The following is a 72089-nucleotide window of genomic DNA, read 5'->3' on the forward strand; positions in this document are numbered from 1 at the left end:
GATCGCAATTCTAATTTTTTTGTTTGCTGTTCATTGTTCCAGGTGTTGTGTTGCCAGATGCACAGTACCACTGATTGTTGCTGCTTTTAGTGCCCCCCCCCCCCCCCCCAAAAAAAATAAAGTTTGATATGATGGGATGGCAGGAGTTGCATTTTTTAATCACGTGTATACGATAATGCTCAATAATATCAATGTATAATGATGCCTTTAACTCACACTGTCTTTGCCTATACCCAGCAAACCAGACAAAACTCACAAGAAATAAATAATAATAAAAAGAAAGAAAGAAAATATCTTAATTTTTAAAAGCAACATATTTTATTTTAAACAACACAATTGCCTGATATTCTGAGTAATTGTGGGGGGATTATGATGGTGTGTGTGGGGGGTTAAAATTATGTTTTATAAAAAAAAATTATGTTTCGCTCCTCATTACTTGAAATATTTTTTTTTACTAAGCTTTGTGTCTTCTGTATACAGAGTTTTCCCTTCCCGCTGGCATTTACTGTTTGTTGCTTGGCAACCAAAAGTCACTGTACGTGCAGCCGTGACTTAACAACAGACCGCCCACTGACTTTCCCCTGCCGCTCCCCTGCCACTTTCGGTATGAACAGTGGTCTGCGGCGACTGCAGAGCAACACACAAGGAGGCGGCATGGGCGCTGCGTCCAGTGTGAACTCCTCTTTACACAAACTGTAAAAGTCAGAAGATGTAATATGAACAAAAGGAAGTACGTAATTTAATAACATTCATTTAGATAATGCATTTACAAAACAAATCATTTTGTGAAAGTAATGAATGCTTGCCTGTCTCAGGTAACACAAAATGTTTTAAATCCTTTGCAAATTCCAATACCTGTGTCTGCCTTTCAGGTACGTGTTGATTAATTTCATCCTGAAACCAACGCCAGCATAAGCATAAGACCTTTTTTCGATTACCACACACATTGTTTTCATACTCTTATAAGTATGGCTTGAATTGTTCAGTGTTTATTTTCCTTTTAACGGATTGCCTTTAAGTCTTAATCAGCTAAATCCTAATTATGAAAACATTCTTTTAAAATTAGCAAGAAAGAACAACACAACACGATACGGACACATTGGAAGCTACCTAGTTCCCAGGCAAGTGCGAGAACGAAATGCAAGTTAAAGTGGCATCTGGGGGGAAGTGATTAATGTCATTGCTTGCTCTTGTGTTCAAATAATTAAAAAGTTGAAACAAAATCAGAAAGTCAATCAGGATATCAAGGTAAAAAGAAGTGACTTTGTTTAGTAATTAACAGTTTAAGATATTGAATCGGCTCAAAACACGGTGACGTGAACAAAAATAAAAACCTAAAACTTCAAGCCCAAGTTCTTTCCGTTTCAAAATGCTGTACCTGCATCTTTCTAGTGTCAAATTTTCAGCAGTTTTTTCTGGCATTTTAATAAGTTTAATAACTTTAATTCTGTCATCTAGGGAGGACCTTTTATTTCTTTTATTTCTTTTACAAGAGAGTGCTGTTGTTTTATTGATTACGGATAAAAGACCGCTAAAATGGTTACCGTATTCCTTTGAATTTAGGACATACCACTTCAAAACCATATTTTTATTATAACAATAGCCCTGTGTAAGGGTACTTTAATACAGGTTTGAGTCCGTTGCTGGGTAAGAGAATTGTGGTCGCATTAGACAGGTGGTTGCTTAATACAGTTAAATAAAAGCACAAATATAATTGGGAGGAATTTAGACCAGGTGGTCGCTAAATAAAGGTGGTCGTATGAGCAGGTTTGACTGTGTATATATATATATATATATATATATATATATATATATATATATATATATATATATATATATATATATATATATATATATACATACCGGGCATGAAGTTAAGGTCATGGAGGGCAAGGCAATATTGCCTTCGCTGGACGTGAAAATTCAGGGGCTAGGATGAGAAAGGGGGGCAAAAATATAAATCCAACCCAAGGACACCAAGGCGATTTCATACTCCTTCATAAAACACCAACAAATTAATACAGAGAGCCTATTATGTTGATAAAATGTTAATTCAAACAAACACACAATGTTTTCTGAGTGATTCACACACTATTGTTACAAAAATAAAAAATATAGGTCAATTTTCCATTGTAAAAATAAAATTTTCTAAACAATATCCAATTTAAAAACAACAAACTTTCATAACGAAAAAATACAATTTGGCAAAAAATAAATGTTCGGTATTTTTTTTACTAAATTCGGTCAGCTTGTTAACAAGAGCTAACTATAGTGCTTGTCTGTGTCCAGGGCCGGATTAACGCATAGGCAAACTAGGCATGTGCCAAGGGCCCGAACTCAAGGGGGGGGGGGGCAAAACGGTTGTATATTTTTTTACATATACAGATTTGCGCCTAACTGAAAAACACTCACTGACATTCGAAACGAGGCATGTATCTCAAAATCAAATTGTTCTGACAGGTGTTACGCAGATTTCTGCACTCCATAGAATTCTGCATGCCCACATGATTCCCTGCCTTTGCAGATACAGTTTTTCAAAGGTCGCTGGACGCGCGATATTTCTGAGCCTCGCTGTGTTCTCAAATATTGTAAACAGACAAAACTAATTCTGTGGCAAAATAAAACAGCACCTAACACCACTGATTGTCTAGATACCCTTGATTAAAGTAACCTTATAAAACATAATTATTCATTTCTTTTTTTACATGTAAATACTGTTCAGAAACATCAAGCGTTCACGTCCAGCGATCTTTGACAAAAATGCAGCTGTGTCGGCATGGAATCAAGGCCAAAACATTGGCGATTTCTCTGCTCTTCGGGAGAAAAGAGCATTTTATCTATTGAAGCGAGTCAAACCCACCGGATCAAAATAAATAAATAAATAAAATAACCAAGGAAACATTATTGACGATTTTGCATGCAGTAAACTATAACGTATTTCTCTACACAACAATGTACAGGTATGTTTGTTTTTTACTATTTATTTTCGTGGACTTATGGAGCTACCATTAGTGAACTAAAGTTAGTGAACTAAAGTTTGAGTACCCTATATATTACCTTTTTCAACTTCATATGGTGTTCCTTGTTTGTTTGAACGTTTAACATCTTTCGTTCTGTAGACTCACAAAGCAATGTAGGCATATATGCCTTTATTTGATATAGAAGCATATCAGCTTTGTACAGGGATAAGAAAAAAATAAATTAAAAAAATTGTTCTACTAAGCGTCAGTAACTGGAATCTATAGATGTCCTGTAAAATTAGCTTCAGCGAGTGACAGCTAAACGGTTAACCTAAGATACTATACTAAGAAGAACTATGCTGTGTAAAAAGGAGCACAGCATTAACAATATGTAAGGTATGTGCATAACAATTTCTGTTCAGTTTTCAAGTGTCCTAAAATTACAGATAGATTAATACAGTTTGCAATTATTGTGCATTTAAATATGTTATAAATTAACGTAATTTCATATTGAAGTTCAGTAAAATAATGAATGTAGCATAATGCATTCTGTTAACAGTAAATGCATATTTTATGTAAGGACTGGGAATCACCAACCCACTTAATTGTGTTAAACTGTATTACAGTATACTGCAGTTTTGATAAGAAGGCTGGCTGAGAAATATGTCCGGGTTTGATCAGTGGAAACGTGGCAACCCTAGGTGGAGTGCTAGTTATAAAGGCTATAGTGTATAGAGGTGTGTGTATGTGTATATATATATATGTTTGTGTTTGTATGTAAATGTGTGTGTGGATTTTTGTTCAGGGGTAGAGGGCCCGCAAATGTAATGCTTGCCTAGGGCCCAGTGATGGGTTAATCCGGCCCTGTCTGTGTCCTGTAATTAAAGTTTTTTTAAACCCTCTATGCCATGTACTTCATAATTTAGGGTAAGCAAATTCAACTGGATTTCATATAACATGTCGTCTGTGGTGAAGCAAACGTTTAGTCAATGCATTTTTAAATGCTAAAAATAGTAGTAAAAAATAGGTTTTTTGATATTTTTTTGTGAAATACCTAAATGATCCAGTGGAATGCAAACTGTGCAAGTGGCTCTGTGGCAGGGCAGGGCCCTGCCTGTAAAGAATAATATTGTGTGGTGATTTGGTGGTGGTTGGCAGGGATGGGGTTAATTTCCTATCCCTGCCAAAATACATGTGAGAATGTGGCTGGAGCTAATTGAGTAATTGATAATTAGGCTCCAGCCACATGCTATAAAAAGAGAAAATCCGTTGTTTGGTGGTGGCAGTTGGTGAGTGAACAATTTGGTGGTGTGGTGCTGTATTTTTGTTAAAAGTTCGCGGTCGAGGTCGAAGTCGAGGTCGAGGTCGAGGTCGAGGTCGAGGTCAGTGAAGGCTCTGCCCAGCCAGAACAATTTTGTTTTTGTTTAAACTTTTGTTTTGGCCCTTGCGCCGGTTATTTTGTAAGTGTTTATTGTGTGTGAGATTTGTTTTTGTTTGACCTTTTATTTTTGCTTGGTGAGCAGTGTTTTGTCATGGATTTTTATTTTCTGTTTATTGATTAAACCGCGCAGCAGCGCTTTAACTGCAGTTTCCTTGCCTCTGAGTCTCTTTGCCTGCCGAATAACATGGGCCCGCAACACTACCCTGTCACAGGCTCTTAACATATGAAGGCACAACCAGTTTCTGCAGTACTTGATGTAAGTTCACGTTAATAGTAGTAGTATTATTATTGTTGGGGATGAATTGTTGTGTACCCATTTCATAACTGAACATTAGGTAAATCATAGAACACTTTGCTGCCTCTTTAGACAGCTCTTCTTCCTTCTTTCTTTTGAAATGTTTTTGAGTTAGCATGGTGCTCACAGATGGAAGAATCACAGTGACACTGCCAGTGAGGTGTGGTCATACTGAGCTCAGTCTAACAGTGTCTCTCCCTCTGTTTGCACTTCATTAACCAATGATTCAATATGTCTGTCTCATGACTTTGTGCTTGGAACAGTAAAACGAATGGCAACAATAATATATTATGATAATGAGTCCTTTTCTTGCAGAATGAGATTAGACAAAAATCAGTTGAATTGTGACAGAATGGGCCAGGTGATGCTGAGCGAGTTTGTGAATGGGTTGTAGGTCAGATGTGGTGTTGCTGACGGACACTGGTGGCAACGACGGGCGGGCATACAGGCAACTTTTGCTGTCAGTTTTTTTTTTTTTTTTTTTTTTTTTTTTTGAGAGGCATTGCGGGAAGTGGCTTGGGCAATGAGGCGATTTTCACATACAATATTCCAGCTATGAATCTGGTCCAGTATAGAATTATTTCTACTTATACTTATTAGATCTACCATTTAATTAATTTTGAAATACAATTAAATACTTCAGGATAAATCGGAGTTGCCAGAAGCAGTTCATAATGCTGAAAAAGTACTGAAAGTTATTTCAAGTGATCTGGGAAGATGGGAAACAGATCGGAGAGAGTAGGACCTCCATCCTTTCAGAGTTTACGCTGTCTCATCTTACTGTTGGCAGATGACAGGCCTATGTGGGAGATGAGTCAAGAGCAGGCCTTAATCCTATCTAATTCCAACAAATCTAGGCTAACCAGAACACAGGTGTATTCTGTGGTCACTGAGGCATGACTTCCATGAGTAAGAAAAGGGGGAGCCACAAAGCCAGCTTTAATGAAGCTAATGGCAAGTCATTTCGGCCTCCGTTTTTGCCACTTAAGTGTGAGGTCTCTTCCTGTATCACCTGCAGCAATTTGTATCTAAAATAAACAAGGCGTCTACTCGGCTGGCTAAAAACATTCATAATACAAGTGAAGGGAAATGTGTGCTATGTTTAATTTCCCTTAATGGTCCCAACTGTGTAAGACCCATTAAACAAAAAGGATTAGGTGCCAAATACAGCAAGTTTTGTTTTCCGTTTTTGGTTTCATCATAATAATGGAAAAAAAAAACTAAATGTAGGTCATATTTTCAGTAGATCTCTAACTAATATGAAACTAATAGTGCTATTAATGATTATTCTTTCTCTGTGTTTCCACAAATCGATAATTTTGCACAGATAGTTATCTTTTTATCCTTTAATGTTTCTATAAAGGTTAAAAAAGGACCACACTTACCAAGGTTTTAAAGGCAACGGAAAAATAAAACCATCAATGTAACAATCCATTAACAACTTAAAATGAACTGCAGGTTATTTCTTTTTTGATGTGTTTGACATATTTTCACAAAAATGGTCCAGATTCTCAAATATAGTGATTCTCTTCAGTTAATTCATGGTTGGTCCATGTTGACTATAAATTCTATATCAAGAGGAACTGGAGGGATTTTCAAAAACCAGTGTTATTGTATCGCAATACCTATGTTGTGTTTAATTTGCGAACTTCATTTAAAATTGTGCATTTTGTCATCCAGAATGTACATTTATTTAGAACACTTCACATATAAAATGCTGATTTAAGATTATCTGGCGTGCGGGTAAAAATCGGACGGCACGGATTCAAAAATAAATAAATAAATAAATAAATAAAACTTAAACCCAACTAGTTATTTACCCTCATTTGGCGGGATATTTTGACACAGCTTACTATATACAACTCTTTTAATGTTCATTTTGCAATCTTTTTTTTGGTTAAAAATAAGTTTTTTGGGGTTTTTTTTGGATGGAGTGGGGGGTAAGCTATCTATGTACGCTTGGTTGGAATTTATTTTCTTATGTTGACGCCTACTTTTATATGTATTTTAGTATGTATGATTGTAGGCTATAAATAAATAAGTTTGAAGTGCCATTTGTGTTTGTAGTTGTTAGCTTTATTATACATGGATGTAACACTTCATTATATAAGCTTTGAAAATTATGATGGAACTCCCCAACCCAATACACAATTTGTTTGTAATTGTTCGGTGAATTCCTCTAATCATGTTGAATGCATTTTCTCTAGTAGGCTACTCTTTGCTCGCCTCCACTATAAATAAACTCAACATGGTTAGATGTAGCCACTGAACACTAACATTTTATATGCATACAGATGTGTGAAGGTGAAAGTATACACTGTACATAGTGTGGTGGGAGTCTGACAACATTACAAATACATTTAGGCATAATTAAGGCTGTGATTTTTAGTACAATTCACATGCCAATTGCGGGGAAAAACAAGAAAAAACAAAACAGGAATTCACAATAAGGTCACCAAATAATGTAGCTTTAGCTACATCAACATACACAACAGCTTTTAAGTAGTACACCAAAATCAATACTATAAAGACTATTGCTTTTGACTGCTGACAAGTTTAAATGTTACTTTAGAGTACAAAACTTAGTTAAAGGTCCTTTCACACCAACATACCCTTTTTTTTCTTTTTTTTTTTTAATACTGTACGATGCAGGCTTTCGCACCAGTCGAAATAAACTGTGTTCCTATTTCTCTGTGCACACCCGGTGTAAATGTAATATATATATATATACACAAAATCAGCATGTCAAAATTGTTTTTATTACTGTGTTCAAAATGAAACGGTATATATTTTTTCTTCAATAATAAGAGTGAGACGTTTAATTTGATTGTTTCTGAGTAGCCTACAGAGCACTGCCCCTTTAAAAAAATAGTCAAATCACATAGGCAGGCACCGTGTCCAAGAAATGGACATCACAAAGATCAGAAAAAAAAAACTACAAAACAGATAAACCTCTCGTTTTATCAACAGTTTGCAGGAAATAAAAAAAAAAAGATGTTCAACGGCAATCTGAAATATTTTGTTTATCAAGGTTTAGTTTTAGAGAAAGTGAGTTTTATTTTCAACAGACTACTTGGGTACACTACATTGTATGAAAAGGTTTCAAGAAATAAAATGTAAGTATTAATATTTTTTGAAGATGCAAGCCCACTTTTGTTTAAAAAAATATATTAACAAGCGCTGTATGTGTGAAGATCACAGCTGAGAGTTTACAATAACATACGATCTGTGTTCATTTACATGCTCGCACAACTACAAAATACAAATCTCATTCACTGATCTACAAAGCTACATGTAAATGCTGTGCGCATACACAACCAAACATGTGTATTTTCAGTGCATGACATACTGCATTTTTAAAGGACATAAAGGCAGTGCCTAACCAAATGTGTTTTTACATCCATTTCCAAGATTTCACAGTCTTGTTTAAATTCACGATGTTCACGATTTCCATGACCACCATGACAAAATCGTAGCCTTAGGCTTAATCCACATCAATGATTTGTTGCCTGTAAGGAAACTTTATTGTAATATCTAGTATTGACGTTTTCTATACCAAGATTTTAATATTTACTATTAGGTTTTTTTTGTATAATTCAAATAAAATCTACAGTACAGGTAGTTGTCATATAATGTACGTATCCAGAGTTCAGATAGGCTACAGTTGCATTGATCATTTCTGTAACAATACACTAGACGCAAATAATGATATATAATTTTAGCAATACAACACTCGTTCCGTAAGGTTACAAATTATTAAAACAAGTGAATAAAGCTCATTAATAACCACAAGAATAGAAAAGGCTTAAATAATTTCATAACTACAAATTCTGAATTATCTAGGTAGTCTGTAAGAAATTAACCATGGTCCTGTACACTCTCTCTGTATCGTCGGCATCTGTTTCATGGTGAGTTATATACTCTTTTGTTAATTAAAACCCTCCTTTTCCAAGTGCAAATTAACTCCTGATGACTATCATGGATTTACGTTGGATTTAAATTCCAACGCAAACAAAAGAAAGTCGCAAGAAGCATAGCTCGTTAAGATATTAACAATATTTCGTAAATCAACATAATTTCGGTTATCACATTACACGATAATTTAATAACAATAGGCATTTTCCAAAATTATTGCTATATACCAATTTGTTTATTAACACTGGAATTATCATTTATGACCTTTTAAAAGTCCTGCCCAGTCTTTTTCTGTATAATTCACTTTTTTCAATACTTTAAGTTGTTTTTTTAGGTCTAGACAGCAAAATAAAGAGGCAGCACTGTACAACCTTAATTATATGCCTGAGAAGTTTTCTGATTTGGTAACCTGGGTTGATTTTCCTTTTTGAAAAATTGTGCTGATGAGGATTTAGAGGAAAAACTTTGAGAATCTATCCAGATATCTTACTAGATGCTGACTGGTATCAGATGCTGTTTTGTCAAAACAATAATGTTGATAGAATTAATCAACAAATGAATAACTGTTTCTAATCATTTAGCTTAATGTTAATGCACTTGTTAGTTTCTGGTGCCATGTAAATTCATCAGTTTGTGACACAAGTCAGCAGTGGAATTTGCAAGTGGAATAATATTTTTCTGTTTTTCAAACCTTAGCTCAGCATCTGCTTCAAATGAATTAAGGGTAGAACATTGTAAAAAAAAAAAAAAAAAAAAAAAAAAAAAAAAAAAAAAATTCAGACATTTTTAAACCACAACAAAATTGCATTTTAATAGCATATGTTACGATGATGTGAGCTAAAGCTGATGTGAGCTAAAGCTGATGTTAATTAAGCAATGATTTCCCCCTTCACAGTTTACACAGAACCTGGACAGCCCAAGGTAGCTAGCCTACTAGTTTATTGGTTTGCCAGATATTGTCATTATTTTAAAAACTTTACATTAAACATTCCTCCTCTAATTGGATCCATGTGTAGATATTTGGACGCTCTCCATTTCTTAACGCATATAAAAATGGCACATTGTTAAGTGACTATTTTACTGTTAAATTATATTTTTCTAGCAATTATAATTGAATATGAAGTTCACACTTAATAGTAAACCTCACAATCATTAGGGGAGTTCTTTAAATTCGTGTTAAACTCGGTGGAAAAATACTGCTTAATTGTAATAAAATAAACATTGCAATTTGTGAGAAATTCCAATTTTGTTTTTAATTGGAGTTGTGATTGCAGCAGGTGGACGATTATTTAAACATAAAGGCTTACTTGACTTATTGATATACCAGTCCACGCGCCAAGGGATCTGCACACCCAAATACAGATGTTTTTTTGCTGGATTCACACCACTGTTAACTGTGGTCATTTAGCCTTTACACTATCCCTGTCAGTCGTACTCCACTTTGGAGCTGGGCTTGATGCATCTTAGCTTTTAAAACGATTAAAATACACATTTTGTGTAATCCCTATTAAGAAATGCACTTACTTCCAATATTTCAGTGATAGACAAAATATATTGACAGACTAGTTTTTCTATACTGTACCTCCAACATCATTTACCTTGAAGGCCCGTTCAGTAACTTCTTCCAACAAATCCAAACAGAAAGACTTATGCAAGCCCACAATTCTAACTAAAATGAAGATAACAAGGCACAGAGGGGCACATTCAAAACACTTGTAATTGTCATAGCAACGATAACAACCAGTGTTGCTATGCTGATTAATCTACTCAATATTTAACAAACTTGACCCCAGCGATAGATTTTAAAAAAAGGTATTAGCCTACAAAGGCCTGGTTTTGTTGCCAACGTTTTGAACATGTAACTATAGTGTTAACTACGGAATCCTGTTTTCATAAATACATATCACAGTAATGTATAAAATGTATCTAGGTGTGAAACCTGTACTGGGACTTACATGTGTCCACTCCTAATAAACAAGCATGTTTAATCTCAAAAAAATGCTCAAATAAATAAAAACATACAAGTATTTATAATTTGAGGGTCTTGCTAATGCACAAATTCTGCATATTTGTTGGAAAGAAATGTATAAATAAATTAGAAATCCTTAGGAGAATTAAAGATATTTTTAGATATCAAAATAGGACCTTAATGTAAGCTGAAACTAAAACTAAAACCCCTGGTCACTAAAATGTAATGTAAACAATACTGACTTATAGGAATCAATTCTAATTTATACCTTCCTAATGAAAACAAACTGGATTCTGTCTTTGGTTAGATTTCTGAGAACACTTCACAAACCTGTGGCAATCCCCACAGGTAATGACACCCACCTGAATAAACATAACCCTCTTGATTTTTCTGTTAATATTTTGTTTCTGGGTGAGTTCAGTTTTGCATCGCTGTTTTTGAGTGTGCAAGAAAACCTGTTTTAATTTCTCCTGCTTCATAGAAATATATTCTACCACATAATAACCTATAGCATTTTACACAAATTAAGTAAAACTCCTGTGAAATTGAGTATTAAACAAAAAAATTACTATGTCATGTCTGTTAATGTTTAAAGATATTAGAATGCAGACATGTGGTGCAATTGTATTGTAAAGTATAGCAAACAGGCCAAGTGTAAAACAGCCATGTCTAGGTGGACCGCAAAGTAATATATATTTTGTTGATTATTGTGTAACTTTTACTGTAGAAGTATTAAGCTGTTTATTCCTGTCATTAAACTTTAAATAAATGAATTCATTGAAATAATATCCATTGTGTAATGTACTGGAATTAATAATGTATGTATTACTAAATTATGTCAAGGCTTAATTAAAAGTACAGTGAAGTACAAGACAAATAAGCCTTTGTAGCTAACTAAACTCTTTAAATGGCATCGATAGACCCAACAACCCGCTTTTGTTTTCAGTAACGTATCCTCAAAGAAACTGTTTTGAGTATTTTAAAGATCAGTGATTGAAGGCAGTCATACAGTCTCAGTCTGCTCTGGTCAGACTTTTTATCCAGGCTATTGAACTGGAATGATCTAACTTACATTGATTTAGCTCTTGTCAAGAAGCTTCCTTTTATATTATTTGTATGTAATATAATCTGGTTTTCTTGCACACTTCACGGTTCTTAATTTAAAGATTAAAATTATGAAAGCGTACTGGTGGGCCCCTTTGTTCTGGCATACAACTAGATTGCAAAAACATATTCGATGGGGGGGTAAACCGTGTTTTGTTTTTAGTCAAACAGCAAACCGCAGTCCAATACAATGCGGTTGTTACTCATGCTAGCAGAATGTCATTCTATTTTGTATATTTATTTTCCTCTTACATGCCTAACTGATTGATTTGATTGCACTTCAGGCCTGAGTACTCCTTAGATGTATGTTTACTTAACGTTCCCCATGGAACAAGCTGTACTATGCATGGTTTAGTTCTATTTCAAAACTACGTATATGGTACTCTTTTGGGTCCCTTATTCTTCTGGAATCTTTACATCCCTTTTTGTCACTTGCTTTTTGTAATCTACCATTGTGATTTTTGTTATTATATTAACATCATTAATAAAATCCATTGAATCAATAGAGGATTGGAGAAGAAGTGATGGTCTGTCTCAGCCTTGATGTAGTTCATAATCTTGTTACTATGGATACAGTAACTAACATTTGCTATTGTGTTTAGCAGGCCCCAAGTGGATAAATAAAAGTTGTTTCCTTTAGTTTAAGGAACCATTAAGTATAGTAATAGTGTTTATAACATATCTAGAAATGTAGGATACTAATTACTGGCTATTTCAATGCAGCTTTATAAATCTGTAACTAGGTCATAATTAAGTTTTAATTACCCATCATGAAGCATTTCAGAAGTATTTTCTAATATAACAAGTGTAATCTCTCTCCCATTCATTTTCATAGGAATTCTAAATCATGTTATTCAGGAGCTAAATTATGAATATAGTAAACGACACAGAGGTATAATATGTAAAATTGAACAAGATTGTAGGAAACAATAACTTCAATAACAGAATCATCAATTTCAAAATCAAAACACAACATTTTTTTATTATTAAATCATTCAACCCAAGTTAAACCTATAGTTTAAAAAAATAATCAGAAATAAAAGTTGAAGGTGTCAACACAACAAAATCAAAAAGCTGAATCTTTTTCAGTGATTATTCAGTTTGTTGTAGAATTCAATGGACCAAACTTTATTTAAATAAGTATTCAAACATAATCTTGAAAGCAGGATTGTTTGGCTCATACTGTTATTCCAATATATTGGATCCCTAATGCACTATAAACACTAGCTCCTTAAATATTATCAAAACTGGGTATACACTGGCTTTTTTACATTGAGCTGCACATGAAAGTTTGTTGTTTCCAATGTACTTAATTTTACAGACCCATAAAATAAAAACAAGAAACATTTGACCTGCTAAAATGTTACAAGAAAGACAGTAATAGTATAAATATACAGACATGCCAACAAAAATGTAAGCTATTTGTCAGTTGCATATGAATACCACAAAACATTCGAAAGAAAACCAAAGGACCACAGCACCTGTTTCTGCACATCTTAGAAAAACTATGAGAATGATACACAGAATGTAATTTACAAGACAGATGCAGGTCTCTAGGGTTAGACTGACACCTGCTGGTCAGGGATATTATAGTATTATAGTCATATTAACAGTTACCAATGGATATCCCATTAGTGTAGAGTTAATTAGCAAAGGTATTGTTCCAATAATGTTTCGCAAACATTACTGTAAACAAACTATAAACAACAACTACAAGCCAAACTGTAAGCAAAACTATACAAAAATAAACAACAACATGATAATTGTAGGTTCCTGGTTGTTCAATAGGGCCACCGGCAGATTTGATTTAAGAAATATGTTTTATTGCTCTTTTTTTTTTTTTTTTTTTTTTTTCTTCACTGGGCTCAGATTAGGTATATTTTAGAATAAAGTTACTCTGAACATTTGGCAATGGACTGTGTAAATTAAAACCCAAGCATGATTCTGGGGCTCATGTTTGTAAAACCACCATTTAAATACATTATATAAACAGTCTGACTTAAATTCTGTAAATTGCTTTTTTCTTTTTAAAATAATAACATTAACAGTTACCGAGATAATGTTTTACAGTAGGTTGCTAAGCTACTTTAGACCACTGATAGTGGAATAATTCAAAAGGACATGTTAAAATGATGTTTGATATAATTCTGGCCTGTCACAAAAGGTTTTAAAGAGTAAGTAGCGGGATTCTGAAAAATAGTTACACGTCCCCACGTGTTGCTACAACTATTTAAATAACATACCTGTAACCAATTGTTCACATCCTGACAACTTTTTACACTTTAACTTTAATGTTGTTTCAAAGCTCTTTTCAAAATGGCCGCTCTACCGCACTGATTGTGTTAGGATTATTGACCACATTGTCAAACAGGTAACACGACAATAACGATCCATGATGTGGTACGGAACAGAAAAGCCAGAGCACTTGTTGTTATGTTTCTTTTTTACTAGCGGCCATTTTGGAAAGAGCTTAAGTTATGTGTAAAAAGTTGTCAGGATGTTAACAAAGAAATGAAAAATTACAGGTACGTTATTTAAACAGCTGTAGCAACACATGTGGACGTATGACGCTATATTTTTCAGAACCCTGCTGCTTACTCTTTTAACTCCAATGTAATTAATACCAATGAGTCTGACTTGACCTTTCTCATAGTTTTACTATCCACACCATAAACATTTAACTGATAGAAAATTGAGAATAATTTAGTGTGAAAATCTTTTGCAAAAAATTGCTAGGCAGCTGTTATACCCATCTTTTTTATTTATTTTCTTTTACAATGAAGTTGTCTTCAGTACTTGACTATCTAAAAGGCATCTTCGTGAATGTGCTATATTAATATACAATGACAAACCCTGCATGTTCATTATAGCTAGTGACTACGCAATTCACTATTGTGACCTTTTCAAGAACCTTTTCTTGGCTTTCTCTGTGTAACATATTAATATCATTGGTCAACTACACTTGAGTACCCGGGAGGTCCCCGTGCAACTTAAAATCACCCTTTGAAAAGAATACATCTAAATATAATCCAAGGTCTTGTAATCATAAAGTCCTGCCAGTGCCCCTATTGAACAAACTGGCAAGACTGCTATTGTTCAATACAGACACCTGTGCTATGCGGTCCACTTATTTACAGAAAATCCTCAATTAGCCTTTTCAGGTTTGAGAGTTTTTACCCCATTTACATTTTAGAATGGCTCTAAACCAATTAAGGCAGTATAATTTCTGAGCCGATTTAAGGTTGGCCTACCCTGGGAGAGAGCTCAGAGGTGGTTATATTATATAATACTAGTATATAAGCTGCCCTTTGTGCAGCATGTGGGAGTATGAAATATAACCCTACTGTATGAGAATCCATTGCCTTGGACTTTCTTCCAGAACACTCTTGAGGCGGCTGAATGCTTTTTTGCTATCAATCTGTATTTTACTCATGAAATCATATGTATGCTGGAGAACCAAGTATTTATTCAGCTCTATTGTATTGTACTGAATTATAATTTAGTCAGATAAGGTTAAACCCTCTCCATGATATTATATTTGTTCTGTATGTTGTTTGAGAACTGCACAGGAGTCGTGTAAGCTGTGTTTGTTTTGGTTTGAATTTAATGTAATCAATTATGTGCTTAAAAGGGTATGGACTGACCGCACTGGAGCCCAAAGCCCTCTCTTTATCCACCTAGCAGGTGCAGCATAGGCAGCTGTAGTGCGAGCTTCCCTATAAACTGCCTTGCCAGTATGCCTCGGCCCTGCCCAAAAGGGACCACCATCTAAGGGGGTGAGGAGGTAAATCAGCCATTGTAATCTTTGGCATCTCTGTGAGACTGCTGACAACAGTCCTCAGTGATGCCAACTGCAATGAGACACCCGTCTTCCTGGAGCTTACTGGGACCACTGCAGAACCTATTTTACTGAGGCCCCTAGACAGATATCATGTGAAAATGCTTGGTGGTTTAAGAACTGCAAAGCCAGGCTCTATTTTAATCCCAATAATGCTGGCACAAGCCCATTATATCCAGTGGATATGTACTGTAATTAATACGCACATTGAAACAGAGACCATTATGTAATATAGGTAGTAATTATGACGTAGCTTGCAGGCTAAATCCTAGAATAATGTTCTCTCATTGTTTTTTTTGTTTTTTTAATATAAATCTTTTGACCTGGTTTAGAAATGATAACAAAGTTTGTTTCTTTACATTATGAATAGACAGTTATTAAAGTTATACAAAAATGTGTTTCTGGAAATGTGGAATTCCAGGAAGTACAGAATTGGCTTCATGCAGCACATCCTTAGTATCTTCTACACAAGGAATGTGATGTACAGTAAATGCCACCCCAGACCAATATAAAATTTAAGAATAATCTTTTTTATTATATGAATGAGGCAATGAGAATAATATTAAATCATTTTTTATTGAATTGTGGTTTGTCACACTTGAGAATTATTGTATTTCTTGTTCTTATTGTATGACTTATATTGTAACACTTGAATGTATTTGTATTTGCTTGCGATTGTAAGTCGCCCTGGATAAGGGCGTCTGCTAAGAAATAAATAATAATAATAATAATAATAATAATATTCAGAAATTGAAATTGGTTGCAACAATGTCACATAACATTATATGATTTCCAAAAGGCCGAGAGAGACACATTCATTCCCTATATAAATATTAGGATGGATTTCAAAGTATTGCCAATATTATTTTGTTTGTTTTTGGTATAAACTAGGATTCGAAATTAATTATTAATGTTAGTTTTAATAACAAAAAAAAATCTGATTTAGGAATATCTATATAGTAAGGTTAAAGACCCACATTTAAAAAAAAATAAAAAATATCCATGTTAAATGGCACAAACTATAAAGTTTTTTTTTTGTGATTTTTGTACTGTATGAAAACAATATTGTAATTATTCAAAGTGACATTATCCAAATACATGGTTGCATGATCCAGATAATCTGTAAAAAGATACATGTTTTTTTTTCCATGCTCCTAATGAGGGTTTGACTGTGGTTCCAGACCCTGCTTTCACTTCAATAAAATGTACCTGATTTATGGAAATTGTAACTTCAGTGATCTCCCAAAAAGTAAAATATCCTTCACTCAAAAAAATGAAAATTGAGTCAAGTAAATGCTACTCCTATAATATTCTGACAGATCTGCATAACTTGATATATTTGTTAAAACAAAATAAAAATACTAAGTACAATTAATAGATAACTGAGTACTTACTAATTAATTTATTTTAGTGTTTCCAACACAATTTATGTTAATTGAGCAATGCACATGCGCATTGCTGACTTGATACACAGAATCCAATTCGTTTTTAGTGTTCAGTAAACACAATTTACTAGAAGAACTCAAGCTGTAAATATGTATACAATGGTCCAACTTCAAGCAGCAGCAAGGAGCTCCTATAGTGCTTTAACCACGGTAATCCATTTGTTCTTTTACCCGTAGGCCTAGTGCTAAAGTTTCCAAAAATGGACGACAAGATGAAGGTTAAAACAGTCACGGAAGAACCTTTTTACACTCGGATGTAAAATAACATTTGGTGCAGAGAAGTGACGTGCCCTTTTTCTCATAAAAGTATTGTCAACATATTGTCAATATTGATAGTTAATCTTTTTAATGACACAGTTAAGTAATTCAAATAGTTTATTAAAAATTGTCTCTTGGGCAGGAGTATTGTCAACAACTACTAAAAGATACGCCTCGGCAGGCAAGAAATCATTAGGTTACGGATGTAATCCTGGTTCCCTGAAAGAGAAGACAACCAACAACCATACTTTTGAGATATGCCTGCCACAGGTCAGGTATTCACTGAGCATTTTATATCAAAGCTGCCAATAGGCCCCTCTGTGGAGTGACTTCCTCAGTCCCGCCTCACCGAGGTAATAAATAGTCACTGCACGGAGATCTCCCCCTCTTTTGCATTGAACCCGCGAATGAGAGTGATGCGACCTCGCAAGGTTTGTTGGTTGTCTTCTCTTTCAGGGAACCGGGGTAACATCCATAACATAACGTTCCCTTTCAATTTGAAGATGACCAACAACCATACTTTTGGGAAAGTATATCAAATCCGTTGCGAGGGAGTATGAGCGGACAGCATATGAGGGACGCCTCACTACCGCGATCTAATGTTGGTGGTGTGAGCGTGCAACCTCAAGGACCCTAATGAAGGCATAGAAGGATCTACCACATTAAGTTGGTAGAACCTGGTTAATGTATGCAGAGTAGCCCAGCTAGCCGCAGTACAAATATCAGTCAATGAAGCACCTCTAAAGAGAGCACATGACGTAGCCACATCTCTGGTAGAGTGCACAGCCACCCTCCCAGGTGGGGGTAGGCCTGCATTAGTATACGCATTCGAGACTGTGTCCACAATCTAATGGGACAGCCACTGCTTAGAGAATGCTTGGCCTCGGGTCCTTTCACCATGACAGACGAAGAGCTGGTCAGACTGGCGCAGCGCTCTCATTCTATCCACATAACCTCTCAATGCCCGAACAGGGCAGGGGGAATTCAATCTCCTATCCATCTCCTCCGCAAAGGGAGGGGGATGGAAAGCCTCTAGTTATACTGACTGATTCAGGTGAAAAGCTGGAATCACCTTAGGGAGGAAAGTAGGGTTCATGTGCAACGATACCCTGTTTCCGTTGTCCCAAATACGCATACAGGAACTGTGCACTGACGCTTTCAACGTAGAGGGAGGTTTACCCGCCTCTAACAGATCTTGCAGAAACTTTAAAATAATTCCTATAGAGCAATAGATGGGATCATGACCTCTGGTCATGCACCAATTAGATGGTCCCGTTCAGGGGCCAGACCCACAGTTGGAGTCTGCCCGGCTCTGGGTACCAGAGGGTGCCTTTTTGCCCAACTAAGGAGATCTATGCGTAGCAGGATCTCCCAGGGCTGGCTCTGCAGCAGCTGGCAGAGGCTCGACAACCAGATTCTCCTGGGCCATCTGGGGGCCACCAGGAGAACTGTCGCCTTGTCTCTCCTGACCTCGAGGAAGGCAGGGAGCAGCGGTACCGGTGGGAAAGCATACAAAAGCACCTTGGGCCACGTAGGCTAGGGCATCGACGCCTAGTGTTCCTCCGCAGCCACGGAGGGAGAACCACAGGAGGCAATGGGTCGTCTCTGCCGTGGCAAAGAGATTGACTTGGGCTTCCACAAAGCATTCCCAAATGTACTGCACCACCTGAGGGTGCAGTTGCCATTCTGATGGGTGAGGACCCTCCCTTGAGAGGAGGTCCACTGCCCAGTTCACCACTCCCAGGAGATGAACAGCCCAGAGGGATAGGAAGTGCCTCTGTGCCCAGATTAACAGCCGAAAGGCTATGCGGCGTAACCCCGGGGACCGAAGCCTTCCGTGGTGGTTCACGTACGCAACTACTGACATGTTGTCCGTGTGGACAAAGACATGTCTGTCCTGGAGCACAGGGAGGAAATTTTGAAGCGCTAGGTGGACTGCTCTCAGCTGTAGCACATTTATGTGCAGGGATACCCAGGGGCCGCCCAGGGTCCACAGACTCCACTGCCTGCCCATACCACCCCCCAACCAGAGTTGGATACATCTGTCGTCAGCACTTGACGATAGTGTATCACTCCCATTCTTACGCCTTCACTCAGGTGAGAGGGTTTCCTCCACCAGTGTAGTGCTTCCCAGCATAGGAGAGACACGGTCAGCCGATGGTGTCTGTCGCACTTGGGTTGTAACCGAAAGGCACTGAGCCACGCTTGGAGCGGGCGCATGTGGAGTAACCCCAGTTGGATGGCTGCTGAAGCCGAGGCCATCTGACCCAGTCATTTTTGTCACAACACCAAACAGTTGCGAATGGCAGCAACTCTGTCGTCCGACAAGTAGGCTTGCATCATAAGGGAATCCAGCTGGAGACCGTACTTTGCACCAGTATTAATTGGCTCTTTGCATCGTTGAGGGTGAGACCCAGCCTCGGCTGATGCTGTGTCACAATCGCTGTGTGGGCCACTGCTCCTTCCTCGGACTGGGAACAAATCAGCCAGTCATCCAGGTAATTCATCACCCTGATTCCTTGCAGCCACAAGGGAGCTAGGATGACATCCATGCACTTTGAAAATGTGCGGGGGGGGGCTGAGGAGAGGCCGAATGGCAGCACGGAAAACTCAAAGACGCTCCTCTGAAGGCGAAGCAGAGATATTTCCTTTGCGCTGGACACATAGGAACGTGAAAATATGCTTCCTTCAGGTCCACTTTTGGAAACCAGTCACCCAGCCAGACAGACTGGAGGATATGGCAATGTGTGACCATCTGGAATCTCCTCTCCCTCAAGAACCCGTTGAGGTGCCATCCTTTTTTGGCAGAAAGAAGTATCTTGAGTAGAACCCCTCTCTTTGAGAGGTGTGTTCTACGAGACAGATGGCTTTCTATTTCTTGTCTGAGAGCCAAGACCTGGATAGGGTCGTTCACAGATGTGATGTGATCCCTTGAAAGGGAGGAGGTCCCACGTATAACCGGTGTGTACGGTGGCGAGCACCCAGGCGTTTGAGGTGCAATTTGCCCCAGTGTTGCAGCTGGTGTTGTGCAAACGGGTGGGTCTGAGGCTACAAGCCTTCAGGGCCCCTGCTGAGGTTGCTGAGGTTGGGGCATAGACTGTCTTGGAGGTTGTCTGGGGTGGTTCCATTGGAACTGTCTCCCTGATCGCTGGTGTGCTGGGGCTCCACGGCCGGCATTTCCCTCCTTGCTGACGGCCCCATGTATTAGCTGCCACGGAGGTTTGGAGGCGGTGCCTCAGATCGCCATGTGGTGCCGTGGGGATTGGAACAATTTTAGTTACCGTAGTAACTGCCGGATACCATCGCTTCCCCCTTGCTCGTGCCGGGGCATGGGGGGGGGGGGGAGCATTGCAGCCACCTGCCTCTCGCTCTCTGTTGGAGCATTGCTGTATCTCCTCTACCGCTGGTCCAAAAGTATGGCATGGGGAGATAGGCGCATCCAATAAAACGGACTTATCCGCATCCGGGACCCTCGTCTGAGACAGCCATAGCTGTTTGTACCCGAGACCAAGCATAGCTCTGAAGCTAGCAGTTCGGGTAGCTCAACAGACTGCAGCATGCCACTCAAGTAAGCTGTCAAAAGAACTCCTGTATTAGCCTCGGCTGCATAAGCCTTCTTGAGGTGGACCTCTGTGATCCTGCATTGAACATTAGGGCATACAGGGTCCTTGGATAGGCCGCCCACTGGGGGGCTCGCACCAGAGCTGCTATGGTGGAATCTACTGGCGGGAAATGCTTCAGTCCCAGTGCTCCTGCACCCTGCAAGGAGGCCAGGGGAGCTGTGCTCTTGGAAAGGCTTGGTGCCGAGGCTGGTCTCTGCCAAGAGGACTTGACCTCCTCCAGAAAATCTGAGACAGTTCATCTGAACTGACCGTTTCGGTCGCGCCAGTGAACTGCGCTATCCTTCTGTACAGGGTTTTATCCCTAGACTTTGTGCAGATTGGGCAGAACGCCCTGTCTTCCAGCGCAGATGCTTCGTGCTGCCTACCCAAGCACCGTACACACAGCAAGTGTTTGTCCTGTGGGGGAAGGTTCACCCTGCAGGATGTGCAAGGGTGAAAGCCCGACATTGTGCAAGGTCTTTTGGCTGAGGGCTCTAAGGCACTAAAGCACCTAATGCACAAAGGCATTGATGCGGTAAGCACTGGGGCACTGATCTTATCAAAGCGCCAAAGCACAGGGGCAGTGTACCAAGGGGCCTGAGGCTGCCTATGCACCAATGGCGCTGAAAGCACCAGGGCACTTAAGGCTGGACACTGGAGCACAAAGTCACCTATGCAGGGGAGCGTTAGATCTCCGAGGCGTCGAGGCTCTAGTATACAGAGGTGCCGAAGCACCAATGTACCGAGGCTCTGAGGTACCGGGGACCCGAGAGTACCAAGGGCGTCGAGGCCGAGACACTGCACAGCCGGTGCAGTGCATAGCTTACAGCAGAGTGGAGCACTGTATAATACCATCTGGGTAGAGTGCAGGCATAGCCGTTGCAGCACGTAGCTTGCAGCGGGGTGGCACAGTCAAACGTGGAAAAAAGAAAACAGAGAGAGAAAGAAACAACTGCTTTTTTTTATATACCTACGCACTGCTTTTATGGGTGAGTGGTTCGAATGTGCGTGGGGTCTATTCAACAGTAGGACCAGGTAATATCAGGCCTAATGGAGGAAGCACACTTTTTTTTTTTTTTTTTTAACTGAAATGCAGTAACAGACACTCAACAGGAAGCTGTAGTGTAAGGGTTTTTTTTTTTTTTTTTTTGGAAAGCAGTATTTCAATAGCCCAGAGTCCTCGACTCCACAGCGCGTGCAGCAGAGCTGGGTCTCACTGGAGAATCTCTCTCTTATTCTATTTTTTTTTTTCAAAAGCTGCTCGAGGCAGAGAAAGAAAAAACAGGCAGCGAGATGCAAGGTTAGTGAAAGCAGACTACAATCGGTAGGCATTGTGTGTGTGTGTATATATACAGTATATATATATAATATTGTGAGCTTGGAGCTCTGTTTTGGGGTGGTAACCTGATGAGAGACCAGACAGGAGGCAGGAATGAAGTCTAAGTGAGGGTTTATTTACAGTGAAATAACACCTTTCAAGTGGGTTGCCAGAAAATAAAAACCTAGCCCACTCACTGGGCCCTAGTCTTAACTTCTTCAGTTCCCTAGTCTTAATAGTTGGGCAGGGCTAGCCCCCCACCCAACTCAAACACAAAACACCACCCCACACTCTCGGGTGTGTTAGGAGTTCAATCGCTTGTAGGCCTCCTGGCCTGCAATTCCACCACTCGCCACCAGGAGGACTCCCAGGTAAGTTATCCTTCCTAGTCCCTGCAATTGTATTATCCTTGCTCAGGGTTTTGCACAAACTTTATTTCTGTTTCCAGGTTCCACCGATGAATAAGGGTGCCCCCTACAGGTAAGTCCCGGGCAAAGAGGATGAAGTAATCCCAGCGTTTACATAGTAAAAATGAAGAAAAGAACAAGGCTCGTTTTCCCAACGGAGCCAACTCAAAATACCACGTACTTGTTCCAGACAACAACTAAAAATATAAGTCTTGAAATTAAATGTGTTGACTTTCTATCAGAACAGTCCATTATTCGTGGTTCCAACACACAGTTTCCTGCTGCAGGGATTTCTCATCACTGCGTGTCCTGGTGATCCTTTTAAATGGTACACAGTCCTTAATACAAGCACAGTGTAAGCAAAGTGCTATTTGTTACAAAATGATAGTCTCCGGTGCGTTATTTTAAAAGCGGTTTATCTCCTCAACCATGCACTCCAAGTTCAGTTAACACGCTTTTTAAAAAAAATCTCAACACACTCCACGCTCGTGTTACAGCAGGAATAAAAACAGTCTTTGGCTGCTGCCTTCACTCGCAGCTCCCAGCGTAAAAACAAACAGTAAAGGTATCCTTCTAAAATCCCAACACACCCCCGTTTAGATTATTAGAAGTTTATTTCAACTACCTTACTGCACCGCAGTTGTCCTCCTGTGTCCGTAGTTTGTTTCGCTGGTTTCCTCCAAAGTATTCAGTTTGTTCCTGAACTGGGCTTTATTGCAAACGAACCCACGCTCATGGTCACGTTGCTTACTTTTAAACACTCGTTTCTACACAATGCATAATAACGCTCTCTCCTGCACTGCTGCCCTGCTGCTTTTTGGTCACGTATACCGCCATCCCTAGCCCCTTGATTCACCACCTTAAATAACGCTCCCCTCCCCCCTTCCAGCTGCTGTTAATAAACCCCTTTGGCCATCCCGGAAAGTGGAGCACTATGGCAGTTACTCTGTGGGGTATTTAAAGACGTATCACACAATTTCCTCAATGATAAATTGCCCTGTAGTAATGGAACTAGAGAACCTCACCTTTCTATGTTGCATTATTACTTACTCTTGCATATTTATCACTATATACTGTGTGTAATATATATATATATATATATATATATATATATATATATATAAATATATATATATATATATATATATAATCAAAAGTCAAAATGTAACCTTTCGTGCACAACAATGCTTCAATATACAAAGGTGCCGACCACAGTAAGGTAAAAGTCTATGGTACAAATAATTGTCTCTTGACTTAAGCCAATAAGTAGGGGATAATCCTTCAAACTTCAGTTTCCCATGGCTCAGGATGATCGAGACGGCTAAGGTTGTACATGCCGTAATGTTCCTTAATGATACACACTAACGCAAGTATTAAAAATTATTTTCATTTTATTTAGACAAACAGGAGATTTAAAAGTACACGTCCACGACACGTTTCGATTCAAACAAGTCTTCGTCAGTTGGGATATATACTGTATATATTTTTATATTTGTAAAATGGAGCGCCTTTGCGCAGCGTTAGCTCAGGCTTCAGCTGTCGAGTCCTGATTCCGGGGAAGTGGCAAGCCGACTTCCAGCAATAATTTGCCAGGCAACTACAAAAAACTCGAAGAGCTCTTTTTAAAAAGAGTCGATCACACAACTGGAAGAGGTTAGTTATACCTACATTACTTACCTGGTTGTGAGAAGCAAAAGAGGGTGAGATCTCCGTGCAGTGATTATTTATTACCTTGACTATTTATTACCTCGGTGAGGCGGGACCTTGGACGGCACTCCACGGAGGGGCCTATCGGCAGCTTTGATGTAAAATGCTGTGAATACCTGACCTATGGCAGGCATATCCCAAGTATGGTTGTTGGTCGTCTTTTAATTGAAAGGGAACTACAAATTACCGATTGCACTATTTTTAGTTTGGATTTCAGGCAAACAGGCAGCAGCGGGAGGTGTTTGTAGTTGAGGTGTGAACAGTGTAGGAGTGAAAGGTAAGAGACAATTCTCAGTTTCACAAATGTAATTTTTAATTTTTTCTACCATTCCCCAAACGTTATTATTTTTTTTTGCTCTTGGTTAATGTGTTGTCTTAAAATATTCTATCCTCTTAATATATATAACTTTGTTATATAACAAAATTGACACCATCTATTCTAAGCTTTCCTGCCACACCCAGTATAGTACTCGACCACCTTGACTCCCCTCCGTTTGCCCCTCCTGCTCTCTCCTCCTTCTCTCCTCTCTCCATTACTGATATCTCCAGCATACTGCTGAAATTACTACTGCCACGTGCCCCTTGGACCCCTGGCCAACAAATCATGTCCGTCTCTGTGCCTCTGATCTTGCCCCAACCATTATGCACACTCTCAACCTGGCCCTGGACAGGCTTAATTCCTGCTGCCCTCAAGATTGCCCGAGTAACGCCAGTGCTCAAAAAACCCTCCCTTGACCGGGCTGTCCTATCTAATTTTCCTATATCCTATATCCTATATCCAATCCTCCTTTTCTCTCCAAAACTCTTGAAAGGGCTGTAGCCAGACAGCTGACAAAACATCTTGCAGATAACAATCTGCTTGAATCTCTGCAGTCTGGCTTCTGGCAGCATCACAGTTCTGAAACTGCTCTGCTCCGGATTGTAAAAGATCTCCTGCTTAATGCTGATGCTGTTGCTCTCTCTGTCCTTGTCCTCCTGGACCTAACTGTTGCTTTTGACACCATAGATCATAACATTCTTGACTGCCTTCAGAAGTATGCTGGGATCTCTGGAACCTGTCTCTCCTGGCTGTCCTCTTACCTATCTGGATGCATGCAGTCTGTTTTCTATGATGGAAACAGTGCTGACGCAATCCCGGTCACTTGTGGTGTCCCTCAAGGGTCTGTTCTTGGGCTTCTTCTCTTCAACATCTACATGCTTCCCTTGGGTCACCTCGTCCGCCAACATAGCCTCATGTTTCATTCCTATGCAGATGACACCCAGATCTTCCTAAAACTAGACCCTGGATGTCCCTCTGCTATGGTCCGGCTCTCAGCTTGCATCCAAGACATTGAGGCCTGGATGTCTGCCAATTTTCTTCAGCTCAACACTAACAAATCTGAACTACTTCTAGTAGGTTCAAAAACTCAACTCAAGAATCTCAATGTTGCTGCCTTGAACCTCGGCAACTGTCTGCTGCTACCTTCCCCTACTGTACGAAGCCTTGGTGTACTTCTGGATAGTAACCTTTGATGCCCACATCTCCTCTGTAGTCAAATCCTCCTTCTACCACCTCCGAAACATCTCAAAGGTCTGTCCCTACCTTTCCCTCCTGATGCAGCGATACTCTGTCATGCATTCATCTCCTCTCGACTCGACTACTGCAACTCTCTCTGGTGGTCTTCTGTCACGCACCATAAACCAATTTGCAGCTGGTTCAAAATGCCGCTGTTAGGATCCTTACCAGATGTAAAAATCATTATCACATTACCCCCTGCCTTGCCCAGCTGCACTGGCTACTTGTAAAGTTCAGGATTACTTTCAAATTTCTCCTGCTTGCCTACAAGGCCCTTCATCACACAGGTCCAGAGTGTCTCTCCAACCTGCTGACCCACTATGTCCCTTCACACAAGCTGAGGTCCTCTGACTCTGGCTTGCTTGTCATACCCAAGCAAAAGTGCACCACACTCGGGGAGCGCTCTTTTAGCTTCATGTACTTAAGTACTTTATTTTTGGGATACTTGTACTTTTACTCAAGTACGTTTGTTTAGAAAATATTGTATTTTTTACTCCACTACATTAACCAGAAGCATCTCGTTACTCGTTCTTTCAGCACACTGACTCTTGCGCTGGCCAGGATTCTGATTGGGTAAAGCAGAGCTGCATGCACAGTGTCTGCTTACTTTGATGATGACATAGTATGTTGATGCCCAACCAGAGACTGTTTTGATTTTTAAAATAACCAATCAACAAACACAACATTTATCTACAGAGGATGCATTAGTAATTTACAAGAGTAACAGGAATCTACAAGCAGTTTCAAAACAGGATTTCACATTTTTAAACATTTGATCCTAGGATTGTTTCATGAATTGTGTTTTATTTATGGATAAAGGTTGTGACTAAAATTTAAATTCCTGATTTGAAATTTAAATTAAGCATTTGAGCCAGAAGGAGCGGGCTTAATCGTGTGGTAATGCCCGCTTCGTGCAGTTACATGCCCGCGCCGAAGGCGAAAAGGCTCCTGAGGGCTCAAATTCTATTAGAATATAGATATGTTAAACAAAATTAAAAAATTAAGTTTTTCTAATCGTTTTATCCTGATTTTATGAAGAACTAGTTTTTGTTGCTCAGTTTACCTCAGTATTCCATGAGTAATGCGGTTTTCTCAAAAAACATCTGTGGTCTGTTCAGGCTCTTTGGTTTAATCCAAGCGGTGGACCCTGTAGGATACTTCCAGTTGCGGTGTAAATAACAATTTGATACAGTACGGTATTTAATTAAAATATTCTACACACATGCAGCTGTTCGTACCCTGTTTTGTGAAGTTATCGATAACTTTTTTTTAAAAAATAGGACTTGAGTGCATGTTTATACAGCCAGCTAAATTTCAGTATGTTAGGCTACTTTTTTAATGTGTTATTGGTAATCATGCTGTTGTGTTCATAAAGTTTATTCAAAGTGCTGTCAGAGAATAGGTACCTTGTCTGTGTTGCTGTGTTGGTGTTTCTATTGAAATAAAATTATTGAATGTCAGTCTGCATCCATTTGTTGTACGACTTGTGAATGAAACCATAAAGTAGTTGCTATAGCCGCTGATTAACACTAATTTCGACTGAGTTAAAAAAAACAAAAAAAAAAACTTGATTTGCTATTTTAAATTAATAGATACAGTAAGGAAGCAGACACTGAGTGTGTGTACAATAAGAACGGAGATTTCTTCCATCAAGCAGGAAAAGGTCAATAATATCAGAAGCACATACATACTGGAGGTATGCAGGACGGGGTTTTTTTTCAGGCGGATTTCCATGGGTAGAATATAAGGGCGGCTACTTCTTTCACTTATTATTGTTATTATTATTATTATTATTAATAATAATAATAATAATAATATTTCCAGTAATAAGCCAGCAAATGTTTAAAATAAAACAACTAATTTAAGTCCTTATTGGGGTGTTCGCTGTCGTGTGATATCCACGTCTTTTAAAAAATCAATACGAGGGTTCAGTTTGTTACAATACTTACGTATATGACTAATCAACAGAGCATAACAACACTTCAGTAGTTCGGGACAAACACCAATCACAAAATGTTTTAGTACAAATATTTATTGTAGAGAATGCGGAGTATGCGATTTAACAGAAGTATGCTGTATATACACATTCATTTGGCATCAAACCTAACTTGGTTTGAGGGTTCGCTGCCTGGCCAACTGGACGAGGCTGAGACCCCCATTTGATAAAACATAAAAACTGTTATTAAGAAAGGTGGAGATGGGGAGGTGGTGGGTTACGATGAAATCAAAACGCAACAGAGATAAGTGAAGAGGGTATTTATAGTGCTAACAATTTAAATTAGCTAATGTGTAAATTCAATTTGGTGATGCGGAGATTGGTGTCTGACCCTCCTCCCGAACTTTAATTATAAATTTCATTTTACACGCACATAAACCAAGATAGAATAGGGCCCTAAAACAGGTAAAATATAGTTCAAATATATAGAGGAATCATAAAATTAACAGTGATTTTTGCACATGATTATTTGTTATCCACAGTCAGATGTAGATACATAATACTAAAAAAAAAAAGCAATAATTGAGCGTATCCAATCATTTTATTGTTAGTATTATTTTTTTTCAGCGATTTGGATGTGCATTTGGCAGTGTAAACACTGATGTTTGCGTATCTGGAAGGTCAAATCTACTTAAACACTACAAGTTCCAGCATGAACATTATGGGCGCAGTCACCCTTACCTGTTTGTATCAGAATTGCCCTTGTACTTTCAAAATGTGGATTGCCCTTCGGTCACAGGTATCTAGATATCATGCAATACAAAGATCTTTAAAGCCAGAAGAACTTGTTACTTTCAAATGCCACGTATGTGAATACAATGAACTTGCCACAGAGGAGGAGTATTTTGGTCATATATGTCGACATCTAAAGAATCATGAAACTGTTGTGTTTCTGTTTGAAGGTTGTGCTTACAAGACAAACATTTATGATACATTTAAGTCTCACAAGAGCAGAAAGCACAATCCACATACATTGCAGTACTTCAAAGATGAAGTAGTTAGAAGAACACATTGTTCCATTGGTTCAGCAGAAAATGATACACAAGAAAACTCTTATTCTAGAGATGGACATGATTTTCAATCTGGCAGCAATTCTGATGCTGACACATATACTGAAGACTTGGAGGATTTGCCAAAAGCAATTGAGCACAAAATCTCCTCTCTTACTTAAATTGGAAAATCTGTTTCATGTGCTTGAGGAGCTGCAATACATAATATGTTCTGTTTCTGTGCCCGTCATACAAAACATTATGGATCAAATTTTCAAGAAGCATAACTGTCATGTTGACCAAGCAATCATCAAAGAAGTAGCCAATGCTGTCTGTAAATCCAACCCCATCAGCATAGTAATTGGAAAGGATGGTCCCCTGGCTAAAGCCTATAAACAAAGAGAATATTTCAAGAAGAACTTTCACGTTGTGGTGCCTATTGAGTACTTGATGCAAGGGAAAAAAGAACCTTTCAGTATGTTCTTATCACATGACACAGTAATCACCAAAGTTACAACTCGGCAGCAGTGCGGAGTAGTGGTTAGGGCTCTGGACTCTTGACCGGTGAGGCAGTTTATATATGTAACAAGACAATGTAACCTTTAATGTAACCTTTAAGACATAGTGGGAGATATTGACCTACCTGGTTTGATGTATAATCTAAAATATTGTCTTAAGTTGAATTCTCAAAGTTTCATTGATTACAGGCACTGCCTTTTGATGCTGGTCACTTTGTATGTTCCCTCAATTGTGAGCAAAAATTATTTCCTTTCAGATTAATGCAGAGTTTTTGAGCATCACAACTGTCCCACTACAAACGAAGTTCATGGCACAACTAGATAAACATGCACCATGGCTGATAACTTTGTTTAAGATTAAAGGAGGAGCTGCAGGGAGAAAAATAAACAATATATTGAAAGTTTTGGAGCAAGTATTTATTATTATTATTATTATTATTATTATTATTATTATTATTATGCATTTATATAAATGTGGAAAACGTGTTATTTTAAATGGCAAAATTAAAAAAAATGGTGTTTAGTGATATTGTGTATGACCCTATAGAAATTCCTTGAAATTGACTTGATTGATTCATAAACCATAATTGAGTTTTCTGTTTTTTTTCTAACAGAGCGACAACATTGACACTAGGAGAGAAGTAGTCATCAACACATTGTGTGAATACCTGCCTGAAGACAGTGATAGCCTGATTAAAGAATACTTGGTTGGTACATATGTGTTATCTTTTGTGAGGCTTTTTCTTTGTTGTTGTTTCGTGAGTGCATAGTCTTTCTAACAATGGGAAGAGATTTTCTTGCCTTTTTTGTATTCCTATTATCTGTTTGTATTTCACGTGTAAAATCATTGGAACGCCAGACAACATGCTCTTGAATCTGCCCAAGGACCATTCAGGCAATCATTATGAATGATCAAATGCTGCTAAACTGCAAGTTTAAAGTATGTCTTGTTTTTATTTTTTTTCCAGGATATACAGGGAGATAACATAATGAAACACCTTGAGCAAACTGTCATGGGAATATTTGTGATCAGGAAGGAAGGTACGGCAGCATATGAACCCCCTGAAGATGTCGACATTGTAATCAAGTGTGTGAAAGTGATACATGATCTGAGAAGTGTGGCCAATGCTTGTGCCTTGCTAATGGGTTTGATATGTGCACTCAATTTAACCAAAGGAACTCAAATACACCTTTGAAGTAATCCAAACGGTGTTTATGGAGTTAGACATAAATTGTATTCAAAAGTGCAAGGACTAAAGAACAAAATAAGTTGATCCAGGAGCTGTCGCTTAAGGCCAGCACAAACCTGGACAACTCTGCACCTTTGTTCACGAATAAATTGTATTTCATCACTTGCACTTAAAGAACTCACTTTGGACTTGTGACTGTGTTGTGTTTCATGTGTGTTTATATTGTGTATATTATTTCAGGACTGAACCCCTGGGTTATACAGAGTAGTACACATCATTGTGTACTACCGTTCATTATTATTTACAGTTGTCAAGTGACTGGATTAAAAATAAACAACCTTTGCACATGGATTATCGTTGTCTGTCTGTTATTGGTCACCGCTTCACTCCTGCACCTGCACACTGCAAACCACCTTGTCACACATCTGCATAGGAGTGAAACATGAGGTTATGTTGGCGGATGAAGTGACCCAAGGGAAGCATGTAGATGTTGAAGACAAGAGGCCCAAGAACAGACCCTTGAGGGACACCACAAGTGACTGGGTTTGCAACACCACTGCATCCAACAAAGAAAACACTGCATGGAAAACACTGCACTGGGTTTGTGGCAGGAGAGCATAGAATAAATGGTGTTTGTTTTTTTCCGAAAGAAAGAGGAGAAATCATGGCAGGTAAGAGAGGAGGATGAATGGGAGATGGATGGATTTATCGATGGCTGGATGAGGGTTTTAATCAATGGTTTTGAATAGAATATTTGGTATACCGTGTCCCATAGGTATGATTTCAGAGAAGTACTTCACTGGCAGCAGCGAGCGCACGCCTGTAGCTACTGAGGTGATTGGTCCAAATCTCTCTGTGAACTGTTAGTCCAGACAACCTCCATTTACACTCAGACTTGTGGCAGGCAGACTTAAGCAGTCGAAGTTCGAAGGTATACCATGGACAGTTGCAATGTTTTTTCACTGTTCTGGTTGTAAGCGGGGCAACTGCAAGTGAGGGTGGCATTGTAGAGGGACACGGCATCATCGACCGAAGACGGAAGAGTATCAGTCATGCGCACCTCCCCCCTTAAAGATGCCTCTGCCTCTGGAGGTGGAGGCAGAGGCAGCTCCTGCACTATAGAACGCATCAACTGGGCGCTTAAGAGACGATTTGCTTGTCTGAATTACCTGTGTATGAGACCGCTACGAGCATGCAACACAATTCTAGCCTGCATTGTTTTGCACAATATCGCTATCAATCGCAGTGTACCAGCCATTGAAGGTGAGGATTTGACGTTTCACATTAATGCAGTTGTACCCACATTTTTATTTCTACACAGCACACACACGTTTAAAAAAAAAAAAAAAAAAAAAAAAAGTGTTGGACATCATGTAAATAAATGGAAAACAAAGCTTTTATCCTTCATATAAGCAATACCACTAAATGTGTTTTTTCTTTACTCAGACACACGGTGTTAATTTACAAAACTTAAATAAATATGTGAAACGTGTATTATAATACTCTGTTTGAACATAAAGTGTGTGTGTTTTCTATCAATATTCGAACAAATACTATGTTCTATGGTTATTTAAAAGGGAAATCCAACTTCGCAATAGGATCAAAATGATCCTGATATTTTGGATAACAGTAATCCTGATCTCTTTAAATTTGAAAAACCCATTTACAACATTTAATCATGATTAAAAGTGCGATCGCATTACCAAAGCGAAATCCGGATCACAGAAATCCCAATTGCATGTTGACGTTTTGAAAAACCCAATTTCTCAATATAGTCCAGATCAAATGTGGAAATCCGATTACCAACGTTTTGAAAAACAGGCCCCAGGTTGAGAATCACGTTCAAACGTCTGCCAATCGTATTGTTGCGGTCTGCTTCACGCATTCCTGTTGCTCTGCTTTAAAGGTTCGCCCTTTCTGTGAAACACCCAAGAAATGCAGACGACACATAACTTGTTGCATTTCAACATCTTCAGCTTCTTTATTCGTAATAATCGTATACAACACCGGCTTTTAGACATCCCTCTGTACATTTCTGCACTTGCATTACTTTTTTGCACTTTTTATTACATTCATAGGTTTTAACTAATATATATATATATATATATATATATATATATATATATATATATATATATATATATATATATATATATATATATAATAGTGTAATGAGTGTCTTAATAAAGATTTTTAACTGCTTGTTTTGATTACTGTACTGGTGATTGGGGGACATTTTGAATGTCAGGTTACTGTGTGGGAGTTTATACCATACATCGTCAAAGCGCACATTCAAAGCCTTGGCAACTGTACCTAAAATGAAAAAGACCAGGTTTAACAATCAGTCACCAAGATGGTTAAACAGATCATTAAAAAAAGGTTAGAAAACAGAAGGTTGTACAGTATATGAATTACAGAAAAGAAGAAAGAGCAAAGAATTGGGAAGAATATCAGAGTATAGGAGCCTAAACAGGATGGCCAAAAGATAACCAGAAAGAAAAAACGCTATGGATGCAAAACAAAATCCTAAAAAATTCTTCCAATATTATAAAAGCAAAGGAACTGTGAAGGAGGATGTTAGGCATTAATGGGTGAAATAATGAGGTTCAAAATATTTCTTTAATGTTTTCACCAGAGAGGATACAAACAATATGCCACTAGTGGCATCGGTTTGTGTGCACACACTGACACACAGTTCTTTAAAAATGTCAGCATTAGTGAAGTAGAAATATTAAATAAGCTACAGGAGCTAAACAAAACACCTGGCAACATGAGAGTCATCCAAGGGTGCTTAAGGAAACACAGGCTACTATCATGAATAGTTCTATAGAAACAGGTGAGGTTCCTGAAGACCGGATGTTTGCAAATGATGAGATTGGGTTTTTTAGACCTTTACAATTTATTTCAAGATAAAGAATATTGCTGTATATTATTTTGAATTACATGTGTATTTCCTCTTCAGGCCCTGTCACTAATAAACTTTAACTCACATGTTAAAAATCATGACGGAAGAGGTTGTAAGCATGCATTGTATGATGTAATACATTTTAGGATATTATTATCTTATTACTATTATAATTTTATTTCTTAGCAGACGCCCTTATCCATGGCGACTTACAATTGTTACAAGATGTCATATTATTTTTTACATACAATTACCCATTTATACAGTTGGGTTTTTACTGGAGCAATCTAGGTAAAGTACCTTGCTCAAGGGTACATCAGCAATGTCCCCCACCTGGGATTGCATATAAAATCTTACCATGGCCGATTTTCACAGTCATTTTGCCATGATTTTCCATTGCTAGTACTATGCATTTACCATGCTTTACCATGGTTGAAAGTAAACGTTTATGAAGTTATTGATTTTAAACGGTTTAAGCTAAAAAACAGTCAATAAAACCAATATATAAAACAAAATTATGACATTCATGTTTAAGTAAGCAAGTTCCTAATTGTGGGTATGAAAAGAAAGATGATGCTTGGATAAAGTTTCTATCAAAATTAAACTACATTCTGCTTGATGGCTCAAAAGGTTTCAAAAGCTGTTGCATCACCGATCCACTGAAGAGCACAGTGGACAGTCAGTAGATAAGGCTGAGGTGTAATGACACAATACATTGAAAATCTACTCAGAATATAGAAAAAAATGTATACCGTTTGATCACAGCGGTTAACATTTAGATATAAAATAAAAACTAGGATGTATACAGCTTTAAAAAAACTGCATGTTAAAGATTGAAACTTGAGACTGCAAACCAACACAAGTAAAAATAGACTGCAAAACAATCAAATCAGTAGTCCTGTTTATGATTCGTCCATGTGTTATACTGATGCTACAGTAGCTAGGAGTCTGTACCTTGCAGGGGAAAAGTGTAACAGAAGCTTACAGTACAACAGCTCCATCTAGTGAATACAAACTGGGAGGCTCTTTCAGTCTTCCTTTGCCATTTTTAGCTCTGGGAATTTGCCTAGAGATACTTTGTGAAAACTGAAGATTCACTATTTCTAACTGGCGTTCATGGGACTCTGCAGGCTGATCTGATTGTGGTTTCATTAAAGTAGCTTGACAAAGACAAAACCTGAGTCCCTCTAATAAGTAAGTTGTCATACAATCTGTTCATCACACCTAGGCATCCTAGTTTATAAAGACAATGAAAGATAAGATACTTCCAATCAGTTACAAACATCAAGATATCGCTAAATCCAACAAAAACTTGCGGTCTCTGTGACTTATTTGAAATAGTTTGACAGGGAGTGCCTCCAGTGTCTCACCTAGTAAAAGCACTATAAATGTAGTACAGCATAAGCCACACGAGCATGGTTCTAAACCGGTCATACTGTGTTACCCATTTACCTTTTGGCTGTTACTCTCCTGTGGGTGAGGGAAGAAAATCACCTGAGAATAGTTCATCTCATTGCAAGTGTAGCACCCCTTCATGACCAGGCAAAGATTATCTAGATTGGACCTTGGTTCCAGGGTTCAGTAGCTTGAAAAATGTGTTGCTGAGGATCGTAAGGTAAAAGACGAGAGGTTGCCTGTTGATCTTCAGTACTCCTGATCTGTAAATGGGCTGAAGCGGTGAGGGGAACTGGGCATTGAAAAAGGTGCTACAGAAATTCACCCCTAAAAGCACGAACTCAAGGGTCAATCTTTGTAATTACTTTACCCTCTTAAGTGATGCAGGCAATAATGTTGTTTTTTGCAATGGCTTTTAAAAGTTTCTTAATAAAGAAGGAGGAAGGATTTGTCTGGATGGAAATGTGCTAATTGTGCAAAATAAAGTTTGCAAAGTGCAGGGAATTATTGAACCCTGACAACAATCTCCTAATTAAAAACAATCCTGTATACAGCAATTGCAGAGTGGGGTTCCAAAGGCAGAATATTACTGTACGAAATTCATTGTTAACAGTGATGTTTGAACTATGAACCGGTTTTCTGTGGGATGGTGTGCTTGTGAAGGAGTGGAAGTTATTTGATTTAATAAAGGGTGTAAAGCAATTCACAAATGAAAATGGGTTGTGTAACTTTTGTTGTGGGAGTCTAAAGGAAGAAAGAGTATTGTGAAACACAGGACAATATACCAGTCTTATTTTGGCAATTAGATGTTTATAATAGAGGCTTTGAGATGTTTAAAATAGAGGCTTTGAGAATTATTGGTGATGTGATTTTTGCTCAAAGTATGCTAGAACATATCTGAAATGTATTATTATTTGTAATCATACATGTATTTGTTGTACCTGATGAGATTGGTTGATATTGCAATGGACCGTGCGTGTAGCACCATACCAGGTCATGAATTTTCATTGTAATTTTAACGAGCCTGCATTCAGTGAATGCACTTGTGGCAAATGTCATCAGCCATGTAACTGCATCAGTGGGATACAAGTACTCTGAAGTTTCCGTTTATTTAAGCTTGCATGCAACAACCACAAGTTGTGTAAAATAAGTTATTTGACTGAAAACAAACTTGTTACAGTTTATCAAACCCCAAAACATATAATCATGGCAGTATTGTATTATAAACCAGAGTTTGCATAGAGACAACATTAACTTTTTAAATCTACTATAAACACTGCAAATCAAACAGTTTGTCAGCAATAGTAGTATAAGCTCTCCCTGCAGATTGTAGGTAGCTGTAGAGATGTTAAGATGTTCAAGAGCTGCTCATCTGTTCTATTTGCCTTCCATCGATATATACTGTATACCCCTAACCCCTCAATATAGTGTTATATTATCTTTAGAAAGTGTGTGGACAACATTTTACCAAAAGGAATATATTACAAAAAAAGAGCAAAAGCTTTTTAACTGTGATCTGTAGTTAAGAGTTATAACTCTGATTTATCACTCCTATTTGTTATCTCTACTTTCCCTTTGATGAGCACTTAAGATATATAGGCAAGCAGAAACTTCCACTCTAGTGTAAATCTGTATAGTCCCTGCATGAAACACTTATTCTACATCATGTTAATAACACTTCATCTGTTAAATGCCTAACATACAAAGTGACCTGAAATGCTACACTTAAGTGTTTCCATGCACAGTGATATGGAAATGTTCTGGCTGAACTAAGGGTCTGCAGTCATTTGGGCAGTCATCCAGCTGAACAATTAACCATGTCTTCAGTCCATGGGAAGTTTTGCGTTCTATCTCATTAATGGCCATCCACTACAGCACAACATTTTGCAGACCCCAAGCAACCACACAGCTGTCCCTCGATGAAGCATCCAAGTTTATTTTCTCACTGGTGGTCTGGCCAGGATGATGTAGCTGCTTGCCACATATCAGGGTGATGTATAGTGTGTGGATCTTGCAACAGGAAGTTCTAGGGTTGAATGTATCTTACTTTACAGTTCTTAACTGCTTGAATGCTGTACATTTGGCTCATTCCACCAGGTTTCCACAACATGGAAAGTTCAAAGTTCTAAAAACTTACATATACTGTAAATTGCCATTTCCCTGGATTAAAAATGATAAGGAAGAATTGTAAAACTCAGAGTTGATTTATAAACTATGATAATTGCTAAGATTATGATTATACATTCACTTTCCAAGTGTTCAAGATAACCTTTGTTAAAGGTGACCAACGTCATTTTGCACAGTATTTATTCTGCTTATACCATGTATTTTCCAAGCTTTACTATGGTTTTTACAATGCATCTCTCACCTCTGATTTCACTTATAGTAGCTATTTTGCAGTAAACCTTTATAATGTAATATCGGAATTAAAAAAATAAATAAATAATACCATCTTCAGTGCCTTAAAAATTGCATACCTGTTTAAATCCAGGGGGGGGAAATAACTCCAAGAGAATCTCGTGATGCATTTAAAAGCGTTCACAACTCTATGATTTTGTTTAATCACGGTTATCTATCATTTTCTGTGTGTTGTGTATGGTTCTCTATTGTGGTGTCTGCTTAGTTCGTTATTTGCCAGGTTTTTACTAGTCCTTTTTCAACAATGGAAGCTCCTTCTAAAAACACTGCTTCTGTAGACTATGCCAAGCATTTTAACATTTTATCCTCAGTTTCTGATTTCAGAAAAGCTATTACTGATATCAGTCATGTTTTCTTGATATCATTAATAAAAATTTGAATATCAACAACTCTCAATGTTATTTTTGTATATCAAAAATTGAAATTGAATTATTGATATCAAAATAGATACTTTCAATGTCCCAAATGTATACTACTTAGATGACAATATATGGTCTGCATTTCTTCACTTGTATTTGCTTCATTGTGAGTAATCTGAAAGCTCTAAGCAGACCTTTAGTACATCAGGACTTCTGGCTGATAGAGGTACATCCTGACAGCGTCTGGGGTATTAAAGCACTTTTTTCCTATATAGAAATGCCCATAACAGAAATGTCTAACAACAATGAAGCTTCAGAATTACTGTCATCAACATAGACATATTATTTTCAATTCTTATTAAATTTAAAACAGCTTTTCCAGTTGTCCTGTTGTTTTCAAAAATGTGAAAAAAATGTTATATCAGAAATGGATGATTAAATGTTAAAATGGCTTGCCACAATAAAAGCTGCATTTCTTAAGTGAGGTGGTTTAGAAATGACCACTAAGGTGTGCAAATATAGTTTATGGGGGCACAATGATCAAGAACTTTCCTGCAGGAAAGTTTGTTTTTAGGGGAGATGCACTTTACTTTCCTCAGACTTCCCCCTAACTGAACTTCCCTTCATGTCTCCAAGAACATCATGCCCAAATTCCAGCCAATATGCATATTTTGTACTGCGCTGAACTTCCCTGGAAGTTAGTACTGGGAAGTGTGATGGAAGTGAAGAGCAGGAAGTTTCAGTACTACCCTGCAGAGACATTAGTTTATTAGACTTGCCCCCCATATCCCCAGCGAATTGTGTGCGTTCTCCATCCTTCAATGTTGTGCTTTCTGCTTATATTATGTTTTATGGAAAGAGAAATTATATAAGGTGTTGTGGCAGCAGTGTGGAGTAGTGGTTAGGGCTCTGGACTCTTGACCACAGGGTCGTGGGTTCAATCCCAGGTGGGGGACACTGCTGCTGTACCCTTGAGCAAGGTACTTTACCTAGATTGCTCCAGTAAAAACCCAACTGTATAAATGGGTAATTGTATGTAAAAATAATGTAATTGTATGTAAAAATAATGTAATTGTATGTAAAAATAATGTGATATCTTGTAACAATTGTAAGTCACCCTGGATAAGGCTAATATAATCATTTGCTATGATCCACAAATATTCAAAGGTGATTTTGATGCAGCGAGTTGGTGACTGTCACATTTTTCAATTTTTTTAATGCAATGACAGAAAAAACTGACAGAAAGGCTTGGTGGTGCCATTCCCAGACCAGGAGGTTGACAGAGACACATAGACAGGTACTGCAAGTTTGTAGCGCTGGTGCACATATTTAATTCTAAATAAACAAACAAAACACTTTCACAAAAACAGCTCACCAAGCAAAATAAAGGTTTAAACAAACACAACTTACAAACACAAAAACACTGACACCAAAACAAGTATCGTGCTGGTCCTTCCAGCACGAGTAGCAATTGCTTTCTTTTTAGTTTCTGTTTCGTTCTCTTGCCTCTCTCTCGTTCTCCACACCTATCTCTTGAACACCTATCCCGAACACAGAAAAACACACTGTGAACAGGATGGCAGACGCTGAATAATCACCACAAAGGTTGAACAAAGTAATACGTGTTTATTTACACAAAACAGGGTTCCCACTGGTCTGTGAGAGGTTCAGCACAAAAGTTCAGGTAATGACACAGTCCATGTCACAAATACAAACAATCCAAAAGAATGTAAATGGAAGAAATAATAAGGACACAAAGGGGAAAACTTTGTAGAACAGGCAGTCCAGGCACACAAATCCCAAAGGGCATGGCAGGTGCAGCTGTTCTTCAGCTCTGTGTTGTTGTCGTCTATCAGTCCAATCTGGCAAACAAGTCCCATCCGTTCAGAAATACGTTATGAATGCTGCCATAATGCTCTTTCTTATCAGCTGCTTTCTGACTTTTTGTATGTGCACCAATAAGACCAATTTGAAATCTGATTTATTTGTGGACCCTATTAGGACCGTACCGGCTGTTCTGACGTTTCATAAATGTCATTTTAATATCACAGACTTCATTTACAAATGAGCCCCGCCTAAAATTTTCCCATGCATTGAATTAAGTCTTGATACGCCTTAAAATACATGGCGAATGAGCATCGGAGCACATTTCATGCTGGAGTGCATTTTGGAGGTGCTAATGCGGCCTTAACTTTCCAAAAGTGTTCTGATACATACGGGGCAATTTTAAGACCGGCATGAACTCTGCGCTATGGCATTAATGCCGTCGCAAACGCTTGATACATGACCCCCTATATTATTTACAATGTTTTAAAACCATAGTCAGTATTAACAGGTGTGCTAGATGTGTTAGGGTGGTATGAACTCTGGACTGGTACAATAAGTGAAACATTGTTGCTATTGTGGGTCAAGGACGTGGTAAAGGTTGAAGGCTATTTGTACCTGAGGGATAATCATTTTCCAGTATGGTAAAACTACAAGAAAGTGAAGTAGACATTTTTTGACAAATGCCTTTATCAGTTTTTCACAAAAGGAAACTCCCCAGAAATCTACCGTATGAAACGTTAGGTTACTTACTGTAACCCTGGGTCCCTGGAAGAGAAGATGACCACCAACAACATTACGTATGGGATATGCCTATGGTATAGGGATATAACAGGCAGCTATAACAGCTTGTTGATACATTGGCATTGGGGTATGCTAGAAAGTCTTTTAATCAAATGTTGTTGGAATTGAAAGTCAAGTTAATTTCATCATTCCAACACATACCTTTAACTTGTGACAATACAGAATAGTCAGTATTTAATTGTGTTCATGTTTGTTTGTTTTTTTAATATATCTACATTTGTGTATCTTGCTACAAAAATATTCAATTATGATGCTTAGAACAACCCTTCTATACCAAGGAAATGGAAAAAGACTTCTTGTTTGGTATTGAAAAGAGTATTTTAGTGTTTCTAAAACTAGAAATATAGTGTAGGGCATATTTAATTCACAGCGAATGCATAGTAAATAATGTTAGAAATAATTGTAAAGTGTGGCAAATGCATAGTATAAGCATGCTAAAGTGCAAAATATCCATTCATAAGGGTAAGAATTTGTGTCACTTGACTTCCTTGCGTCGAAGTAGGGGCAGTTTAGTGTGAAAAGTGAAAACGTAGGGACTTTTGAAAACTGGAGGAATTCTTAACAGGGTTATGCACCTAAAGAGACCCCCCTTGCACCAGTGGTTGCAGGGTTAGGGGTCAAATAAGAGCCCACCCCAACTCCCATGCATGTCTATGGCAAAAAAAAAAAAGATTAAAGTTGAAAATTCCACAATTTTAAGCATAACTCTGTAACTGTGGCACATAAACACTCAATTTAAAGAGCGTTGGCATCACAGGAACAGCACTAGTATATCACTGTATCTTTGTAGCAATCCTCCAAAAAAAAGTATATTTCTGTGTGTTTCACTTTAAATGAACATGCCTATGCAGTCTCTACTCATGAAACGTGGCGGCCATGCTATAGCTGAAGACAAAAAGGGGATATTTTAAAAAGTACAATAGCTAGAAGGTTCATTTTTTCACCAGCTTGTTCTGTACACCTTCACGAATGTGCCATCTTGTTTTTGAAATAATTGGATTAAAATAAAGCAACGCAATTAAAAAAAACTGTCTAAATATAAAATAAAATTTTATAAACTCAGTATCTTTGCGTAACACACCTGGTGGAAACTTAATAACATAACAAAAAAAAAAAGAAAATATGAACATTTTATTTGTAATGCATGTATCAGTGTTTTGGCACCAATAACATTTGGGGAAGGTGAAGGCCTTGGACCAAGTTTCGAATTTTGTACCTTTGACGGCCTTTTGTAACTTTGTCGTCAAAGTTACAAAAGGCTGTTGCACTTTTCAGAGGCCATCAAAAAAAAACTTAAAAACTTAAAAACTTAGCGCAATTTTTTTATTTTTTTTTTTTTTGGTAAAAGCGACTCGATCCGTCAAAGTTACAAAAGGCCGTCAAAGTTACAACGGCCGGGAGGTCTGATCCTAATTATAGATATATGTGCTATGATCTTCTAAGAATGTGAACGTGAACCATTGGCTAAATTGGTCAGATTCTGCACAGAATCTGCGAACGATCAAGTCCCAGTAAGAAAGCCTGTTGGTGATAGAGTTCTGTTGTTATCAGATGTATTATTTTTGCGGAGATACGGCCAGCAGTTGTCAGTGTGTAACCTACTGGAATAAAAAACCGAGTATTCGGAAATTGCATACTAGGCCTCCGCTTACATCTTTTCCTGAGTTCGCTACAATGTTGGTACAATCCAGCTAGGTTCTGACGTGCGACTGAGTCGACTGTGTCAGGATTGACTGCCTGGATGAAATACAAATACACTGCATTTAATAAAGCGCTTAGTTTACTAAAAGCTGGTATGGTTATAAATATGCATTAATATATGAAAAATGTCATTCGAAACTAACCTTTCGTCCACACCCAAGGCCGTTTTGGCTAGTTTTTAGTAATGTTGCAGGAACGTTATAATAACTTTTTTTTCAAGATCATGTTAGGTCGGTCAACTCTTTAATTCATTGCAAATAAACATTATAATGACAGTGAAACACATTTTGTTGGCAACATGAATATGCTAATAATGTACGCCAAACATTAGCAGAACGTTCTGTAATAACCTAAACAACATAACCTACAGATAACGTTCCGGTTAAGTTACCTGTTTGCTGGGAAGTTTTGAAGATTACACTATGTAACACAATTTTTGTTCCTGGGTAGTAAATGTTATTTCCTAATTGCTTATGCCTCAAAAGTATAGAAAATGGCTATTATTCCCCACAAACTTTGCTTTTGTGACCAGGACAGTGATATTTTGAAATTTACCTATTTCCAATGAGAAAATGGGCGAATTTGTGTCTTTTCGTTCACATAAAGTCAGAAAAAAACAACATATGAATCCAAATTAACATGTATTTATACTAAAGTAATACAAAAATGACTGCACAAGATTTAGAAGCAAGTAGTTTTTCGAGATTTACGATTATACTGTAAATCACTTTCACGAATCAGCCCCCAAATGTAGTCTCCCATCATGTTCTCGTTATACTGTCCTTGGTAGCGGCGTTCAAAGTCCAGTATATCCTGGTGGAAGCGCTCGCCTTGCTCCTCCGAGTACGCTCCCATGTTCTCCTTGAATTTATCAAGATGAGCATCAAGGATATGGACTTTGAGGGACATCCTACAGCCCATTGTGCCGTAGTTCTTCACCAGAGTCTCAACCAGCTCCACATAGTTTTCGGCCTTGTGATTGCCCAGGAAGCCCCGAACCACTGCGACAAAGCTGTTCCAAGCCGCTTTCTCCTTACTAGTGAGCTTCTTGGGGAATTCATTGCACTCCAGGATCTTCTTTATCTGTGGTCCGACGAAGACACCGGCTTTGACCTTTGCCTCAGACAGCTTAGGGAAGAAGTCTTGAAGGTACTTGAAGGCTGCCGACTCCTTATCTAGAGCTCTGACAAATTGTTTCATAAGGCCCAATTTGATGTGCAGTGGTGGCATCAGCACCTTCCGGGGGTCCACCAGTGGCTCCCACTTGACGTTGTTCCTCCCCACAGAGAACTCGGTCCGCTGTGGCCAGTCCCGCCTGTGGTAGTGCGCCTTGGTGTCCCTGCTGTCCCAAAGGCAAAGATAGCAGGGAAACTTGGTAAAACCGCCTTGGAGACCCATCAGGAATGCCACCATTTTGAAGTCTCCTATGACCTTGATGCCATCTCAGAAAAATGCAGATCTGTATCCACTTAGGCAGCTGGAACTAAACTGAACTGGTGGTCTTAAGGCCCCTTTATTTATACTACTATTTATATTACTGGAAAGTTCTAGAAGTTACTCCAAGTTTACTCAGCACTGAATCTATCTGGAATGTCCTGGAAAATAGGTACATTTCAAAATATCACTGTCCTGGTCACAAAAGCAAAGTTTGTGGGGAATAATAGCCATTTTCTATACTTTTGAGGCATAAGCAATTAGGAAATAACACTTACTACCCAGGAACCAAAGAAAAAAAAAAATTGTTACATGGTGTTATGAGCCATATCTATTCACCGGACTGTTTTAAAAGGAAACACTACATAAAAGCCTTGCGTCTTGCCATGGCACACGACCTTTTGTACAATTATTCATAAATAAATTAAGTCAGAGACGCCGCAAACACTCACCCATGATCTGATGCGTCACAGTCTTCAATAGCGTTTACGATAAATTAGAAAAATAGATTTGCAGGACAGCATCGCTACTAATACAAGGTAAGTGGTGACTTGCGCATAATAATAATAATAATAATAATAATAATAATAATAATAATAATAATAATAATAATAATAATAATAATAATAAAGTTACACTTTAAAATACTTAAAGAAGTTAATATAAAGGATTGCTGTAAGTTGTGTGTGTGTGTGTGTGTGTGTGTATATATATATATATATATATATATATATATATATATATATATATATATATATATAAATGTATAACAATAAAATAATTTTGTTGAAAATATCAGTTCAACTATACTACTATTGTCCAGCTGTCTGCTGACAGCTGCAGATGTACCGTGCTTCAAATCAGACTACTTCTACTACTGCTGCCACGAAGATATAATAATAATAATATTACGAGAACAACTGTACAATTACTACTAATATATGCTAACAAGAAAACTGTTGCATATATAGGGATGTTCAATAACTCTGATCTATAGATTGTACAAGGATGGTAACAAAACAAGCCCTGTTTTGTAATGGGACAGCCCATCCCTAGTATGTCCAATAGGAATGCATGGGCGGGGTCATGTGTTTATTTCCAGTCTTTTGGATCGTTTCCATTGTCGCGTCTGGTGTGGATTGACATTCGGCGACTTCGCTTGCTCGCATCGCTTACATCGCTCGTGTCCAGTGTGGATGCTGCTTAACGCTCAAAAACGGGCTGATGACTGCAACATGTTTTGGAGTTTTGGGCCCTACTTGTTCGTGTTTTTCCAATTATCTTTATTATGTTATAAAGTCTATATACAGCGGTGCTCATAACAATTGGTGGGACCCTCCTATCATAACGAAACACATTTTTGGCTTAATTAACTTTTTTTACTCTGTAGCACCACAAATAGTAAAAACACACCAATATTTGACCTTCATGCCCTTGAATAACCCTATTTAAGAATTATTTATCACTGATTACTTTTCTTCAGAAATCCAAGGGTGCAAACCGACTCCAGATGTTTGTGTTTCTTTCCTAAACCAATAACAAAAGATACAGGTCTACATTTACTTAGTGGTTAAGCTAATTAAAATAGCAAACATACAGGTATCATTACCTCTGGTCAGTAGTCTTTTTTGGGATTCGTATTTTGTTTGGGTTCTTTACTTCACACTGCTTTTATTCCTTTCAACTAAGCATTGCAGTATTACACACATTATTTTATAATAAAATAACACAAACAAATTAGTCCATTTTTTCTTTACAAAGAAATGTTTATTTACAAGAATTATATATAAACTTGTTTGGAGAAAATATATTTTATATGTATGAATTTGTACAACCAATGACTGTCAACGTCATCAATAATAGCATGTAACAACATAACAAACCCACACTTTATAAAGCATTTAACACAATATAAACTATACATTTAACAGCACTTGAACCAGCAAGGCCTACACAATAACAATCCTGTGCAGTTTAAATAATGTGTAGTTGTTGGGTGAATTTGATTGAAGGTATGGTCCCCCTGTGAGTCTGAGCTTGTTTCTCTTTTGATTAAAGTGTTCCTGATATTAAAGAAGCTCTCCTTTTCGTGGGTTCATCTTTCTCAGGACGCCGTAGTTCCACATAACCGAGTTGTATTCATTACTTCTTTCAGCTCATTCTCTGGCTTTCCAGCAACCATAAAAGGCCATGTCTAAAAAGAAAAGACAAACATTAGTCATTAGTTTCCCCTTTTTTGTTGTAAATTAATAAGTGGTAGTTTAAGAAAAAAATATATCCCAATGACGACACTTCATAGCTAAAAACTGCTTAAAATGAAGGACTACCTAAATGTTCAGCGTTTCTCCAATAAATGTCATAAATACTTTTTAAAGCAGTTTAATGCAATTCTACAGCAAATGCCTATGGAATATAAGAGTTTTATGCATCGAAAGGGGGAAAGGGAGATTACAAATTAATACAATAAAATAAAATGATAGGAAATGATAGTACTGTGCTTAATAGAAATATAGACCATTCTACACAAAATAATGGACTAAGCATTTTAAAACAATATGGAAATATGAAATATGAGTACAGAATGTTACATTTATATCAATCAACTGTGAAGCATCCCATAATAAATAAGTAAATGTCCTCAGTCTTGTATAGGAATGCATTAAACTGAAGTTTGTTGTTTATCACTGCAGACAGTATTATTATTGCGGGTTCCTCAAGACAGATGATGTATGCTGCATTTGTTTGTGTGTTTGTTTATAAACAATAGTGAATAAAATGATCGCTACTTAGGAGTCTATTGACCTACACCAGAATTCTTTCTATTCCAATAATGTTTTCTTAGTACAGGTAAGAGCAACATTTGTGATTCATGCGGAGAAAATGCTTTGAACTTAAGTGATTGGTAAAAACATATAACATATAACTGTACTTTTCCCAATAAGTTGACCTGAAATTACATTTGACTCTAAATAAAATGAAAACTTTAAAAAACGAAAATGTTTAGTGTACAATATTATATTAAGCATATAAGACATCTTGGTAACAATTTCTAAAAAATATTACATAAACTATCAAATAATTAGGTAAAATCGTATATAGTTAACATGAATATACAGGCCCATTCTGCATGAATAAGCATTTTCTTTAAAAATGTGAAATGGTGAGTTTTAATGTATTCAGTAGAAAAAAAAAAAAAAAAAAAAAAAAAAAAAGGAAACGTTTCTTACCAGGTTGACAGGATGAATGTAGCCATTTTCGTACTTGTCGTTGGCCAGGACCTGTCTCAAATGGGCAATATAGCTGGATGCCAGTCTCAGGGTGTCCAGTTTTGAGAGTTTGGTATCCGCTGGTACCCAGGGCAAAGTTGTCTTCAGCCTGGAAAACGCTTTACTCAAAACTCGCATCCTAGATCTCTCCCTGGCATTGGCAGCATTCCTTTGGAGTTGCTTTCCTTCGTGTGACACTCCGTTCAAACTGGTCTTCCTGATGCTAGTTTTTCGCTTCTTTCCCGAAACCCCTTTGACTTTAAGCGAGCCGCTGTCACAATTGGAGCTCTCCTCTGTGCTTTCGTTTGAGGTCCCAGAGTCCTTACCAGATCCTATTTTCAGGTCGCAATCCAGGAGCTCTGCCTCATTTAGATCATCAACATCACTTATGGATCCAGTAGACATGTTTACCTCAATATACTGTTCTCACAATAACGGTCAGTTATTTAGTGTGAGTCGAGAGGAAACTCAGGAACGCAGCGATCTGCAGTCTGAGAGAATTAATGTCCCGTATATTTCATTCAGTGTTCTGAAACCTGCTTTGGATACTGGCCATTTATCTCGGTTATGCAGGGGCGTGACCGCCATGGAGGGGTGTCTCCCATAGCATTTGACACTTTGTTGGACACCACAGGCTGGTGAATATTACAGTTAAAATCTTCCTGTCAATTATGTATAAGAAAGAAAAAAAAGACGAAATACAGTCCTACTTAATGTGACATTTTCGTCAAATGACGCGTTGTCTGAAAAGAAAGTGATGCTAGAAAGAAATCCTAGAGAAAAAACAAAACAAAAACTCCTACACATTTGACAAAAATCTATACAGTGGGTTATAAACAGATTACATTCCTGAAGGGTATGCTTGTTAATTTAAGACAAATAAACAGGCTTTCCGTTTATTACATTATTTCAAACATATCCACACGTTGTATTATTTTATGTAGCCACCAGACAATATTTAACAGTTTTAATTGGACCCAGAAAAAAATACCTATCCATCTGACGACTCGGGACGATAAAGAGCCTCCCTATTTGTATGGCATGTGGTTCGGTTACAGTTTGTTACAGTAATGGCTAGGACTGGTCTGTTGTTTGGAATATTCAGAAAATAAAACCCTACACAGCTATAAGGACATATGTCTATTCTATATTTTAAATAATGTCGACAAGAATCAAGACGATTTATTTACATAACTGAATTAACCAAAATATCTCATATTGCTCTGCGGGGAATTTGGTAAACAAGCACTCTGGTGTTATTTCAGGAATGCTGTGTGTTTGTGCTCACTCTGCACGATAAAGGAAACACACTATCAACATGCCCTCCCTTTTTAAATTAACATTTCAAATATTATCCATAAAAAAATGGTTTACACTGGTTGTGCAGATGCATTGGCAGTGCTGAATTTTCAGTGTTTGGTGTTGTTTGTGCAGGTGGATGTTTAAAATGATGACCGCCACGTCAAAGATTTATGTTGAAACTGATTGATTCTGTAAACCGAGAACGCTTTTCCCCCTCCATGTTCAGGATCAATTAAAAGAGCATTGTGTTAAAGCATAAACTTGTATATAATTAGACATATTCAATTTCATTAACACCACACAGTTAACACACGTTTACAACAGCATCCAACGAAACATTATGTATATTATGTATTAGCTATAGGCCTCCTTGTACCTAAACAACAACAGTAAGCTACTATGCCATTTTTATTTTTGTCAAAGACATAACACATTTTAACAAAAACGAATACATCATACAGTACATCACCTCCCAGCTTTTAAATATGCTTGTTTTCGTTTGTGTAATTTAATATTGCGTTTTGTTATATATATATATATATATATATATATATATATATATATATATATATATATATATATATATATATATATATATATATAATACACACACACACACACACACACACACACACATACATTTTAATTTATCTTTTAGGCAAAACTTTATAGTAGCTATTTATAATCCCTATTGGCCCAGTAGGCCTATTGTTTTCCATTGCAGGATCGGAAAAATACTTGTTTTCTAGTGTTTCCTGAGATATAAACTCCCATTCCTCGTTTGAATGTTTTTTTTTTTTTTTTGTGTGTGTGTTCGTGTTTTCTCTGGTAATTGCGCTTTCCTTTATACCCAATATACTTTTAAATGGATGCGCAAATATAAGCAAATATGCATATATATATATATAGCCCACTCTATAAATCCCAGCACTACAAATATACACCGATATCAAGTCAGATGCGCTGCAAATTAATAAATATGACTCAAAGGTGTAGCCTATAGGTCAGTATTATTTGTGTTTAATGGAAATACCCAAGAATAATGCCTTCTACGCAGGTATTAGGTGTTCACCAGTGCCACTGAATTTACTGCAGCTATGCCGGAGATTACTTTTGGTCTCATGGAAACAAAGCAGTTGGTTCGTGCATGGTACATATGGACCACTCCATCAAATAGGCAATGAGTGTGGACACCACTATCTTTTGATAAATGAGCAGATATTCCAATTGTTTTCGTACTTTCGGATTTTAGAGACGGACTACACGTTATCTGCTTGTGGTGACTATCAAAAAGATAGACCACCCTCACACAACTACTAGTTATGCGCCTTTCAAAGGTAACAATCGGCCAAATACCACCATCTATGGTTCTCCAAAAATAAATAAATAAATAAATAAATAAATAAACAAATAAATACATACATTCATTTTATATGTTGTACCATTTTAAATCCCGACAACATTTAAAAGGTATCTGTCCCAATACTGTCACAATTAGTTTCCAGATATGTATTTTATTTTTTTTTCAGCTCGTGGTTGTTAAGTTATATAATTCAGTGTCCTATTAAAAATATCAAATCCCCAACAAACATAAACGATGGATTGAATCGCTTTTTGATGGGTAGCTGAATGAACTTTATGCCTTATTCCAAAAAGTAAATTGATCCCTTTTTGTACTCCCAACCTTTCAATGTGCTATCTAAAACAATAAAAAGTATACCTGAAGAAATGACTCCTATTTTTTTATATTGTGTTTTGTTCCACTTACTACGTGGTGTCCACAGCTGTTGCTGTTGTTGTTGTTGTTGTAGTTGTTGTTGTTGTTGTTTTTGGTTTCACAAATACATTAGTGACAACTTCAAACAAACAAGAAAAAAAAAACAATTAAAACATTATTAAATGTGTTTAATATGTAGAAAAATCATTATAATGATATGCTGTAATTATTATTTTTATTTGATCGTCATTATGTTTTATATGATATGCAAAATGGAAATAATTTAAGATTCTTTAATGGACTACTAAATAATGCAAAGGGTCAGTTAAATAATTCTAGTCATCAAAGTAATCCAAGTAAAATAGCCTAATGGTTGTGATTTATCTTACTATTAATATTGCAGATATTTTTTTCAATTAATCAATTACTACGACGACTACGACTACTACGACTAATAATAATAATAATAATAATAATAATAATAATAATAATAATAATAATAATAATAATAATAATACAGAAATGCTGTGTTTTGTTTAATCTATTTTATCACACTACCGTTAAATGATTGTATATTGCCCATAGATGTTACACAGGCATTGCTCAAGATCAGTCCATACGACTAACTGTCTATACGCCTCTCTCAGTTACCACTCTAAATAAATCACTTTAAATTAACGCTTCACTGAAGTTTACAACTGTAACAAACTAGGAATCAGACATCCAAGGGCGTCTACCTAATGCGACAAGCATTAGGTGTGTTGTTTAATTAATAAAACAGAACTGCATTCATTTATTTTTCTTTTGTAATGCAAGTCTGCAGTACGTGCACAACTTTTTAAGTGCCTTGCAATTAAAAAAATAAAACAAACAAAAAACAAAAACTAATATGCAATGCCGACAAAGTGCATCTTAATGCTTTCCTTGTTCGAGTTGGCCATTTTCAACTGGTTATGCTAGTTCAAAAGATGATGATTAAAAAAAAAATCTATTTAAAGTAACTTTCTTAAAACTAATGTAAAGTGGTGCTGGTTCACAAGTTTATGGTCCGTTTCTTTTTTTTTTTTTTACACTTGTTGCACTTAATCATTGATGACGCAATTTGTTGTACTAATGTTGCATGGATCCTTTGTCTAGCAAACCATCCAATTTGTTATTAAAACGGTCTACCAAGTTTACTTGGGTTAAATTAAGGGATCCCCGAACTTTCAACAGCACTCCTGCCCCAGAGGAACCCCTGCTCAAGCCTTCTCAAATACCTGCTGGCGCCTACGGAAATTATTATGTAACAGATACTCAGCGGGCCAAAACCAATATTGTGTTTCTAATGTAATTTTCCATTGCTGACCCACTAACCTACCTTTTGCCAAGCCAAAACATTTACAATTATTGGGATCACTAAATGCAACACTAAAGGGATTTGCGGGGAAGTTTAACAGAGTTGATGATTGCTATCTCTCATACTGAGTGGGCAACCACTCAAGCAGTTCCGTTACTTTCCTTTAAACTCCTTAGAGAGAGATGTAGTGCCTTTGGAGTGGACCCACCCTACATTTTACATACTGCGTCATTTCCTGAAAAAAAACCCCAAAACAAAACAAAAAAAACCAATACGCTAAGTATAGAACTGTATAGCTATTCCTTATGAACGTGGACTTCAGTGTTATCTCAAGCCACATCAAGTGATGCTTTGCATTTTCTATCAGTTGTAAGCATCTTGGGATTTTTACAGTTCACAAAAATATATCTTCTGCATGCATGTTTTCAGGATCCGTAAAAAGATGCGTTTTAAATAGTTTGTGAAAAAAAAAATATACACATTATCAATCTCAGCATCAATGGTATCAACTTGTCAGGTGAAAAATCTGACTGTATTGTAAATTAATACGGCCCACCCAACTAATCAGTTAATTATTCTGAGGTGTTAGAGCATAGCAGTGTTGATTTAGTCATCACTGTGTTATCCTTAAAATAAATCACACTGATAGCCCTGAGAAGTGAGTGATTGTCTTAGCATCAGTGATGACAAGCATGGAAATAGAAGAGAGCTTCCACAGCCTCCGGGATCATTAACCCAACTCTACCACCATTATTACATTCAAGAAAAAAAGCAATACATACCGTATATTTGTGTGTCTTATTATTTCTGAATTCCAATGTAAAATGCACATCAAAATAATAATACAATAAAGTTCTTGTGGTTTAGGGGGAGGAGTTTGGTGGTATCAGGCTGTTATCTTACTTGTTGGAAACCTAAGATAACAAACACAAGCGGCAATGTGTGAGTAGTTGTCATATTAGGGGAAAATTAACTGCACGAAATACTTGTTACATAAAACTCACCAGGGCAACATATTAATCTTTTTTCTCCTGGGTGGGCTAGAAATCAAAGGGCCGACCACTAAAACCGGAGATGTCAGATTAATTGCCTCTGCAAAACATTCCTTTAAACGTGGGTCAAGATTAACAAATTACAACATTTTTTCCTGCAAAAATATACATATGTAATTATATGTTCTTTTAACTTTATCTGTAACTGTTTTATAATAATAATAATAATAATAATAATAATAATAATAATAATAATAATAATAATAATAATAATAATAAACATTTGTAAAGGAAACGTGAAGAAAGACCAGCAACTAGATCTATTCAACAACATTCTGTGATGTTTAATCAATTTCAACTTCACATGCAGGGCATATGGACTGCACGAATGGCACAGTGTTTGCTTAACGAAAAAATAACGATTTCTGAGGTTTATTTAACCAATATTTTTCCAAAAGGTGTAATGTTTTACGAAATAGCAACCTGTTTACCATAGTGCACTGAACGAGAATGCAAAGCCTGTGTACTGACAGCTTAACAAGCTCTTGGGACTGTAAACAAACTGGGAAGCCGACATGACGTAGTCTCAGATTAGAATACACAGAAGGGTAAATACGAGTATGCAGTCACTCAATTATCATATTTTAGTATAACACGTGGTCATATTAAAAATCGTTATTCAATTGTAATGTTATTTGTTTGAAGTAGTGAATGTGTCACTCACAGAAACAATTCATGTTTTGCATAGTTCGTGAATAATAATAATAATAATAATAATAATAATAATAATAATAATAATAATAATAATAATAATAATATCAACTGTTAAACGAAATTCCAAATACAATCTCCATCGTGGCAATCATTATAAACGCTCGAACAGGTTTGAGGTCGAAATTGAATAGACCTGCAAGAAAATGATTGCCACAGAAAAAAGATGTACTCTGTCAGCCAGTATAGAATGGAATTATTTGTACAGTATATATTAGAACAATATAAACCTATGCTAAATTGAAACAAAGCTGTCTAAGAGTAAACCATGTCAACACCATGATAAAGCAGAATAAATGCACAGTAAAAAAGTATCCTTAATAAACGTTTTCTTACCAAATTGATAATCAAGAAATGTAACTATTCGTTATTAATAAAATCCTATACATTTTCACTTGAAGCAATCTTCTTTCAAATTCGGTGCATTTAATAGCCTCTAAAGTAATGCAATCTGTTATATGTTGCCGTCATATGTTGTAAAATTACATTGTAGTGGTATAAATAGAACTTGAGCCATATTATTTATGGGATCAAAAGCTAGCAGTGTTTAAATTGACGGCTATTAAAACATGCATTTACTGTAAATGTATATTAAAATAAAAAACATACATTTACTGTAAATGTGTTGATTAAAAAAAAACATAACATCAAATCGAGGGCTTAGGACCCACAGTGACATTTTCATAATTTTACAGGAGAGCAAAAATAAGATTTTGATTGTTTGTGTTCAATTGCCATTTGTCAGTACATGCACAGTATCAATATAATTTTGAAGAAAATGAAAGACTTTAAAATATTTTTTTTTAATTTGAAACTTCAAATAGTAAGAATAGCACCAGATATTTTGCTTAAAGGTTAGATTCTCCATAATAACACACTGAAATGAATACCAATTGCAGATAAAAGTACGGTTTTCTTCACTAGTTCTATCCCAAACTTGTTTTTTTTTTCAATTTAATAACAATTACTAAATTAATATGTATCTTTAAAATATAAATGTTCACATATACAGTCATATTTCATACATTATACTTAAAATTCTACTGTAAAATATAATTTACAAGATTTTCTTCAATTGACATGGTCTGGTTCTTATTCTGTAGTGAATTCATTGCTTGAATCCTCATTTTAGCTGAGTAATATATCCACAAAAGTTAGATATTGTTTTACCCAAAGCTTTATTGTACAGCTTTTTCAGCCATTTTGACTCATCTGCTGTCACTCAGCCATTATTATTTATTTCTTAGCAGACGCCCTTATCCAGGGCGACTTACAATCGTAAGCAAATACATTTCAAGTGTTACAATACAAGTAATACAATAAGAGCAAGAAATACAATTCAATAACTTTCCCACAATGCAACACTCCATGCCAAGAGGGTGTAAGTATGCTAGTAACGCCCTCCTGGCATTAAGTTTACTTAGATTTTGCAGTTGTGTCTTTATTACTTTCTCACTTTATTCAGTGCAGTTTGTGATTTCAGTGAGGTCCTTTTGGCACTAGATAATCTCATCAAGAGCTTTAATTTGATATATAATATGCCATTTTGACAACAATGTCACTTACACCCCTCTGGTTCCGAGCCCTCGAAATGATAACTGGCATAATTTGTTTATAATAAATAGTTACATTTGCTTGTAAGCTATTCATAAGAAAAGGTTGGATGCAGTCTAGCTAGCACAGTATTCACTACACAATAATCAAGCCTTATGTTTTTGGATCTTGTGAGTTTTATCTTTTTTGGAATGCAGTCTGAGTTAGGCGTTTTATGAAACAACTCCATAAATCTAGTCTAAAAAAACTTTAGAAAGTTATGTGTATATACTGTATGCCACAAGACTTACTCACCAGTCATCGTGTATAACATTATTTTTAATGTATTTGATTTTAGCAATGACTTGTGGTATACAAGATACCCATTTTCATTAATTATAACTCTGAAATATATTAAATGTCTCCCTTGCATGCACTTACCAGAACTCTTTGTAGATGAAGTATTTCTTAGTCATTGGCAATCCTCCCTAAAGGGGTTTTGCAATAATTTTATTGGATTGTATGATTTTTGGACCAAACATATAAGTAGCAGATTTCTGTCTTTACCACATGTGGTATATTGATATCTGGACAAAATACTTTACAATGGAATAAACCAATGTTTATAACTCAACAAAATCAACATATATGATATCAAAGGGTTTTCATAGAGTATGTGTTAAGTGGAGTTAAAGCAATGTTAAACATTGAAGTCTAATCCCAGTAGAGCGATTATTTTGATCATTCTCAGGCTCCCTCTCTCCTGCCTCCGAATTTGGATCAATTAACGTTCCACCATTATTTTCCTGTCCCATTTAGGGGATTCGTTTCAAAACCCTTGAGGCAGTTTTTAGCACTTATGTGTCTGGTTAAGGAGACGGTGATCATGGTTGAGATATCAAGAAATAATTGGACTGTGATATAGGCAGCGGGGAGTTGAGGGAAGGAGGGAAGGGGGGCCAAATAAAAGGGTTTCGGTTAGGGGAAATATAAAAAAAATGGTAAATAGTAAAGACGGTGTAAATGCTGTTTTTTTTTTCCTGCTGGCAAAAATTAGTTATAGAGATTTGTAACTTTATAACTGTCCTTCAAAAAAGTGCATTACATGCCCTTTAGGTTTCAAATACATTGTGCAAAAATTGAGACATACTGATATCCATGATATATATATATAAAGCACATACAAAAAATGCAGAATTAACTATCTAAAATAAAGAAAATGTGCGTCCACTCACCTTCTTATTGGAACAAGTCCCATTACCACTACTCAAGATAGTGAAAGCAATTAAAAAACAAACAAACAACAGAGAATGTCCCATTGGTCTTGAAACTCAAAGTTAAAATCATTGCAAGATTAAAAAAAACAAACAAACAAAAAAAAACGGAGTGCTCTATTTAAAAAAAAGAAAACATTAATCATATCAATATGTAGATCCACTGCTTAGGATCATTTGGAGTATATGGAGTGTAGCTTCCTCATTATAGTGTGTTGTGTATATTGTGAGGAAAGTCACAACATATTAAATCTCTAATGGTTTATTTCTGGTTTATTGACTGACTGTAACGGATAACTCTCAGCATAAAGGACTTGTATGGAATTACCCAACCAGCAGCTAACTCACTGATTTGCAACGGCAGCCATAATCTGAACAAAAGAAAAAACAGGACAGATTTAGTGAAGGGTTCAATAACCAAAAATGTGTAAGCAATATTTATCAATTATTTTGATATATTGTGAAATCACCAATTCCACACCAAATATATCTGCAGCACTAAACAAATTAAAATTGGAAATATTGTACCAAAATATGTGTCAATCTGCAGTGTTTCATGAGTTTACTATACAAACCCTTTAAAACAAAAACAACCAATAAGGCACAGTCCCATACAATTAAGAAAATTGGCTTTACCTAGGAAAGTCATTCAAATTCTTTGACAAAAATAGCACAACCCACCAACACAAAATCCAATAGGATTTTTGTGCAGCACAGGATAAATGAAATAAATACATATTTTCCTCCTCAAATGCCCCCTTCCCTCCTTCCCTCAGCTCCCCGTTGCCTATATCACAGTTCCATTATTTCTTGATATCTCACCCATGATCACTGCCTCCTTAACCAGACACATAAGTGCTAAAAACTGCCTCATGGGTTTTGAAACAAATCCCCTAAACGGGTCAGGAAAATAATGGCAGAAGGTTAATTCATTAATTTATTTAGCTGTCCCTTATGGTATAGCATTGTCTTCTCCTGAGCACCTTGGGTGGGAAGAGGACAGTCACCCAAAGTGTGAAACATGCAGGCATTCTTAAATCATGTTTTAATTCAATGAAATGCAAACAATACACAGTTAATATCATTATCTATGCCTATTGATGTGTTGTCAGTGAATAAGGACAATACTTACAGTAAAATAAGATGTAGTGGAATATTCTAAAATCTGGTGTTTTGATTGGCTGAGAGTGGCTTCATGATTTATAATTACAGATGCTGACATACCTTCAATGCAGTTCTTTGCACCCAAAAGCCCTAAATAGAAGAGTTTGATCTTAACATCACCACCAGATTCAGCTTTAAAATATTTCAGGTTTAAATGATGCTAAGTGAAAATTGCTCATTCGTTACAACAGGTCAAAGGTGTTTAAAATATTTATAGATTATAATCACTGATCCAGGTGGTATTCACGCTAGAGTGTAAAGGAGACCAGGCAGGAAATCTTTGGCACAAAGGCCACTATCATGATAACATACAAGACTGGTGCTGTCACTGTGGAAAACAGGATTGACACAGGCAACTGAAAACTCATCACCTCAAAATTTACATGCCACATAACTAAAAGTCTTCTGAAAATGCCAAATATCCCTTTTGAAGGCTATCTCTATTTTGTAATGTAATGCGAGAAAGCAAGCATGGTGTTAGAAGGGGGTAATCCAACCTAATTGGCATCCTTAACTTCTTCAGATAAGGCAGATAATACCAATGCATATGGTCTAAATTATTCAGATTTTCTGAACCTCTTTGATAAAGTCCCACATGTTAGGCAGTTGCTATAGATGAGATAAAGAGCCCAAAGTACAAACTGATAGTGCTTGGAAGAGAAGCAGTGCCAATGTAGGAGGAGGAGGAGGAGCGGTACTACAGTATGAAGTCAGCACACAGTCCCCACTGTTCCTTATCTATACCAATGGCTGTAAGGAGAGACAAATTGTAAGCTTGTATAAATCCACTTATAACACTGAGAATGTATAAGTGTAGACATTTGGCAAACTAAAATACCTTTTAAGTAACAAAGTGGATACTCTATGAACCTTTATGGAGTACTATAGTAACCCATAAGCCTCCAAGGGGACAAGAGTATTGTTCATGGTCTAAAAAGTTTTTTTTTATGAAATGCCCAAGTCTCACAACTGCAGCCTACTTACCGATCAAAGGGAATGAAGATCAACTCCAGTGCTTTCACATTTACACAAGCTGCCTTAATAGCCTGTCCCTAATAGAAGTGTGCATCACCTCGGCATCAGCTCACTTTAGAAATCTGTATCAATTTGTAAATGAAGTGGGTTTTCTATAGAGTATTTATTTTACTTCAGCAGTATTATTAGAACTCTAACTTTTCTGTCGCCATGGTGACTTGCAGCTGCATTGCTTGCTGCATGACTCTACCGGTGTCATACAGGCTGCTGGAATGTGTGTGAGACAAAGCAGGGCTGACAGGAGAGTAGCAGACAGAGACAGACGTGAAAGGGGAGCTTGGCATAAACAGTAGAAGAGGAAAGAAAGAAGAGAAGGGAAAAGATTGGAGGAGGAAAAGCATGTGATAAGGAGACAGGAAAGCCAAGAAAAAATAAGAAGCAAGAAGTACAAAGAGAAAATGTAAAACTTAAGAAGCAAAGCAAAGAAAGATTTTTTTTCATATTCATGTTTTGTCAAAGGACACAAGTCAAGATGTGCTTCTTATTTAAATTCACTTATAATATCATATTCAGTTCTTGTCAAAGAGTATTTTCATTTTGCCACTCAGATGGTTTATCAACATTAAAACATTATTTAATGTAGTGGTATCATTGAATATTTGCACATATTATCTTAGTTTTTTTCTTTGGTAGTTTCTAAAAGCCAGTAGCAGGATAGCGACGCCATACTTAAAATGTAATCATGGGTTTAGTCTACTTCAATCAGCAAGCATATGGCTTACTTTGATAATTCTTAATAATAATCAATGGCAGTCTAAATGGCATGGGGATAATGTTATTTTTGTTTTTATGGGAAATTGTCAGTGGATAAAATTATATTTCACTTAGTAATATGATATAATGGCATTGTGACAAATTATACAAGTAATACTAATTACTATTGTGAAGAATACTGTTTACAAACGTAACATTCTAGCACTATAATATTTACAGAAGGATATCTTTTCGTTTAGACTCCATAATAACCCTGAAAATAAATATGTATCTAAATATCTGTATGTTTACCTTGTATCTTATTTTCAACTACAGCAGTTTATTTTGGAAGTTACATTCTATAATACATTGTGCTGTGCTGAGAGCCAGCAATGTTTCTTCATGATTGTCAGTACTGTATTTTAAAGTATCAACATTCCATAAACCAAAGTCTGTTATAAACAATATTAGACAGTTATTAATAATAATAACATGCTATGGCACTATACAGACATGTAACTTATTTACAAGTAGCCTTATACAGCTATTTTATTTCATGATACAAAGCTTAATGTCTCACTAAAATGTTATTTTAAGCTGTTAATCCTTGTTAAAAGACATAAAGATAAAACCAATTCTATTTAACATTTATAGTTAACATTTGCTTTTTCAATTGTATTTTTTGTAGTAGGCAGTGAAGAAAAATTAACCAAACACTCCTAAACTTTGATCCTGTTGTTCTGCAGTGGTCACATGATGGAACTAAAATTGAAAGAAAGTGAATCACAAGAAAAGCTGCCATTGGTAAATATGAAGGAGAGACAGTAAATGTCTGCTGGGTATTACAGCTCTTCTTGAATTGTTACAGTTTCTTTCCTTTACATGAACTCACTTGTAAAAGACTACAGGGAGTGGGTTAGGGAAGAATTTTCTGTGTGAAACCCTCTGCTGGCAACGCAACTGAAGTAACCACATACAATTTATTGAGATTAAACACTTCTTGATATCCAGCACTGATTGTCAGCCTTTGGTTTTGGTTGCATCTATTTAAAGTTAAACACCCTTATTAAAAAAAAAAAAAGTGTTCTCAAAGTTTTCATTTAAATGCATGTTAAGCAAAAAACTGAAGTCATGCCTGGTGAACTGTTAACCTTTTCCTGCTAGGTGGTGCACATTTTAACTGCACCTGGGGCTTGCTTTGAACTACAGATTGTTTTTAGATCCCCAAACAAATGTTATTCACATTATAGAAATTCTAAAAGTGAAGTGAAAAGGTAAACATGTGGGATCCACAACCATGCATATATATTTTTCTCATAACATATTTGAGCAATGTCTTTGGAACCTGCAAAATCTCAACAGGAATAAAAAGCTGTATTTTTTGGTTTCTATTTTGGATTGTGTATGAAATGGAAAACTGTAATATACATACAGCATTCCACAGGGACAGGAGTAACAACGGGAAAGCTGACTTACCTTGTTATAGAACAAGTAGAACACCATCCTGAACCATTACCTTGATTCAGTCTGAAAATATTTCACATTCACTGGTTTGGATACATCAACCAAACGCTAATGTGTTTCTGTGCAGTATAACACACATTGCATTGTATTTTGATTTTTATAGACATGTATCTGTACAAATGTTTCCTGCCAACTTACAATACTGAATTAGGCAGTCCTGAAAGAGCAACACCAGTCTGGTTTTAATCCAAAGCACTGTGGGCATGATTGTCAAAGCGCCATTTCTTCAGAAAAGAAAAAAAGGACAATTACAATTCTGAAACAAATAGGACTACTTACAAATCTCTAAATCGAATGCTTGAGTTGCTTATTTTATTGGTTGCATTTTCGTTCTCTGAAAAAATGTTCTAATGCAAATTTGGAGTAAACAGCATTACAAATCAGGCCCTGTGTTTTCAATTGCCCTGGTGTTGCAGATGGCCCTCTCACAACTAGCAAAATGAATGTCACCAGTTTAAATTGTAAGCAATTGTGAGCAATATCATTTAAAATACAGTATATATTGTGGGACGTTTAAATGGCTATGTTGTCTAAGGGAGTTGACAAGATATAAATTTAGGAATGTGCTGATATCTTAAAAAAAAAAGTTCTGGGGGAGGACTGAAGTCTGCTGCAGCCACATAAAAAATGAAGTCAGTGTTGTCTTAATTAATTCATGTGGGATCTGCACATTACTGAATGGATCGGAGAGAAGCAATGGGCTTGGTTTGAGAAAATAAAGAACAACAAATAAAGGTCTGAAGTAGTCAGTTATAAAGTGTAAGGATAAGAAAGTGATAGGTGCAGGAGGGAGGAACTTGAATCTGCTCCTTGCCAAGAAACGTCACATTAGTAGAACAAGTTGCAGCTGCATGTGGCTGTTGTTGTTACAGGGGCTGGTTAGGCTTGGAGAAGGACAGTTCAAATTCTCGGTCACTAGTTCTGAGGGAGGAACCTTCTACCACAGATTTAGAACTCTTTGTGTCAGCCTGAAATGTTAAACTGTACAGATTATACAAAGCTCGGATAGAACCCAATTTATACCTCTTTAAATTAATTGCACATTATATAAAACGTTAGAATCCAGCGACATTTTACAGATAAAGGTGGGAATAAATCAGTATGAAATATTTCCGCCTTGGTTTATCTAGCTTGACCCTGTTATTGAAAGGTTACACCATTCTTTCCATTAAAATGGTTCATGTACAGTAAAGCAATAGCACAAAAGACAACTGGGATATAAACTCTGAAATTAGATTTGCCATGAGTTCAATTCCATTCTAATTGAAACATTTGTCTAATTGTATTCCTAAGTTTATTTGTTGTTATTACTGTAAACAATATGAATTAGTAAATGATTATTCACCTAGATTTATTAATAAATAAGTGGTGGATGTTTTGGGTGTGTTGGGGGAACAGTTATAGCAATCTGCAATTGGATGTTTTTTGTTCCACCATCTACTTTAAATTATGAAGGCATATAAAGTATACATTTTCAAATCAATCAAACAGGTGGTTTACAAGCTTTAAGAAAACGACAAACAAGAAACATATACATTAGAAACAGTCTAATTATGTACACTCCATTGTATCTGGTGCACAAGAAGTCTGTATGGTATCCCATTGTTGTTATGAAGGTCCTTGGATTTTGGGCATACATCAGTGTTCCTTTAGTTGCAAAATTTAACTTTTTATAGTCTCTTTATATTGATGAATGGAATCATAAGAAGGTCCATACAGTGTGAGACTGTATTTGTAAACTCCAGTCATAGCAGTCTAGCTGAGACGAACCAGAGACCAGGGCATTGATGAAGACAAGAGGATAACTACTCCCTTGAGAGAGAGGCTGATTGGTAAACTAATACAGAGGTATGATGGAGCTGATTGAAAAACAAAAAGAAACATTGTTGAGAAGAAAATGGACATGACAGGTTAGGCAAATGGTTTCTAGCTGTCATCATCTCATACCTTGCTGATGTTTCACAAAGGAAAAGGGAAAACATCATATGTGCTGTCTAGGTCAGAGCCAGGCAACTGGAATGCCACTCCAATCCCAGTTTAACAGGTATAATTTAGTTGTTATGAACTTAAGGACCTGATCAAAGGTTCATTTTAATGAGTAGCAGTTCTTCTTAAAATTAAATAAAATAGCATTCTTCTTTAACCTTTTTCTTAAATACAAAGCTAATATTGCATAGGTTTTTGAGTACACTTCTATGAATAAACAGCTATAATTTAAGCTTATGAGTCACATAATTTTTTTGGGCAGTTTATTTTTTTTAATTATTCATTTTCCCAATAGATATCACAATGAACCCCCCTTCCTGATGCAGTAATTAAAATAATTGTAATATGTGACTGTTTATGAATGAACCCTTTTATTTATTTTTTCTACTTCAAGTTCTTTAGCTAGTTGTGGTTAGAATATAAGAGGCACATAGCTGCTGGTGTGTAGTTTCTGCTTGGTAATTGTAGTTTATTTGTGATTTTTAACTGATTGGCCAGGAAGCTGGCATGTTGACATAGGAAATGCATTTGCAGGAGAAAACTAAATTGCTGCACAATTTACAGTAAGGATTTAAAACAACAACTTACAACACCAAAATGTTTAATACATGTTATGAAGCAGTGGTAACTTTGTTTTAAGGAAATAACTGAATAGCTGACCCACTCAGCTTTCGTTTACAGATTTTTTTCCCCTCCTTTTGCTGAAAAATATGCAACACAAACAAATTCAATAATTTCAGTTTCAATAATTTCAATAACAGTTTCACTGCAATGTTATGTGGTTAGTGCTTGTTGGATTATACAGTATTTTGTCTTACCAGTGGAAGATTTTCAGTAAACAATATCATTTAAAAAACAGGAATATTCTCTTGTGATGAATCAAAGTCTGGAATTCAGATGATGACTTACTCATTACTGTCTGTAGAATTAAATCACATTTACCAGCAGTCCACTAAAACCTGCCCTTTCACAGTGGTTTTATTGTTAGTATTGCTTAACGTGATGGAAAAAACTGACTCTTGTGTAACCCAACTGTCCACTGGGAGATTGATGTAAAGACTGTTATACCCAATGGAAATGTTTTCTTTTTCTCTTCCTCGTCCATTCTTACTTATCTGGAAAACTGATGGTATTGTATGATCAGGGAGTTTTGACCAAAAAGGGATCTAAGCACACAAGAATCAAATTAAAAATTGAACTTTGACATCAGCAACTAACAGACCAGTGCACAACTAAGCAATAACAGTGCCTTTGAAACTTAATATCGACTGTCTAAAGGGTGGATTAATTCAGATTTTTTCACAGCGCATTAAGGGAATGATAGTTTGTATATATTTACATATTTTTAAAAAATATATTACTGTTGTTTTACATGCCCCTGACAATGGATTAGTAAACTGCAAATTGATTGAGTGTATTCCACATTTAATGGGTGGAATTTCCAGATACAAAAAACGTGGTCTTTAATTTGCTGTGCAAATTTCAGCAGATCTGTCTTTTTTAGATTTGAAAGGACGATGTGCAAACTGTGAATCTACAAATTGCTAACTATCGTATTCTTTCAATATATCGCAACTGCAATAGAAATCTAGATTTAATCTGCGAAAATGGCAACAAGAACAAAAATGAAATCAGTATTTTTCAGTATCTGAAAGATGTTTATGGGGCAAGGTGGTACAGCAATGAATAAGTTGATTATCAAGGTTTTAAAACCAGGTGGAAGAAGCTGAGCATGGACTGTCATCATTAAGGACCTAGACTAATGAAGAAATGTAAAACATGTCTGTCTGCAAGGAAGATGATGGCCATAGTCTTCTGGGAAATGCACAGCACACCACCACCACCACCCCACTTCCACCTCAACACCCCGCCCACAGAAACAGCACTCTGTAAGATGAGTCATTTATTCCCAGGTGAATATAGAATCCAAACAGTTAAAGTAACTGACTGGTGTTCTCTTTTTCTTTCTCCCTAAATAAAAAAAACAACATATCTAATTTCCAGTGGCTTTCTACTTCCACTTCCACTTTACCAAGTTCAGAGGTAATTAGTCCCTTAGGCCTTCCTGAAACAACATCAGCCTACTGATAATTCAGCTGAGGCTGCTACTACAAGGCATTGTAGGTGAGTGTCACAGAGTAGGCTTGAGTGGCGTGGTTGGTGACGTCAAAACTAGGAAGCAGAACACTGCAGACAGAGGTACGTGGCAGAATATTTATGAAATAATAAATTAAACAGTTTTACACAAACACGAAAGAAAAGGGCACATTGGCCGAAACAAAACAAACACAAACAATAACTGAAGTTTACAAAAATTAGTATCTTTAAACCTAGCAGTCTTGGTAGCATTTTCACTCTCTCTCTCACTCTCTCTCTCTCTCTCTCTAACCCCATCCAAACAAACTAAACATTATAAGGCCGGCTTTTCGCCAGTCTCAAATAATAAATAATAATGATAGACAGTTTTCGTCCGTCCGCATATAAACATCTATAATAATAATGCAATGAAAATAATACTACATAAATACATAAAAGGTGCGGGCACCCCGACACAACGAGTTGTTGCAAAGGCTTGGTGCTCCAGTGTTTAAAGAAAGGGGCTTGATAACAGGAAGTTCCCGGTTCAAATTCCGGCTCAGTCACTGACTCACTGTGTGTGACCCTGAGCAAGTCACTTAACCTCCTTGTGCTCCGTCCTTCGGATGAGATGAAAAACAGGTCCTATTGTAAGTGACTCTGCAGCAGCTGTTGTTGATGCTTAGGTCACCCCCTAGTCTCTTTGGATAAAAACGTCTGCTAAATGACAAATTAATAATGTTTTATTTGTTGTAATATATTTTTTGTTCACATTCATGGTAATTATTGGGATCAAATTAGTTTTACATTATAGGGACTTCTAAAATGGTCATTATTTTAAGTTCAAAACAAACAAACAAACCTAGACCAAATATTCTATCCAAGACAATGTTCATGTAGATAACTAATAAAAAGGGTCCTAAAACTAATGTTTTCCTGAACAGGAATTACATTGACAAACTTCCTTTGACATCTGAACACAATGCTGCCCTAATTATTTTAAGAAGCCAGATAAAATGATATCTATGGTTACATGTATTCCAAAGCACATTGTGATAATACTGTTGTGCTGGAGCAGATTTTATGGGAAGACTTACTTATAGGAATATAATTGGGACATTTCCAGTTATGAGCTCAAAGTTTCAAAGATAAAAATGAGAAAATGACTGATAGTCCTCAAAGTGTTGAAGGAGTTACATGTCAAAAAATTGTATTTCCCACCGAAAGACATTTAAAAAGCTAGGGTTCTGTGTCACCATCAGTGAATGTTATCAGCTATTACACAAACCTTAAATACCCTTAAGGCAGGGATTTACTCCCCTGTGTGGCTTGTGGGAGTCTCAATATTCAAATGTCTGGAACATGAAAACAATTATGTGCACATCAGCACAGCATCCCATGTTTGAGAATAATCCATGGATAAGGACTGGTGGGGTTTCTATTCTGATACGGCTCTTGTTATTTTTTTACAGACGCTGCTGTTACACCACTTTGGCAGTTCTTTTATCTGAAATGAAATACAGACACTCAAAAATAGGTCCAAGGAACTGTCCGGTACACTTATATGTTGTCCATCGTAAGGTTTCAAGTTCATTTGCAAATGTTTTTGTAACACATTTCCAAAAAACAATTCTCTCTGGGATTACCATTTTTTCTTCTTCAGCTGCTTAAAGCTAGCTAGGCTTTTAATTACCTAAATGTTCTATAGATTAATCAAGTTTGTATTTACCCACAGGGTTTATTTATTGGACCCCTTTATTTATTTCACTAAATACAATCAAAATACAGTGGAATGATGTGTGTGATAGAGCAGGTTCATAAGTTTTAGGCTGGACTACCAGCTCTTCTGATCACTGTAACTGGACAATACTTGAAACACAGAAACTGTATTAGTATTTTTTAAACTGCAGTTTCAGTCACAGACAACAACACATACAACTTTTCCCACCTAACCTTGAGTATAACTGGCAGTGTTGTATGATGCCCTGTTTAACTATCAATTTTGAACAGAAATGATATGCACCTGTCTGTAGTAAATAGCTGCTGACTTGATTAGATCTCTGGGGGTCAAACTTCTCATCTATATTCTTCTGTATAGGCTACAGTTTGCCATGAGCTGGTACTAGCTACCACTGTCATATAACTATATACATGATAGACAAATGGCATGTTTATACAGGTGTTGCTTCCTGTAGACCTGCAGGGATTAGGCATATCGTGCAAAGCCCATCTTTATCATGATAAATAATTTGCCAACATGAACATGAGAAATGTGTAGTGAGGCACTGGATCCAGGGACCTCAGTCGGTATCTTACCAAATTTCACCATCCCCTGTAAAAGTATATTAACAAACGTTATTAATACATGTCAAAACAACACAACAACCAGCACAATTGCTGTTTCTGTATGAGACCAAATGAGTTAAAATGTATTCAAATTAGGTCTGGGTTTTTCAATATAATATTACACTGTTACGAAGAGAGAATGAATCTGAATCAACAATCTCCCTCTCAACCTGTGAGAGCACTGTACAGCAGGAATTGCGTGCCCGGTACTGAATGTTTCGGCAGTTTATTCCGGGGGCAGTCGGAAGCTGGCCATTCAGGAAAGGGATGGCGTCACGGTACCAGGAGTCCCCACCCTAGTACGGTAAGCAAAGTTTCATTCATGAATTGCAGGAGACGTGATTGAACTAGCTATTGGAGGGGGCGGGGCTGAGGGTACTTTAGGGGGACGTGACACCATAATTGGTTCCTTTGTCATGGTTGATGGGAGGAAACGAGGACTGTTTGGAGCGAGAGTTAAGTGTTTTGTGTTTGTTTTGCAACCGTGTGTCTCTTGTCATTGCCAGAATAATTAAGCACGGATCTGGGAGCTGCAGCCTGGGGCCAGCGATTCACCCGGACTTCACCGCACCTGCACTTAACCAAGCATCACTGTTTCCAGCACCGCACCTGCACTAAGAGCACGCACTGTCCGGAGACGTGTCTGTGTTTGTGTTGTGTTTGTGGTTTTTGTGATTATTATTTCGGGACTGCAACCCCTTGTTTTGACACTGGCAATACCCATTGCTGGGTAGAGCCAGCTGTAATATTTGAGCCCGGTTTTGTGCTGGCAATACCCATCGCTGGGTAGAGCCAGCTTTATTATTTAATTTTTGTTCAAGAAATAAAAAGGAACTTGAACCATGAACCTTGTGTTTGTCCTTGTCTGGAGCACCTGCATCACCCTTTCACTACGCACTGCAACCCACACTTTCACACATGGTGTCAGTACGGGAGATGGATGTTGCCACACTCACTGCGCTATTGCAAGCGCTGGAGCAGAGACGGGAGATGGAAGAGAGACAAAGGGAGGAGAGATACACGGCGCTGATAGAGAGGGTCGGGCTCGGGAACACACGCCAGGCACCAGCGGTACCCGTGATGGCTCCCCCTAAGGCACGGGCGCAGAAGATGACAGCCGAGGATGACCCCAAGACCATGGGAGACCCTTCCCAGGGTGGTCGCCCAGAAACTGTGTGACCACATGGTGCACTGGCTTAGCCCTGCATAAAAGACCGGTGCACAGATGGGCGAGGCAATGGTCTTGGAGCAGTTCTGCCATGTGGTCGGCACGGAGACACAGGACTGGATACGGCGTCACAACCCAGACACCCTGGAGGCCGCCATCAAACTGGCGGAGGAATTTGAGGACTCCCGGGTCTCCATCAGAACCGGACTACTGACCCCTCTTCTTCCTCTCACCAGCCGAGGAGCAGCACCCACAGTACCACCAACACCTCCTCCTCCCCTGGGACCCCGACCGGCCAAACCACCGATCCCAATGGGCCGACCCACCTCCTCACCATGGAGGCAGCGGTTGGCCCCCAGCTGGGGTAGATTTGCTACCCCCAACCCGCTGCCTTATCAGCAGCGGAACAGATCACTAACCCCAGTGCCTTCTGCCCCTATTATCTGTTTTAGGTGCCATGAACTGGGACACATCACCCGCATGTGCCCCTCGGCAATGGAGTGCAACGTGGTGACATGCTATCTGGCATCTGAAGCAGGTAAGGAACGGAAAGGTTAATTCAAACATCTCTCTTAGGCGGTATATCGAGGCAAGGTGGCGATCTCCTGCATCCATGGATACATGGCGACATATCCCACCCTAAAAGCATATGTGTCGATAGGTCAGACACAATGCCACCTCACAGTGGGGGTGGTGGAAAGGCTGCTGCATCCCATAATTCTGGGGCGGGACTGGCCACAGTATCAGTAATTAATCCAAAAGGCAGTCCCAACTGCACACGTAACCGTGGCAGACAGAGCAGGGGAAATGATTGGTGAGATTTTTCCCCTGCAAGCTGACCTGTTCTCTTCCCTTTTTCATCCTAGGAAAACAAAGAAAGAGAGATGGATTGAAAAATGGGAAGGTGCATCTCTGAAACGAGGCTGTGAACTGGTGGGAGAGAGCACGTATGGTATCAAACGCCACTCAAAGGGAGTCGGTACGCAGTGTGACCGAGAGGGCGAGAGTACTTTAGGGGGACGTGATGCCATAATCGGTTCCTTTGTTGTGGTTGATGGGAGGAAACGAGGACTGTTTTGTGTTTGTTTTGCAACCGTGTGTCTCTTGTCATTGCCAGAATAATTAAGCACGGATCTGGGAGCTGCAGCCTGGGGCCAGCGATTCACCCTGAACTTAACCAAGCATCACTGTTTCCAGCACCACACCTGCACTAAGAGCACGCACTGTCCGGAGACGTGTCTGTGTTTGTGTTGTGTTTGTGGTTTTTGTGATTATTATTTCTGCAACCCCTCGTTTTGACGCTGGCAATACCCATTGCTGGGTAGAGCCAGCTTTATTATTTGAGTCCAGTTTTCACTGGCAATACCCATTGCTGGGTAGAGCCAGCTTTATTATTTAATTTTTGTTCAAGAAATAAAAAGGAACTTGAACTGTGAACTTTGTGTTTGTCCTTGTCTGGAGCACCTACATCACCCTTTCACTATGCACTGCAACCCACACGTTCACATACACACACACATATCTATGGTTAAATTATGATTATATATATACACTGCAGTATCAACAATTTACTCAAAGCCTCCATCTAGTGTTTTCTACTATTATAACAACCTTGACTTGCATAAAGAAGGAAAAATTGAGAAAATAGCTTGCATCACATGATTCACAAGGTGTGGTACCCAAAGTATAACCAACAAGTACAGAGAAAGATCATCTGTAATTGACAAACCAAGGACTGGAAGACCCAAAAAGGATGAGCAATGCTTGAAGATAATATCCTTCAGGACTTAAAGGATGTGTTGCAGTAAGAAAATCTTTGTTAAGAAAGGGTAACAAGACTAAAATATGCACAAGGACACAGAAATTGGACTATGGAACAATGGTCAAAGGTGCTTTGGACTGTTGATGGACAGACAATGACACCGGTGCCTTCTGCCAGTTCTATTATAAATTCAACACGTGTCTTCTTTGTATTCCTTAAGGATATTATCTTCAAGTATTGCAATGAAAAAAAGAAAGAGAGAACCAGATCATTGTTATTGTTTTTATATATTATTTTGAATAGGAGAAGTTAGCAGGCAATGTTCCTGCGTGGGGTAGGGGTACAGGCAGGCATGAATGCGTTTAAGTTCAACACTAACCCTAAATAAAATGTTGGTCCTGTTATTAAGCAGTAGTATAATTGGAAGCACTGGTATTTAAAAATAACAGAAGCCAGTTTTCACTTTAGTGAAGTCGGCTACAATATTTGTTTTCATTAAAAACGTGTTGTTTATTGAAATTAATGTCCAGCTTTCATATTGAAGCTTGTTGTGTACTACTCATTCAATCAAAACAAGTAGTGTAGGAATTTGCTTGTATCGTTCAAGACGTTTTTCAAATCAAGTAAGCATATTTCTTTTGTGTATAAAAAAAGACAATAGAGTCGCAGTCCTTCTTTCGCAGCCAGTGTCATCTTTATGGCACTGTGACAGGGTAGCATTGTGGGCCCAGATGTTATTGGCAGGCAAAGAGACTCAGAGGCAAGGAAACTGTAGTTAAAGCGCTTCTGCGCTGTTTAATAAACAAAAAGAAATCAAAAAGTTGAACAAAACACTGCTCCCAGAGAAAAAATAAAACAGTTAAACAAAAACAAAACTTTCACAGTAAAACAATTACAAAATAACTGGCACAAGGGCCAAAACAAAAGGTTTAAACAAAATACAAACATGTAGGCTGATCATTAGCTTTCACTACAGTAGCCCAGCCCAGCCCAGCCCAGCCCAGCCCAGCCCAGCCCAGCCCAGCCCAGCCCAGCCCAGCCCAGCCCAGCCACTCAGCCAAAACACCTCCACCAAACAAAGGAATTTCCCCTTTTTTATACCATGTGGCTGGAGCCTAATTATCAATTACTCAATTAGCTACAGCCACATTCTCACATGTATTTTGGCAGGAATAGGAAATTAACCCCATCCCTGCCAACCACCACCAAATCACTGCACAACAATATTATTTACAGGCAGGGCCCTGCCCTGCCACAGCCACGTATATGGTAAAGTAATTAAATGTCCCTGGCAGTGGACTGTCTCTGTTTAGCGTACAGAAGAACTTGCAGAATGGATAAAACTGTGTTGAGAATTGTAAGAAAACACATTTGAGAGCAAAACATTTAATGGCATTTTTAACTTTTATAGCTGAAGAGGTGCTGGGGCTATGCCTCGTCAAGCCCAAATAATGAGTCTTCATTTTGCAAAAAGTTGTGATGGTTATATACCTTGAGAGAGAGTTGCGGTTGATTTCCTGTGTTAATTCATGTTAATTTATTCATTTCCCCAGCGCTACGATAATTGCAGTTTCTCCACAACTCTTTTATATTTCACTCACTTGCATTTTTATGCAAAACATTCGCAAAGCAAGCAGAGTTACGAGAAAGATGAGAAAATTCACAAGACCTTTGAATATTTGCCCTAGAGTGATTTACTGTGTTACTCCTTTTTTCAAACCATCAATACAGTTTCCAGCTTTGTTGCAGCATAAAATGATTTTTTATTAAGACAAAAGAGTTGTCTTTACTGCGGAGATGGCATCCCGTGCGTACAGACTGGGATGTTGACAGGTGTGTTTATAATATATATATATATATATATATATATATATATATATATATATATATATATATATATATATATATATATATATATATATGGTGTATATATATATATATATATTTTTTTTTTATCTGGGGTCCATGGGCCAAGTCCATGTAATAGTAACAGTTAGTTTCATAGTGACAGTTAGCTTTAGGGGTTACGGTTATTGTTAGGGGTTGGGGTTAGGTTTAGTGGTAGGGGTAGGGGTATTGGCAGGCGTTAGGTTTAAAGGTAGGGGTAGGGTTTAGGTCACTCCGCAGAGATCACTTCTTCTTTTGCATCGAATCCACGAATGTGAGTGATGCGACCTCGCAAGGTTTGGTGGTCATCTTCTCTTTAAGGGAACCAGGGTTACATAAGTAAACTAATGTTTCTTTTCAATTTGAAGACGACCACCAACCAATACTTTTGGGAAAAGTTGCAACCTCAAGGACCCTTGTGCCTAGTGAAGGCACAGAGAGATCTACCACATTAAGCTGGTTGAACCTAGAGATGTATGCGGAGTATCCCAGCTAGCTGCAGTACAAATATCAGTCAATGAGGCTCCTCTAAAGAGGGCCCATGACTTAGTAATTCCTCTGGTAGAGTACACGGCCACCCTCCCAGGTGGGGTTAAGCTGGCATTAGTATACGCAGTTGAAACTGTGTCCACAATCCAGTAGGGCAGTCGCTGCTTCGAGAGGGCTTGACCCAGGGTCCTTTCACCATGACAGACGAAGAGCTGGTCCGATTGACACAGTGCTCTTGTCCTATCCACATAACTTCTCAATGCCAAAACCGGGCAGTGGAAATTCAATCTCCAATCCTCCTCTGAAGAAAATGGAGGAGAATGGAAAGCTTCTAGTTCCACTGACTGCTTTAAGTGGAAAGCCATAATCATCTTAGGGAGGATTTCATGGTTTCAGGGGTTCATGCGTAATGATACCC

At 37.4% G+C, this 72089-nt stretch overlaps 1 protein-coding gene and 1 long non-coding RNA gene across 2 annotated transcripts; one reads left to right on the plus strand and one right to left on the minus strand.

Annotated features, from left to right (window-relative positions):
• The first annotated feature begins 4259 nt into the window (after nucleotides 1–4259).
• Nucleotides 4260–30695, plus strand: LOC131737214 (uncharacterized). Its single transcript, XR_009328799.1, has 3 exons — nucleotides 4260–4342; nucleotides 29932–30024; nucleotides 30286–30695. It is a non-coding gene; the product is annotated as an uncharacterized LOC131737214 (long non-coding RNA).
• Nucleotides 30696–45088: 14393 nt separating this feature from the next.
• LOC117403397 (transcription factor 21-like) lies at nucleotides 45089–47180 on the minus strand. Its single transcript, XM_034005514.3, has 2 exons — nucleotides 46575–47180; nucleotides 45089–45541 (listed from the first exon to the last, which is right to left on the minus strand). Exons 1-2 carry the CDS (start codon nucleotides 47016–47018, stop codon nucleotides 45452–45454), a joined length of 534 nt encoding a protein of 177 aa, XP_033861405.1. The 5' UTR covers nucleotides 47019–47180; the 3' UTR covers nucleotides 45089–45451.
• Between the last annotated feature and the right edge of the window lie 24909 nt (nucleotides 47181–72089).

Source organism: Acipenser ruthenus, chromosome 5 (assembly GCF_902713425.1).
Source record: "Acipenser ruthenus chromosome 5, fAciRut3.2 maternal haplotype, whole genome shotgun sequence".
Lineage (NCBI taxonomy): Eukaryota > Metazoa > Chordata > Actinopteri > Acipenseriformes > Acipenseridae > Acipenser > Acipenser ruthenus.

Excerpts from the sequence above, each read along its gene's own strand:
- LOC117403397 (XM_034005514.3), bottom strand. The coding sequence starts at position 47,018 with ATGTCTACTGGATCCATAAGTGATGTTGATGATCTAAATGAGGCAGAG. Across the intron at positions 45,542-46,574 it reads ACATTCATCCTGTCAACCTG|ACATGGCCTTTTATGGTTGC; the intron begins GTAAGAAACGTT and ends TTTTCTTTTTAG.